This window comes from Anguilla rostrata, chromosome 7 (genome assembly GCF_018555375.3).
Source record: "Anguilla rostrata isolate EN2019 chromosome 7, ASM1855537v3, whole genome shotgun sequence".
In the NCBI taxonomy this organism is placed as follows: domain Eukaryota; kingdom Metazoa; phylum Chordata; class Actinopteri; order Anguilliformes; family Anguillidae; genus Anguilla; species Anguilla rostrata.
Genome location: NC_057939.1, coordinates 27,990,505 through 28,062,593, shown reverse-complemented (window position 1 = coordinate 28,062,593; position 72,089 = coordinate 27,990,505). Strand labels below are relative to the sequence as shown.

Below are 72,089 nucleotides of genomic sequence, written 5' to 3'. Positions count from 1 at the left end.
TCCGCCAGAGATGGTAGGCGAAGCTAACGCAACAGGCTCGCTGTTCAACTCACTTGTGAGTGTGAGCGGCGTAGGTGTCTGCTAGCGTTATGGAACCCTAAAAAGTTTTGTGTAACATGAGGTCATTATTTGTTGATGTAGATTTCGTATTACATTTGATGGCAATGTAACGTTACTAAATTACATAGCTATTTGCACAGCTAATGCTAGCTACCGGACCATGTCAAGAAAGGCAACATTATTAGATTAGACAAGGTTGTGCACAGTAGCCATCTCTCAGAGCAGGTAACGTTGCGTTAGCTAGCTAGCTAATGTAATTAACATAATCTAATGTCAGCTAACAATGAGAAAAAACGGTAGCTAACGCTACCGACCGGTACCGACCTCCCAAACGTCTCTCGAATGCAACACTTGTTGCAACATTGCAATGTGGCTAACTAAAGACCAGTTCAGATCAATGATTCGCAACGAGACTGGATGCAACTTGCAAAATTCCAAGACGTCTGATTGTAAACGTTCTAAAAACTGCACTTGGCGATTTGACAAGGTGGGTCTTTTGAGACCCCAGGCAAAGGCTTCAGACGCTCTGCAACTAACCAGTTCACACTGCTGCAATTTTCTCTGCAACATTCTAAAACCGTTTCGTCTCCTTGTGAATCATTGATCTGAACTGGCCTTAACGTTACTGTTATTTACATGGACATCAAGTTCATCAATATTATAATAATCGGAATAAAGCCGTCTTTACACAGAGCATTAACCCCGGGGTATAGGTGGAGCAGAGATGGGTCTGATTTCTGTGTTAAGATATCAAGCCGGAGAAAACTAAATAAAAAAATACGGCAGTATGGATTAGCGTTGTTATTTTATTACGCTTCCTCATTATGTTCCTTCAGCCTTGCTGCCCTTTTTTGATGATCTATTTGTTTTTTGTTTCATTCTTCTTGTTCTGGTTGCTAATTTAACACCCAGCTCAGCTTTATTCTCAAAAAGTTTAGCTAGCAGAACCAGAAACACCAGGGGTAACATTTTGCAAGGCAGTTGTTTCAAAAATATCACAATCATTCACGAGAAAGACAATGTTTATTGTGCACGAGATACATACTTGCACGAGCCACAGCGAATCCCGCGGATTCTTCTCTGCAGTGTAAAGATGTTCATACCGGGCAAAAGGTGGACAAAGAACGTCTGTGGAAATTGACTATCACTAATTCTACCCCAGGTCTGCTACAACATTTTAACCCGGCTTGGCAGTGTAAAGACAGCTTACGTTAGCCTAATGTTAGACAATGAATGAGTGTGTATATAACGTTACTTTTATAATACTATTTACTGAATTAAAAATGGTTAAGTGTTATAGTTAAGGTGGTCCAGGTGCCAACTGACTGACGTCACACACAGGTGATACTGTTTGGAAGTTGGGAAGTGAGGTACAAAAACACACCCGCAATTACCGCTTCTCGCCATTGGTACCGCCAAAGAGAACGAAACGGAAATCTTTGAGATTGCCACTTTAACTAAATAAAAGAAACATTGATTTTCAATGCAGATATTCTCAGGTCCTCACAAATTATTGCCAAACGGAAGAAAAAACTAGCACATTGCTATCGTTAGCTGATAGCATAGGATTGCATGAGCTGAAAGCTTATAAAATCGTTAAACTTTTCACAGTGTATAAAATACTCAATTACGTACACATAAACCCTTACTAACAATATTAGATTCAGTAAGAATACGCACTTTTACCAAGACAAGTTTTTCAGAACCAAAATGAAATGTTATGGAGCCAAAAACGAACATTTTCTTTAATCTAAAACAACAGCTTACCGCGGTGCAGCCATCTAGCTCATCACGGCACAAAGGAAACCCGTATTTTCTGTACTCGGTCACAAAATTACATAGAAGTACTTTTACCCTTACCAAATCGACCTCACTGGGAATTAACCTATTAAATAACATGTATATGTAGTTATATAAGTTAAGACTTCACAACCCTGTAATACAGAAGAAAGAAGGCGACAAGTGCTTCTCTTTCATGTAGCCTCGGCGTCACATGCAAATAACTAGCTTGCTAACCTGCCAATGCCGTTGACATAACATATCAGTTTGAACATTTCAGCAAGTAAAGATTTTCCTAATGCCAACATCCTTTTCAAACTACCTGAAAAACAACAACAAACCAAGTATTATAAGCATGCACTAATGATTCATAACCTAGTCTCAGCTGCACACTATTGGAACAAGCTCTGACGGTGAAGCCACACTATACGCAGCGACTGCCGTCTGTCGCCGCGCCGCGTCCCCACAATCGGCTGTTTGTGGGCGTGTCCCCTATTTTTTACAGACAGTTGTGTTCGTTAAATGTTGAACGGGTTTAATACTTTTTACAGTCTCTGGTTTAATATCGTGTTTCATATTCATTGTCCTGTCTGAATAAAAATCATTTTGCAGTAACCTAGATCTGAAAGATGTTAGTCAGCTGCCTAGCTAGGCTGTTTAATACAGGGGATTGCCGGCGGCGCGGCGGGAGCAGAGACTGTAAAAAATATGGACAAAGCTACTGTGACGTCACCCATTGACTCTCCGTGGGTCTCTAAAGCCGCGTTTCCACCAAAATTACCAAATCACCAAAAAAGGAACTACTTTACCAGGAACTAAAAGGTTCCTTCAGCCAATGGTTGTCTGCGTTTCCACCGGGGTCTAAAGTACCGCGAAGATTAGGCAAATTAGCCCACTGACGTTGTCGTCGGTCCATCTGTCATATGATTTCTTCTGTAACCCCATACTACCACCGAAGTAGCCTACATTATTTTCTAATAACCGGGACAGCCCGGAGGGGTTTATTCCACTTATATACAATGGGTTACCAACAATGACTATATATGGTTACTTTTGTATTTATTGATTTTCATATATCCTCTCAAACACATTCATTAACAGCAGAAAACATGCACACGTTGTAAACAATTTGCTGTTTTATTACTTTCTCGTCGTCAATTCCATATAGGCTAATCGCAAAATGACAAGAATAGAACGAAAACTCGGACTTGCGTGAAAATGTAAATTAGTAGTGGTACAGCCACCGTTTGCTTTCCTTCGAAGTTACTGCTAGCCGAGCAGCGAAGTGTGCCCTCCAGATGCGAACCATGCACCATAAATGAGTCCATAGTCTTCCTGGTCTTTTCGTGGAATTGAAAAATGGCAGTAAAATTGAGTAAAATTACGGCAGTCTGAAAAAGCTAAAGGGAAGATTACTAGAATTAACCTGTTATTTTACCCGGATAAAAAGTGCGGAAGGTGATTTCCAGTTTGCTTGTACTGTATCGCCAATGTTAATTATGCAGAACTACCGCATACCTCACATAACTGTATCAAACGTTTTGAGTCAATTACAACGGGCTAACAAAGAAAATCCGGAAGAAAATATTCAGCAACCGAATTAATCCGTTTGAATGTTTTGGTAGCCTACGTAATATGCTGTCCCAGCACGAATGCTTAGCATTTTATAAAACGAATACTAAAGCAAGAAAAGAACAGAAGAGCACACGTTATAATTCCAAGACGTTGACAGGCTATAACCAAAAGTAGGCTACTGCGCCGCATAACATACAAGTTTGATTTGAAGTTATTATGAAAATAAATTGGTTTGGCGCTGCATATTTTCAAACATGGCGGGTAATGGCGGAGAATAAATACAACACAAATGCTACGAGTACTCGACCAATCAGAAATGTTCAGCGCTGCAAGCTCCACCCAAAAGGTTCCTGTACTTTCGGAAAGTACTACCCCCCGAGCAGGAACGTTTTGGGGGGTAAAACAAAGCCCCCAGAACTAAATTTAGACCCTAGTTCCTGCGGTGGAAACGCACTGAGTTCCTCAAAAGGTTCCTAGTTCCGGGGTATAGTTCCTGCGGTGGAAACGCGGCTTAAAACACATTTTGAAGCTCAATGGCGGGCGCGGCCATTTTCTCGATTTGGAGCCAAAACCATAGAGTTAAGCGGTCTTGTGATTTTTAGAATTTGATTGACAGTCCGGTGCGGAAAAGCCCATCAACCTGAACAAGGCTAGTTGACTGTCTGCCGTTACGTTTTAAAATATATTATCAGATGTTTACGGAGTTTAATTTCCATCCGTGACTGTACTGTGTCATGTAATCACGTTATATGTATGACATTAAAAATACAATTAGGCTATGTTCAGTTATCTTCAATTTATGTTTCTCAGCAAAACGAATATGCTTAGCTAGCATATCAGCTTGCCAGTGAGCTAGGTAGGCTATCCGTGGTTAGCTCACGCATTAGCAATATGAACCACAGGGGAAGAACACTGACTACACTGATGGTCAATCAATCAGAGATGTGTAGGCTACTGGTGATTTGACTAGGCTAATTTACGTATAACTGTCTGGTAGATCTGCTGTTAACCGAGCAAGTTATCGTCGTAGGTTTTCGCCACAGTCAGTTAATGAGCCAGTAACTGCTACTAGCTACTCCATCGCCGTTTGTGGTGTTCACTTGCTGGGTGACGCTAGCTGACCGATCGTTCGCAAATCACTTTCTACCGAATAAAAATTAACACTGTCAGCGGTGTTTAACAAATCTACCAAGTATTTTAATAACTGATCTACAGTCGTGTAAATATGACAACGCACTTTGCACCTGTTGCATAAAGACAAAAATAATGTACATTGAATTTCTAATTAATATTATTTTCTTGCTAGCTTCTAGCTTTGTCACATTCGTGCAGCCTAGCCCAGGTAGACATTTACGTAATGTACACAACTGACAAGCCGTCAAACACGTTTGACAGATGGAATATTTTCCGGTTAGGGTTAGCTAGCTAGTCAAATGGCTTGGTAGCCGAAGTTGCGAACTGTTTTAGCATAGGCTACTGGACTACCACATATAGCAAATAAGCGTTAGCTGATTACGCTTTCTGCCAACGAATTATTTGGTTAAGTGGGCTAAAGGAAATAGTAAAAATGACTCGGCTACCGCAAAACTTCAGAGGAGGATTATTTTATGGTCGTCTAGTGCAGCTGTAAATAGCACACGCTATAATGAAGCCACTACAAAATGGGATGCCTGCATTTTCTGACTTCGCACAGGTGGACCGTGGTCGGAGCCGCAATGTCAAGGCCAAGAGACGCCACCTCCCACCCCAGTGACCACAGATTGTAGCCCTTACTGTAGCTCAGTCCTCCGCAGTAATCCGGAAGTGACGCAAGCTGTACCTCATTGGTCCAGAACAAATATTGGCACTGTGCCCAAATGACGCAATAAATCATGAAATCGACCCATGGACAGTCATAAGACGAATAAAATACACCTATTATGACTATTTGTTATTGTGAGAAAAAATTATTGACTTTGTATTTTGATCACATTTGTACCGTAGACTTACATGGAAACCGGATATGAAAACACCTATACTGGAGCCATCCGTAGTGGCGCTAGTGAGCAACCAGGAACTACAACACCAGGAAATGAGCTTCAAAAACGAAGTCTGGTTTTGGCCGCTTGGGCGGGAGCGGCGAGGCCGCAGTGGAGATGGCAAAAATTCAACTTTGACCCCCTCGCCGCGTCGCGGTAACCAATCTGATGTGATATAATGATCCGTCAAGTAAATTGTCCCAATTTTTTTCTAATTTTAGTTCCACATTCTATCGTTCCACAATGGAGGACCTAACTCGTAATTTCCACATCGGGTTTCCCGACTTAATAAAATCTCCTACAGAGACACTGATAAGAGGAAATAGCGTGGAGAAAAGTCTCTGAAATTGTCGGTGGCTCTGCAATGTAGTTATCGCCGTTAGCTACTATCACTGTCCAGTCTGAATAAAAATCATTTTTGCAGTAATCTAGCTCTGAAAATGTTAATAAGCTGCCTAGCTAGGCTAACTAATGTGTAGTAACAACAAACAATAACAAACAAAAAAAATCTTCCTAATGTATTAGTTGCTAGTTGTCCGTTTCTACCAGCCACCTAGCTATCTAATCAGATACAACTTTAAAGGAATTATCTGGCTAATTCGTCAGACAATGTTTTTGTTGTTGGTTGTAGACATTAAACAGCCTAGCTAGGCAGCTGACTAACATCTTTCAGATCTAGGTTACTGCAAAAATGATTTTTATACAGACATGACAATGAATATGAAACACGATATTAAACCCGGTCAACATTTAACGAACACAACTGTCTGTCAAATATAGGTGACACGCCCACAAACAGCCGACTGTAATGCTGTCGCCGCGCCGCGTATAGTGTGGTTTCAGCATTACTGTTTCTTTCCATCCATCCAGTGTTTTTCGCGCGATAGCTGCAGCTGCAATCTCGCGATGGTAGGGACATCCGCGTGAGACTTGGATAAACACAGTTCATTATTGTTAATTTTATGTAATTGGTTTTAGTTGGGTGAACTATTGGCTTATTTATGTTCTTTTGACTATAACATTTCAAGTGAAACATGGTAATTCACGAATTGAAGTTATTTCAACTTGATTTATTTTCTTTAAATATACAAACATCAGTTTTCATTTTTTTTGAGTGTGTGTTACTTTTAACATTCCAACTCTACCTTCCTCTTCCCTTCAGGATTCCCAGACCCCTCATGCCAGATACTCATAATTCTAAAATCAAAGCTGTAGATGACACTGGGGGGGATTACCAACCTCCTTGCACGTAGTAGAGGCATAATAACAAATGTTCATTCGCTGTTAACCACGCTCGCGGTGTGAACCCTCACGGTGTGATAGCTTTGGGCTGCGCCAACTCGGCGCCTAGATAATTGCTGCATATGCATGTAGAGCACCACCGGCAACTAGCGGGCACTGTCAGTAGTTCAAGGCCGCTCCATTCACACCAGTGAATGGAGGAAAGTCTAATTGAATAATTGACAAATACAAGTACAATATCCAACAGGTCTGAAAAACTCAAAGTGAGTGCAGGCTATTCGAATATTACAGTATCGCATTTCTGAGTTCCCTAGCCTGCACGACTTAGAAATAATTATTTTTCTCGTAACCTGAACCAAAAGTAATCCTTGTTTGGTATTGGGTATATTTTAATACTCATAACAAAGGTTGGGGTACAAAGTATATCAATCTTTCTTGCATTGCTAAATAATTATCCAACTACATCAAAATTTAATAAATATTTACCAAAGTTATTGAAACCCACCCCACAATGGGAAAGGCAGACGTGATATGAAGTTGTGCCCTCCAAACAGCCAATTACAGCTCAGACCGCTCTCTCCTGGCCAGGTTTTTAAGTCAATGACCACTGAGGTCAAGGGTGCGGATGAATAGTCAAAAAAATTACATCCTAAGTCTTTTCCTAACCACTTTTCCTTGACCTCGATGGAAAACGTCATGAGGTCAAGGAAAGATGTGGAGAGGAGGAGAATTCATAAGGACTTAGGAAAAGACAACCGGGGTGCTAAGTGAATCCGACTGCACTTACACTAGGCTACGTAATTATGCGACGGCGGATGTTATTGACGTGGGTCTGCCGTGGTGAAACTACAATGTTCCAAAGATGGACTACTAAAAGCGCATCTTAGATATTTCGCATCGTGCATTCTTACCGTGTTGTTTCATGCAGGCTATATAAACGTGGACAACCCGGTGAAAAATATAACTTCATTACCATGGTTTGAATTAAAAAAGGAAATAAAAAAGGAATATAGGCTACCAGTCACAAAAGTGAAATGAAATGGTTGTCACATTGAGAACGGTTGCTCACGCTCACCCTCCTGTCCACTCATATTTATAGACATGAATCCCAATTAGTATGATTGTATGAAAATAATTGTTATATTTATGCAAGATAGGTATAACATGTTAGGCCTACAAATCTACTACTGTACATATCATCATTCTTAAGTTTCAAACATGTTGAATTAAAAACATCATCTGGCTAAAAACGTCTCATATCCCTTTTTCTTGAAAGACAGACTTCTGTGTTATGGTTAATATGCTGATTATGATCTGATTATAAGCCTATGCATATAATAGCTTAAGAACCACCACACAACCCAGTAAACACCTTTAAATGTTGACTTAATTGTGCTTTGAAGTTGTTATGGCTGATACAGGCACTACTGCACTCAATAAATGGCCAATAACCCATCTACCCAGCTGAGTAGTATGTATCCCGGTGAACCTATCTGCAATTAGTGGCCTATAAAAGGGCAGCTGGCGAGTATCAGAACTATAGAGCAAAATGGGAGATATGGAGCTTGCTGCTGCGGTGTGGCTCACCTTACAGCGAAACCGGAGACATTCACAGGAGGAGGGTACGACTGCAGAGGCTCATGGTGTTGTGTTCACAAATTGTAAGAGGATGCTGATATGGGTTTTGAACATAGATCACAGAGCATGCCTAAATTGAACATACCATCAAAACATAACTGAAATTGTTCCTGCATATCTGATGTGTTCCTATGTACAATATAGCTGTTATGTTTTGCCTTACACAAGGATAATGCATCATTAGGTTTAAAAATGAAAACAAGACAGGAAAAAACAGCACACTAGTTATGTATTTACACTTTATTATTTTTACACTATTTTGTCTTTTACAGGAGAGGAGCAAACTATGTGCCACCCCCAACACCCATGACCCTCTTGTACAGATCTATTTAGATCTATCGAAAGACATGCGCTTTGACTACCGCCTGTCTAGGCCATCGATTGAGGCACTGATGGCCCTTCTCAGGAGGGAGAAGACCCATGGCTGGGTGCAATATATGGAGGTCCTCCTGGTGGTCTACTGGCTGGCACATGGATTGTCTTACACCGTTGTCTCCCCAGTCTTTGATGTGCCAAAGACAACCGTGTTTGCCATTGCACATCGGATGTGTGACGCAATCCTGTCTCTCCTGGACAAAGTGGTCCACTTCCCCACACTGGCACAGTGTGCTGAAGTTGGCCATGGCTTCCAACACCTTGCCAACAGCCCAGCCTTCAGCCACTGTGTGGGAGCTATTGATGGATGCCACGTCCACATCAAGGCTCCCCATGGTCCACATGCACAAGATTACCTGAACAGGAACCTCTTCCACTCTGTCCAGCTTCAGGCAATCTGTGACAGCACTGGCCAATTTCTGGACATCTGTTGGTTACCCTGGTTCAGTCCACGACACCAGGGTGCTAAGAAATAGTCCAGTGTTTGTCAGGGGCTGTTACCCACCAGCTGGTTACTTCATTCTGGGGGATGGGGGATACCCATGTCTGACTGCACCAGTCAACCTCATTCTACATTTTTGTTTGCACATTAATAAATCAAGAACTTGCCTTTTCTTTCACACGTTTGTCATATTTGTTACAGTGGATATTTCTGTAAGAGATGCAAAGACCATGGGCTGCCTAAGAAACACTAAAATCATTAGCTCTCTGTAAAACCAGTGGTAAAGAGGTTTCCAACTGGTCAAACTATTGTAAATAATCAATGAAGAGTGTCTGAATGTAAATGGAAGTATTTAGCAAATAGGACAACATGGTGGCTATGTCCTGCATTTATAGCCTACATGTGTTCCATTACTGCTAGACTCCTTTTTCATCTGTGTGGTCATTATATTTAGCTTGTATATTTCACAGGAGTAGGTTGGTCACTTTGCATTCGGGTACTTTTACCTTTACTCACCAGGTACGCCCAGGTGTTGAGAAAATTTCAATGCGCATCACAGCAAAGAACTTACATTATGTTGCCTGTACAGCAGAAATCTCATGTGTTTGAGGTAACAGTTCTGAAAAAGGGGCTCCTGACATCTATTACTATTGGCCATCTTGTAAGAGGTGAGAGGAAGGGGCTTGCGCAGTACAGTGAGTTAGGCAGTGGTGAGAACAGTGGTTGGGGACAGCTCTGACTGGTGGGCTAGGTTTTTGTTTGTGGATTGAAGCAATGTGTTGCTCAATACTATTCCATTCATTCAGCAACTGAAGAGCTTTGTATTGGACTTCTTTCAATTAACACAACAGGACTCCATCAGCCATACCTCCATGCACTCTGCTCCTGCCGAATGGCTGAAGTTAAGCAGGTGTGGGCTTGGTTAGTATTTGGATGGGAGACCACCAGGGAATACTGAGTTGCTGCTGGAAGTGGTGTTGGTGGGCCTGCAGGGGGCAATCTTCCCTCTGATCAAATAAACCCCAATGCCCCAGTGCAGTGACGGGGACGCTGTGCTGTAGGAGATGCCGTCTTTCGGATGAGACGTTAAACTGAGGTCCTGACTCACTGTGGTCATTAAAGATCCCATGACACTATTCGCAAAGAGTAGGGGGTTCCCCGGTGTCCTGGCTAAATCCCAGATCTGACTCTCACAAACTTGCCGCCAAAACCATCCCCAGATTTAAGTGGCTAAGTCAGCTTTCTGGCGCAAAATGGCTGCCGTGCACCACCCAGGTGGGTGCTACACATTGCACATTGGTGGTGGGCGAGGTGAGTTCCCCTTCACTGTAAAGCACTTTGAGCATTCGGAAAAGTGCTATATAAATGTAAGGATACATATATATATATATATATACGTTTCTTTTTTTTTTTTTAACAAGTTCAGCAAAAAGGCCAAGGAATCGTTCATTTTGGTTGTATAGAGCAGCATCCCTTGCTTTCTCCTTTTCAGCCTGCTTTTTGAGGAAGGGCAACATGCCCCCACCCCTCTTTGGCCTTTTAGTGGGTGGCTGGGAGCAGGTGGAAGGCATGGACTCCTCCGGTGGGGGGATTCTTCAACTCCTATTAACACCATGGATAACAGAATGTTACTGAAAGGACAGTTGGGGCAGAATGCACAGTGACTAATAATGGAATAGTCTAACTGTTACTAGCCATTCAACTTTGTGGCTACTCATAATTGCTTTTGCCTCAAATGTTTAAAAGTTAATCAGATGTGTAGATAATTAATTAATAGCCACATTACAGGTTGGGGTAGCCAATGTAAGCCTGTTTCAATTGTACAACATAATATCCACAAACATTAGCCCACCACAGTGCCCGGCCATATGATTTGCTTTACCTTGTATTTGGTTTTTAAGTTTTCCCACTTTTTGGAGGCCTGCATGGCAGTCACCTGCCCCTCCAGCCCCATTTCTTTCACAACCTGCCTGTAGGTCAGAATTAGCTTAATTCGCCATACCCATTTATAATAACATTTTAACCCACAAATATACTTACTCCCAGCCTGATTTGGCTGCATTTCTCTTCCCGCTGAAGAGATGATCCACTTTAACCCTTGCCGTTATTTATCTGTGACTGAAGTAAAATTAATGAATGATATTCCTAAAGGTTGGCAATACAACAACGCTCAAAATGAAGAAATAACTAATGCAAACTGATCATAGGTTACGCTACAACGTTAACTTCACTTTGATCATTTTACAACAGTAGCGTAACGTTCATAGTTCGCCTATGGGTTTAACATATTGTTGAAAGTTCAAAACATATAGGGAGCATATTAGCAAGTTATGGCATAGAAAATGCTTAATAAGCAACGGTAACTTACATGATGATCTGCATCCCTTGTTGGTCATGTTGATGGTTTGTTTTCGTGAACGGCCGAATGCTGCTGCCACAAGGAATTGTAAGATAAGATAAGATATATTTTTATTGAACACCATGGGGTAATTTGTCCTCTGCATTTGACCCATCCTACTTACTTAGGGGCAGTGGGCAGCCACAGTGCAGCGCCTGGGGACCAACTCCAGTTCTGAGGCCAGTGCCTTAGTCAAGGGCAACTGCAGGAGTGCACCTAACATGCATGTCTTTGAGTGTGGGAGGAAACCGGAGTACCCGGAGTAAACCCACACGAACACGCAAACTCCACGTAGAGAGGATCTGGTCGGACCCGGATTCGAACCTGGAACCTCCTTCTTGTGAGGCAACAGTGCTAACCACTATGCCACTGTACCGTGTGGGACAGCAGTGTCTCCTTTCCTTTTGCAAAGGATGGTCCAGTGTACCCTATGCTAAAGGAGATAAGAAGTATTGAAGCACCTTTCCTTAGCATTTAGAGAATTTGACCAGCTCTTATCTTGGCTGCCACTTAAATATTTCCGGGTCATTTCACTCAGTTAGGAGCCTTCCTAAGCAAAAAAGACTATTCGACCGCAGTCCAAGTCTCTTCTTTTTTTCCTTTTTCACATTGATTTTTAGGAAGCTACCCTAGCCTTGGTGTCCCCGCCGAATAACCCTGGGTTGCTGTACTGTTGGACTTAACAGTGTTTGCACTGCTTTGGAACCGTGTGTCTACACCTTGAAGTACTGACGGGCTCGTGTTGGGAGTCCGATGTCGCTGATCAAGATGGCCTGTCCCAAGCTGCATTTTCCAGCTTTGAACTTAGCGCATGCTGCTTCAGCTGGGTCTCGGGAATCACTTTCCCCTCCCTCTTTCTTCTCTTCCTCTCCTCTCCACACTCCGACTTGTAAGTAACACCATAATTCGAAGTTAAACCTACCATTAGCTATTTACGCGTACATCCGTACGGAGCCAGCAGTAGCAAGACAGCGGCTAGACTGTAATCCTAATTGTATGGTTAAAGAACTTTGTGTTATGAGTCGAGTGTAACTGATTGTTGTCTGTCTCATACTAATCATAGGCCACGTGTGTAGAATTGTCATAGTTCATAGTAAGCTTCTGTGTAGCAGTACCCAGCAACTTGAGATAGCGTATCACTTATGAACCATAATACTAATACTGTAATGCCTGACTCGTCGCTACATTCTACATTATATGGACGGAGTTGTATTGTGCTATACTATGCCAGTATCATATCCCATATTACAACCAAACAGCTTAATTTTCAGAATGATTTGTCATTATAGCTTATATTTTTGTATATCTCTGATTGTGTTCCTCTCTCATACTGATGGAATGATCCACCAACAAAGTCAAATAGAGACGTCTAAATTAATAAGTGCCGAGGGTCAATTCCCTCTAAATAATTTTAAGTGTTGAGGTTGATAAAGGGTGATCTCCAGTTATTCTGGGTTCAGTATTCAGAGTGCTGGGCTACTAACAGGGTAGCTGAGGGTGACCCCCTAAACAGTGATCCTTGAACACTGAACTGCAATTAAATTTGAGATAATACAATAAATTAATTTAAATTTAATAACTCAGTACTATCAACCTTATGACAAGACCCAAAAGTGGGAGGGGCAGTGGCCTGTTGTGTCTTGTCTCTCTGGTTTCTCTACAGGGTTGGTCTGCCAGTGGGACTATCTTTTGTCATTGACTACGCTTATATGCACAAATATTCCGGTTTTTGCCCTTATTCCGAAAAAGACAATATACCTACTAAGCTGTTTACACGGCTAATGAAAATGAATATTCCACTAATATTCCCGTTTACATGCAACCGTGCATACTCCGATTAACGTAATGACATACGTCCTACGACTACGCCCTATGGAGGGATTTCCCTCCTTTTCGAACTGCAGTCATGTTGCTCCCGTGGTGTACCCTCGTTGTCACCTTTCTGCAAGTTTTGCGAAACTGTGTTCTTCAAGCTATTCTTTTTACGGCTATGCACGAGAACAGACTAAAGGTCGGCATTGTGATATCTGTGCATATCCAAAAAACCTGTTGATATCCAAGTCTTTCATAATGTTTAAAAGTAGGTGTGTTTCTCCTTCCGACCAGAAATGTGGGGTTTTCTTTTGTGCATGCATGGTGCTAGTTGGTTTGTTTACAACACACAGAGCTGACCATGAACAGGCAAGAGGCCGTGTGTCGCAAACTGTGGTAAAACCCCCAATTGAGACGCATATTCCGAATGCACTGTATACATGTCCAAAGAATGCTCCTAAAACCTGAATAATAGCAGCATATCCCACTTAATCGGAAAATGCTACATTCAGAATAAGGCCTAATTCGGAATATCCAAACGGAACATGCTGTTTACATGACCCGTATCAAATTCAGAATATTGTCACATTCCGAATAATAGTGGAAATTAGTGTGCATGTAACCGTAGTCAGTGAATTGGTTAAAGGGCTGCATGTGAGGAATAAGAACAGCATTTTGTAAATGCATGTGACCAGTTCTCTAATCCCATGTGTATGCTTGAAGCTGAATTTACTTTGCATGTAAATAAATGAGCGCAATGGCTTAAAGAGTTGATCCATTTGGTCTGTTCTTTGCTGAAATCTCTACGATATCATGAGTGCCCTTCTTCCACCTGAAGAATGTATCACCTGAAAAAATGGTTTAAGCGTTTCTGTCCTGTTAGATTGATTAATGTAATGTTTTATTGTCGGGCTGCACCAATTTGGCCCTGAAATGTCTCCAACTTGTACAGAATGCAGCTGCTAGGCTTCTTACTATAACTAAGACATTTGAACATATCACTGCAGTGCTCAAAACTCTTCATTGGCTGCTTGTTAAATTTAGAATTGACTATAAGATCGTACTATTAACCTTTAATTGTTTTGCTCGAGAATATCTTTATGAGTTACTTATTCCTTACTCTTCGCCAAGATTGCCTTGTTTTCCATCCATCCATTATCTATACCCGCTTATCCTGGGCACGGTCGTAGAGGGTGCTGAAGGGCACACACACCAGTCCCCATTCACTCACACACATATTTATGGGCAATTTAGAGTTGCCAATTAGGCTACCTGCATGTCTTTCGACTATGGGAGGAAACTGGAGTACCTGGAGGAAACCCACGCGCACAAGGGGAGAACATGCAAACTCTGCACAGAAAGGCCCAAGTCGAGATTCGAACCCACAACCTTCCTGCTGTGAGGTGACAGTGCTACCCACTTTTGTCCAGATGCTGGCTATTTGCAAATTTCAAGCATGTATAAAATTATAATTGGAGGTAGAGCCTTCTCATACAGAGTTCCCTCTGTAGCCAAGTTCCTCCCATTGGACATTTTTTTCTCGCCACCGCCTGAGGGCTTTTTCCCCACTGGGGGCTTTTCTACATCATGATTTGATTCCCTGTCTGCCCAAAAATCAATCGAGGTCCACCATCTTTATGGACATTCCAATCCAATAAATGCTCCTTGGAGGAGTTAGGAGTGTGCATCCTTTGTGGAAGTCATTTTTTCAAAATGTGTGATGTATAAACAATCCATCTGTGGATCCACCTCTCCCCATCTGTCGCGTCTGTCATTGACATGCCTTCAAACTGATGCTTGACAGAGCAAGGATGATCCATTTGTGTAATACATGTTGCCTTGATTCCTCCATCCTCATATCTTTTCCTTGCATCCTTTCCTTGTATCCTCCATTGGTTAGAGCTAAGGAGCAAGAAAAGGATGAAAGGAATGAAAATAAGCTATTAGAATGAGCCCACAATCATTGAGATTGCCACATCATCCTTTGAAAAGAGAAATACAGTATACAGCCAGCAGGGGGTGCCATAACAGTGGTAGATATCCCTGCCAAATATCTACAGTAATCTGAGCTCTGTATTTGGGCCTGTTGAAATATATATATATTCCCTGAAAAAATCTTACCAAATAAGTAAGTCAATGACTGTGCTGAGAAAATTCAGAGTGCAGATGGTCAATAGGCGGAGGGTTCAGGCAGCGCTGCGTAGCTCTTCTGCACAGCAAACGTTTCCAGAAAAGAGGGAGTTTCAGTTTGAGGTTCTTTTTTCCATTCTGATGATTAAACCCTTTTCAGTCCATCTTATTCAAACAGGCTCACGTTCTATTTCATTAATGCTGAAGATCTGCACTGTAGGTGGATTTGGATTCAGAATCAGAATCAGAATCAGAATCAGAATCGAATTTATTGCCAAGTACATTTACACATACGAGGAATTTGCTTTGGTCAACACACCGAGGCAGCCATCTGCGGCGCCAACTTATTAGATGAGAAATGAGAGAACAGGAGGAAGGAGGAGGAAGAAAAACAGTCCTTTCAATGAAACGAGAGGGCACTCGTTTCATTGAAACGAAGAAAAAACCTCAGCACATAGCAACATCATAAAAACATTACAAACATTACAAACATTACAACAAAAACTCGAAGACTTGCACGTGTGGTAGGGGGTAGGGTGTCGGGGAGGGGAAGTGTCGCAGCACAGACACTGGGGGGAGCGCGCAGCCGCTCAGGCGCAGCGCATCAACCCTCAGCAGACTGCACTGTAACGGGGGAGGGAGGGGGGTGGGAGCCAAGAAGGCGTTGAGTAGGAGGTGGTGTGTGTGTTATCTTCATGTGCGTGTGTGTGTAAGTCCATGGACTTCATCTCCACCACAGTCTCAACATTGTCTCTGCCGTCTGATACTGATGACGAGGACACGGCCGTTGCCGTGGAGATGACCTCGAAGAGTCCTGATCCAGAGACAAAGTTCCATAGGAGCAGGGAGGTGGGGGTAGGGCCGAGCATCTGGCTGCATAACAATCCAGGAGAGTGGAGAGATATCAGCCTTCCAAGGCCGATGTGGGGGAGCCAATGAGGATAAGGATTGTTTTGGGTTCAGGCAGACTTCTGCATTTTTCGTCTACCTTTAGTCCTGTGGTTCTCTCAGCGTTGTTCCAATCATCCGAATTAGTGGCCCATTTCAGTGAGCCGAACCGACAACTTCTCCAAGTTGGTATCCGTCATGCGAATTTGCGATCCAATCGCATCCAGTTTGCGATTGAGCTCACAAATCGCTTGAGTCTGAGTGTTGACAGCCCTGCCCGTTCCCTCAATGGCGGGCAGCTTCCCAATTAGTGCTGCCAACGCCTTCGGCATTTTGCGATAAATCAGGATGCTGCCAGCTCCAAACAGCAGAAAGCCTGTTATCATAATTCCAATCAAGTAAACGTCTTCAACATCCTCAACGGAAAGGATCGACAGGCACACGACCATCCACTCCTTCCAGGAGTCCATCGTGTATCCGGCTGCAAACATTCCATCAGGGCAAGAGGGCTCTCCCTGACCCGTTCTTCTCGTCGAGAAAATACTATCAATTGCGTTGAGAGACCAGTTGATCAGATCCATGCTTTTAGGTTTCGGAGAGAAATGCAGAGAGAGGCTCCGGATAGTTCAGACAGACGCAGCACAAGACAAGAGAGCAGCAAGCAGGGGCAGATAAGGGCAGGGAGGGAGCAGAGGAAAAAGCGTCCGCCTTCGTTGAGAGCAGGAAGTAAGGATTGCACTGTTCACAGAAGTATTGTTCAAAAATGGGCAAAAAAATGTCCTGCTGTGATTTAAAAACAATGACAATTAGAAACAACAAGAATGGGAGATGGAATTTTTTGAGAAGTGGGCTGAATCCGAGGAGTCACATGTGCGGCAGTGCAGGGACCCCGTCTGTAGAGAGACAGGGCTCATTTCTGGTAAAGATCCTGTATTTGGAAATGAGTAATAACGCTGTACATCTCAGCACTTCTATCCTCACTTTACCACGGGGGTGTCAGGCTCATTTCCCCGTCATCAGACCATTGTTTTTCATCTGTGTGTGTTTTTTTCCAATGCTCAACTGATCCTGTTGAGAAAGAATAAAGATAATAAAAAAGTTAATCAATTAATTAATTAATGCAAACTGTGCAACACTGAAGATGCTGTTCTCTCAGGGAAAGAAGAGGTGCTTTCTGGGTCACCTGGTCTACTCCACTCCTGCTGCAGCTGGGTAGCATTTGGTGTTGGTTTTAAACAAAGAGCATTTGTGAATTTCAACAGTAGGCGCTGTATGCAATATTGTTGAGTTGGAAAAGTTAGTTGTCCTATTTATTTGTTTTTATTTACACTTTAACTACATTTCCTAGCTGTCCACATGTTTTGTCTCATGTTTCTGATTGAAATCCTGCTATCTGCAGTGAATATCTTTGTCCAAGGAGAGCTTCAACTGGAAGGGTTCCAGGCAGGAAATCTTGGTTCAGAATGTAGTAGTCTTCCCCAGTATTCAATCAATACTTGATTCAATAATTCAATCACATAGATTTTCTAACTTCAGACGTTATGTGTGCTCCTGTGCGTCTGTCTCTCTCTCTCTTGCTCTTTTTCCCCTCTTTCCAGAAACCGCTGCCGTTTGCCATTTCTGCCGCCCTTCACAAGCATCCTGCTGGTCCCTGCCTACCTTACACCAATCCAATGACAACGCCAGATTTAAATTACCCACTGGCCATCCCGTATTTGGTTGTTTCCATTTCCCTCTGCTATTCTTCCAGTTACTGTGTTTGTTGGTTGTCTGTATCATTACTTCATGTTAATCCTTGGTTGTGCACCTTAAACAGTGTATCAATTTCCCTTTGTTTTACCCTGTAGCCGTCACATTTGTCCACCACACTGAGGCATTGGGACAGGTAAGACAGAGGCCTATGTACACTTGCGTATAGGATTAAAAGATTTTACAGTATAAGCACACAAGGCTAGGACTGGTTTCCACCCTCTGTATTTATGTTTGTTTTCTAGAGTAGTTAGGTAGGCTATTGTTTTGAAAGTATCTAGGTAGGTTGTCTTCTACTTTTTGGTTGTAGCGAGCTTTGTACAGTTTTGTTACTTTATTTGGCAACATTTGGGGTCCCAATCCTTGGTTGTGTGTGTTTGTAAATATTATACACACTATTTATAGCCTGTCACTTACCTGCAGTGTTATCACTAGTTGTCAGTATTATTTAGAAAACACTTTTTTTCACTGTACTTTTATGTGAATTGTTGTTATTCTTGTCTTGCTGCTCATCGGAATTCACCATTCTTCCCCTTCCCCAGTTGTTCGCTTTTTCTATTTAATATTGCACACTCCATCTATCATACCCCTGGACAGCTGGGTCGTAACACAGGAAATAGAAATAATTAGTGAAATCAGCTGGATGAGTTCATGGGTGGAAGAAACACTTGGCAGGAATGTCACCTCTGGTTGCAGAACATTGATTCCCAGTCCACACACCTCTGAAAAAGATGGCCCAAAATCTGCATGTCTCCACCCATTGAGGAGACTCTGCCTCTAAATGCATAGCTTTGACAGTTCATGTGCCACAAATATATAGATATATACATATATGTATGTGTATATATATATATATATATTTATGTATGTGTATATAATATATATATTTATGTATGTGTATATATATATATATATATATATATATATATATATATATATATATATATATGCAGGCGAGCGACAAATTAAAAGAAAAACCTATATAAATGTGTGGAGAAACATGCAGATGCTTCCATACATGTCTTTTCCTGCATGATACAATTGAGCAATTAACATCCTATCATGCTCTGTGGCATGTATAAAAATGCCTCAGCAGGCCCATAAAATGTAATACAATATTACATTGTTATATTCCTGAGGTATAGAGATAGAAATAAAAAATGATGTTCCTGAGGTATAGAGATAAGAAATAAATTCAGGTGAACTACAGATGCCTAGGCAGTTATGCTGTGTTTTATAATCAGTAATCCCTAATGAGGACGGGAGGCTTTGTTTGCTACTTTGTTGTTTTTGAAGTTGGCAACAGGGAGCTATATGGCATGCATACTATATTAATTCAGTTCCCAATTGAAATAAATGCTGGTGAATTACCAAACTAGATAAATTGCAACTATAAACAGTAACAGCAATTCCCATGGTGTGAAGACATCTCGATGAGAGAACAGAATTCAATACAAAAGCTCCCCAACCTTGGGCATCAAGCTGCCTAACATTACTAGCTAGCTAAAAGCGAGGTTACTTACAGGTCCAACAGAAAACAGGCTAACTCCGTGTTATCTTTCATCCTCGTGGTGAACTTCAGCTGATGCCACCGAGGAAAAGCAATTCCAAGGTTGACTCTGATGACTGAACGAGGCCTTTCAGCTTGTATTTCTGCTTCACTGTGTCTAGGCTTCTTAGCATCTGCTATTTCAGCAAACTAGCAACAAACACATCCTTGGAATCTGATCCCAAACCACAGGCTCTGTAGACACACCCACCCCTCCCCACTGCGCCATGCCCAGAAATTTCCCGAACACATTTTAGAATTACAAATACAAGTAAAAGGCTAAGAACAAATTTGGCTAATGTGTTTAAAAACTGAGATGACCAGTGCATCATAGATATGGCTTAGCATAGTTTTTTTATTATATTTCCCAAAAAAAATCCTGCGTAGTCTGCCTTTAAAGACTTTGCTAGCATCGCTGCTCCACTGCATGCCATTGCTAGAAGTCAAAGAATTTCAGTGATCTCTAGCCTGCCACCAGGCCTTTCGCCGCCTTTGTGCTGCGTGGTCACCTCTCCGATCTTAGCCATGGTGGGCCCTGACAAACAATTCATTCTAGCCACTGATTCCAGCAATGTAGGCATTGGGAGGGTGCTGTCACTGCTCACAGGGGAAGAGGAAAAAGCGGTGGCATATTTCAGTTGTGTGTGTAGCTAAGAAGAGTGCAACTATTATGTCAGCAGGTGGGAGCTGTTGGCAGTGGTAGCAGCAGTGCAGCATTTCAAAGCATATCTACAGGACAGCAAGTTAAAGGTCCGCATGGACTATGCTGAACTGCAATGGCTGTTGAGGTTTAAAGAGCTGGAGGGGCAAATAGCACGGTTTATTGAGCTACTACAGTACTACCACTTTACCCTTGAGCAAAGCCTGGGTAAGTACAACAATGTTGATAGCCTGTCATACTGTCAGTAGTCAGTGCCAACAATGTGAGAGCGCGGAGCGGAAGAAGGATTGGAGAAGAGAACACTACATTGCATTACATTTATTTGGCAAATGCTTTTATTCATTACATTACATTACATTACAGGCATTTAGCAGACGCTCTTATCCAGAGCGACGTACAACAAGTGCATTGGTTCACGATGTAGAGGTGCAAAAGAAACACTAGAGTGAAGTAAGGATCGTAGTGCCAGAAGTGACCACATCGATCAGGACTCCAACCCTGTAGAGTAAGCTGTTCAGCAAACAAGAATCCTACCAAGTACAAACTAGCACTGGAATCACAAAGCAAACATACAATAAGTGCATACCGAAGGTCATTTGAACAACTACAAAACACACGTCTGATGAGGTACAATACTTATTATGTAACAGTTATTCATAGCCATGAACACATTAAGTCCAGTTCACACAATAAGCATAGGCTAGGTCAGAGAGTAATGTTAAGTCAAACTAGGAGGCATGACAACGAGCTACCACATCAAGATAACGATACAAGTGTAATATAAGTGTTGGATGGAAGTACATGTAATATGAAAGTGCTACAGGAACAAAGTGGAAGGATATAAGTGATAAGAGGGATCCTAGATTGGGAGTGCCGTACAGAGTGGTGATAGTCCAGGTATAGTCTGAAAAGATGTGTCTTCAGACCACGGCAGAAGATGGGCAATGACTGAGTGGCCCGTAGAGGAACAGGGAAGAGAACAAGAGACTTCTCTGGGGTCCGAGACCGCAGTTGAGCCTGAGCCCACCCCAAACCTGAAGCCACCCGAGAGCCTGAGACCGCCCCAGAAGGAGTAGCTGTGGAAAGCGCACTTTCACTCTGGAAGAGATACAGCCTTATCAGCTTTCTGCAGGCTCAGAGAGAGGATCCAGAAGTGAGTCTGTGCTGCAGTGGGTGCGGGAGGGGTGGAGGCCTGTTGTGTCTTGCCTGCTTGCTTTTTATACAGGGGTGAATGCGTTGGTGAGAAGTGGGACTGCCTGACACTGTACCAGGGCCTGCTGCACAGGAAGAGGTGGGACCCTAGGGCGAGCGCTGACTGGCTGCAGTTAGTGGTGCTGCAGAGCCTCCAGTCCAGAGCGATGCAGTGTGTTCATGGGGCACCTGGGTTCGATCACTTCAGGGCAAACAAGACCCTGCACAGGCTCTGCCAGCTGTTCTACTGGGCCGGTGCAGAAGAGATATGGAAAGCTCTTGCCACCGCCGTAACGCAGCGAAGAAGGAACCAGGGGACAGGGTGATGGTGCCACTCCAGCAGCCCTCTCACCCCAGTGGCAGTAGCAGCCTGCAGTTGCTGTCCCTCTGCGGCAATTCACTGTCGTCCGCGCTCCCCAACAGCAGCTGTGACCACCAGTCACTACACTCCAGCTGCAGTCCACAGTCATCGCCTCCCTGCAGTAGTCTGCAGTGATCAACGTCCCCCAGCAGCAGCTATTAGTCACAAGGAGTGGGGATGGACCAGGACTCACGGCCACGCCGTCTGGCTAGCTGAGGGACTTTTGTGAGAGTGGGGACAGCAGTAAAACGGGCCTATAATGGGACAACCCCGCCCTGGGCATGTCGAAGTGTCCTTGAGCAAGACACCTAACCCCTAACCCCTAACTGCTCTGGCGAATGAGAGGCATCAATTGTAAAGCGCTTTGGATAAAAGCGCTATATAAATGCAGTCCATTTACCATTTACCAAGCTTTTATAAGAATGGGTGGTTTATTGGCAGCTGGCTGGCTGTCTAGCTAGCCGCCGCATCCTGTGTATAGTTTGTGTGTATGTATAATACTTCCTGGTTTTATGCAGTTATTGTAGGACTGGACTGTGAGACAGCCAGTTAGACTTTAGCTGTTACATGTGTTTGGCAGATTGAAATATGGGCGACAGCCCACACTTCATCATCAGCTCTCTAGATCCTGTGCTTGTTGTAAAACACCACCTGCATCAGCTACAGTGCTCATGCAGTTGTTTTGTCCCAAATATCATTCATGGCTCAGAACAAAATTGAAATTTCCGGATCGGGACTTCCCAGTCAGGGAATTTTCAACTGGCTTACCATGCTGGCTCTGCAAGTGGAGCCTAAGTTTCGCACAAACCTTTTTTTTTTTGCACGAACATTTTGCACGATTTTTTAAATTTATTTTTGCATCTGTTTGCATTATTTGTAATGAGCCTGCAAACTATTACCTAATAGTAAATGTTTTTTTATATTCATTTTTGTTCGTTGTGTGCCTAAGAAAATTTTGTTGAGTAGGCCTACAGACTTTCGAATTTTAACAACTTCCGGTTTCTCTCATAAAAAACATTTTTGGATTAGCAATTAATAACGTTAACTCTGTAATCTGGTCACATCCTTCCCCCGTAAAATCATAATGTACTTCATAATATCATGAATAATGAATTATAGACCTACGTTTAAATGTTCACTTCAGAGGCTACTTAGTTGGGTATTTAATCTGTTTGTTAATTTAACTTTGATAAGCTTCGTCATATCTGAATGCTTTTTTTTCTTCTTCTTCTTTTGTAAATGTAGCCTTATTACTTGTTTAAGCTCAAAATGATCTGCTGTTCGGTGACTAATAATTCGTTTATTCGCCTAGGCAAGTCACGGGTCACAGAAATCCGCCTCTGACTTCTGCAATTCCTTCCTTCTCATCCTGACCTGACTATAGCTAGTGACTGCAAGTTTGCTGTTGGCAATCCAATAAGGTAACGCTGTTGGCTACAGTATTTCTCAATTATTTAAACAGAATGCTTGGATGTTGTCAAAAGTATTTGTGTGTACAAGTAAGTAAATTTTATTTTTATTTATAACAAGTGAAAATTAAAACAGTTATAACAACTGTTTTTTTTTCTCCACCAACCGATGTCTAGCTATCAGTAGTAACGTTGGAGAGTAAGGATGGCGTGTTGGTTAGCTCTTCGACGATTAGGCTACATTGATTTCCCCCCTAATTTATAAAACACACGGCGAATCTATGAAAATACTGGTTCAGATGCAAATTAGCTGTATATTGCTTCAAGTTAACTACAGACTATTTAACATAAGTGAACTAAATGGTAACGACATTGCGTTCGAGAATTAGGCTATCTGTCGACTGGGCTTGGAGGAACGTGTATCGACCACCACCTCAAACGCTTAGCTAGCCAGGTATTTATTTAATATTTATTCGAGAGGACTGAACACCATTGCCGATTAAAATGTCTTAATATTTTCAACTTGGGCGCAGTTTCGTCACTAGGAATGGTGTCACCCAGTGCGCTCGACGGGGGGACGGGGTGCTGTTGGATGCGTTCGGGGGGGGGGCATTCAGAGGAATTAGTGGCCGTTTGAGGAAAGCTCCTAAAAACGCCTTTTTTTCCTCAACGTTGCGTCATATTAGCGCAATGTGCAGTAGTAGTGAGTCTTAGCGGTAGTGATATAGTGAGTTTGTTTTTTTTCAGTAGTTTTAGGCTATATTGCATTTCACCATGTATCATCATGGTAAATTATTGTGAACTCCAGCCTGTCAGGACGTCGAGCACACAATTTTCCTAACAGGAAAAGGAACGGTGCTAGCTTTCGTGCCTGGGTGCGGTTGGGCAGGTGAAGAGAGGGCACTTCACTGCTGCATTTGTTACAAAATACTGTTTTGTTATAGCCTGATACATGATAGCATTACAATGTTGGGATGTGAACACAGCGTTAATATCGTTATTAACGCCCATAGATACATGTTCATTCTACAGTCAATATCTGTGACTAAATATTGAATAAACATACAACCTTACCAACCGTACATTACGCGTAGAGATGTCGCTTTTGAAACTGAGTGGTCATATTGGACAATCCGTTTGTGAAATATATGGGCATTTATGACGCTTGGGTGCCTTCCAAAATAGCTGTGCCTAATGCCACACATGTTGATTACGGCGTTGTCGCCCTTTTTAGTACGGTCTGGCTTGTACTAATTCATTTATTCAGTAGGTGAGAGCATAAGCTTTCTAACGATGTATAACATGTCTATTTTTGCTTTTGGAATAGCGTTTTATAGGTCAGCCTAACCAAATTTTTTCTCATCATCACATTCACTTACGCACACTCTGTGGTAGCATTAAAAGACGCTGCACCTAACGAAACGTTGTCAACCATTTTTCGTAATCTTTTGGAAAATACTATTATTATTGAGGACGTCTGGGCATAGCTAAGCCATTTGTTTGCTGATAGCCTAGCTGACATAGTTCTCTGGAGCGAAACAGAAGCGGATAGGACAGTCACTGATTTACTGTCTCTGTCTCTATCTACTGAACACAGATAAAATGTTATATTGCTATGTAAATATTACTGCTCAAAATATTTCGGTTATATACGTTATTTTGGATATTGAGTGTCTTTAAATAAGTTAGTGGTATTATATAATGTAGATATATCTATAAGCTAACGTTATTCCTTGTAACCCTGGTCTGTGCCTGTTCTCTTGGACGCCTCGCAGGCTCATAATGGTAAGGCTGTGGTCCGTCATATCCGTTTGCATAAACATTTACAACCGCTTGTATTAAAACTAGCATTGAGGTCCATTCTTCTTATTGTTCAACACGACTCTTCCGGGTTGGCGTTTTTTAGATGCCGACGTAAAATTCTCTCACAAAAAAAACGACTCCAGAAGTCACTAGTGTGTATATATAAGTATATTTTTATGAACATCTAGTTCCTACATCATTTTCCTACACATTGATTCACTGGGGTCTCCAACCTGCAATATGCTCTTTAATACCGCTAATTAAATCAACTGGCAGTACACTGCATCAGAGAAACTAGCTGTTTCAACCCGTGGCTGCCCACCCAATCAGAAGTTAGAAACGGTACTGGTATTTTCTGTGCTATTTTCCATTGGCTGTAGAAATTTTTTTTTTTTTTACATTTTTTTTCTTAACTTTTGATTGGGCAAGACGCCCGTTTGGGTGGGCTGAGCCCTCCCATGCCCATAGCTACCGCTGGCTGTGGTTCATTTACAAAACCAATAGCCAACGTTAAATATCCGGCGCATGTGTACTGTGGGTAGTTTCTCTGAAGATCCTGGCTATATATTTTTGTTACACGCACTGTCCCATACTGAGAGAACCTCTCTTTTATAAGCTTTGACTGTAGCATGAGAGTCTCTATTTGTGTTGTGTGCAGCAATCACAAACGGGCTGATCATATACTTGTGCAGCATGCGCAGGCCACATATGCCTAATTAGAATTAGTGACCTTTATAGTTCTAGAGAAAGCGATTAGCTTGTGTCTACGTATCCAATAAACCAGAATAATTCAAGACAGCTAACCAGAGGTTGTGTCTAAAAGCTTATGTTTAGCTAGCAGCATCCAAGTTAGCTAGTAGGAGAGCTACCTAACATTAGCTAGGCCAACTAACCCTGGTTTTCTGATTAGGCCAGTACAGATGTCGTCCGCACCAGACAATAATGTCCGGGCTGAGTTTAACTGACTGAAAAAATACAGTTAATTTGTATTGAATTCACGTGTCAGTTACCCTCCCGTGGTATTATTTAGCTAGCTGGCTACAACCTACCAACTGGTAATTCTGCAACAGTACAGTAATTGTGTGGGCATGCTCATTAGCATCATCAGGAGCATTTGCTAACAATTTTGACAGTTTAGGTATAAGGTAAATGTTTTATTCTTCTGCGTAGTCTGCATAGTTCCGTAATTTATTTAAATAAAAGGGTTTATTTTGTATTATGGTATTAGTGCCCCAGTACAATTAATTAACTGGGATGTTGATAGTGTTACATCCCCTGCCTCTGCGTGTCTGGGTAGCGCAGGTGAGGCTAATTGCTTGATTGCCTCCACCTGCCTGTGGCCAACATAAGCCCTGCAGTATGAGGCTCTATTGGCATGCCCCATTGTTTTGTCATCCTTGCCTGTTCCAGTCCCTTTCAAGCTCAAATTTATACAGCTGTGTCCCATCACTACTATTGGCAAGATAATTTTATACCTCAAGACTCCATAATGTAGAGATTGGGATTCATCTTTCTGTTAATATTGCTTACTTTGCCATTGATCATAGCTCTTGCTCTGTTCTGACAACCCCTATGTGACGTCACGTTCGATTTCCCCAGATTTGAGGTCGGCGTGGCCGATCAAATTACAAAAGTAAGCACAGATGTAATTCTAAGTGCCTTTTTTACATTTAACTTTAAAATCCCATTGCTACATAATTTCCCCACATATTAAATCACTGGGTAGGTCAACTTACAAGTTGCCCTTTAAATCAGTTAATAAATCTCATGCGCAGCAGTGGGAAACGGTTGAAATAACATATGCTACTATAGTAACACTACATGCTTGAAGTAAAAAAAAAACAGTTTTTATTTCTTTAAAGTTTGTTTTGGTACAGTAAGCTGTACATTGCGAGGTTTGAATCTTTGGAGCTTTTTTCACCATGTTACCATAATGGGGGGAGGATCGCTGGGCAACACTGTTGAAAAGGGAAGTCAAACTATATATATGCTACATTAAGGTTGACTACTATCTGAACATACCGAAAACCACAGAAAACTTCCATGACAAACAACCAACCTTACTGATCGGTAGCATACTGTATGTCCCAATCACATCATGAAAATCCCAACTTCATTATTCCCATCTTGAAATGATTTTTCTCATCATCATGCTATATTATTGTGGTGGGGTTATTTGGCCTGTTTTGTAATATTTTGTATTCCCCCTTGAGTTACGCCCTTGACACCATGTAACGTCATCAATGTGCATGATTTCAGTAGGGTAAATTCTATGATACATCTGAAAAGGCATCTCCCAGTCTCAAAAATTATTAGTAAATATCGAGACATTATTTCAATTTTGTTTTGAAGATGATGGGTCGAGGGGTACCATACCGTGATTCCAGGGGAGCCAGTTTCTCCGAGATCCTGAAGAAGAACGCTGCTTCCCTGCCCGGTGTGAACCTGTCCTACCTGCCCATGTCCACGGAGGACGTCAACAACAACCTGCTGCTGCATCCTGCAAACAGCAGCCCCAAACCTAAAACAGGTGTGCTCAAACTTCAAAATGCCGCAATGTAGGGTCCACAGTCCACTCACCGCATTTCCGAGGCCTAAATTGGCTGCTTATTGAAAACTCCTTGGACTCAGCTGTCCAGCCGCACTTGAGCTTGATCTCTGGTATAAAGGCTAGAATTTGAATCAAATAGTGGGTTTAGTAAAACATGACAAACCTACCAAATCTTATGATCTGTGCTGTGCTTACTTAGCATTGATAAATAATTATTTCCCCCATAAACATTAGTCAAGCAAAATTTGCATTCCACTCTGCTCTTTAGATAAACTAATGGATTGCATGGTACCCAACCCCTGATGTGCTTGAATTGCTATGAAGAGTGTAGGTACTTGCATGCTTTCCCGCACATTAATGTTTTAACCCCTTTTTTTAAACAGGTTGTAAATCTACTAAGAACATCCCATCCGAACTGATCAAAAGATATCAGCGGGGCGAGACTCACGCTGTGTCAGCCCTCTATCAGCTTTCTCAGGTACTGCAATTTCAGCTAGAGTTGAAGGAAACTGTGACCACAGGTACGTAGTATATAATTCTTTTTTAATATATTGATGTGTAGAAATTTGTTAAAATTGGCACCTTTGAGTGCGACTGGCATGTGTGCAGACGAGATGCCAGCAACAAGCGAGCGAGGGGATTGTGAAACCTGACGCCATGATATTTTGAATAAAAATTAGTTGTTAGATTTTGTATTTAACGGTTTTTACTGGTAGAGGTCATAGAATATATGTGCCTTAACGTGTGCAATGATTAAAAAATAAATCAATTATTATGTCTTTATTTACTTTAAGGGAGAAAATTGACCCCACCTATGGGCACAAGCAACCTCGAGGGGAGGTTGTTCCTTTGAACATATTCTAAGTCAAAATGTGTCTTTCACATTAGCAATTGAATTAAATCATCACCAAAAGTTAATGGACTATAAAGTTCTTAATGCTGTCATTGTTGGGGCACAACTGACCTTGGTTTCTGCTCTCAGATAGCAAATACTGTAAAAAAATAAAAAACACTAGTAAGGAATTTAGTTTTTTAAATTATAATGATTTCATCACTGTAAATGCAATAGCTCCTCCCCCACTAGACAATAGACAGCATGTTTCGGTTCCCAGCCGGGTGTGAATGTGTTGCTCTCTCCTCGGGCACGCTAAAATTCATTCATTGCAATCGTGTGATGAAGTTCATAAAAATGTAGGGTGGGAAACTCCACAGAGCTAATGCCTCCGATATATTTTCAGTTTTTCGCTGAAATTGAGATTTAAAGTGAATAAACTTAATAGACAACTACGTGACAACTGTTGAAATATAACTGATTTGTGTGCGGTCCATGTTTGTTATGACCGAAGAAATTACTTAAAAAATAAATAAATAAAAAAAATAAAACATTTTTTAAAATAAACTGCACTTAGTATTTCTTTTCACTATATTTTCCATTTGGGCTTTGTTGGATTTTGCACATTTTAGCGCTTTTCTCAGTGTGCTGGTAACATGCGTCAATATGTTTTTTCCCTTAGACTAATATTTATGCAGTGAGGTTGCTGTGGGTGCAAATTAATGCGGCAACATTGGATGGTAATAAGAACACACATTTCTAGTGTTAAATATTTGTGTCAAAATATTTAACACTTTTTTTTATTTTTAAACAAGGTTCTATTGGCTCCAAAACTTACAAGAAAGCAAATTAAATCTTAACTAAATTTCTTTGGAGATCTCCATTCACCCTGCACCATGCAGGTTCCTTTTGTTTTGCAAATGAGCAATTGAGGCATAAATCGTACTGTCTGCCATCAAAGAAGCTGATGAAGACTGTTACAGTAGGTTTCTGATATGAATCCAATTGAGCTGGTTTGGCATGCAATGAAAGAGTAGGCTATGTGAACTAAGAAGCCAAACTGTTATCGTCCATCAAGACATTCTGGACTTACAAGCTGACCACAGAGCTCTGCAACAGATAGGCTACGTTTCCCATCTGGACAAAGTGTTGCACCCAGTCATGGAATTGAAAGGTGGACCAACTAGTTTGTAGGAATGTAGGCCTTTGTAATTTCACTGGATCAAATTTAATTGGATTTCTGTCATTCTGCTGTGGAAATGCATTAACTACAGAATCTGTGGTCTTTTCTTGTTGCTGTTTTAATATAATTAAAACCCTTTTCCTCAAATATATTAGCTTGTGTGAATTTATCATCAGTTTATCCACGGTAGAACAATAGCCTACAGTTTCTGCAATGTGAATATAGTTAATTCCGTAGATAAAGTTTTATGTTCAGAGAATAAGAATATAAGAATATCCCTCCTCCCCTCCTCCTCATTCATTTGCTAAACAGCGGGCCAGAGTGAGAGAGACACGTTCGCACTTGCGTATTTCTGGCAGTGTGGAATGTGAAGAAAATGGCACAGACATCCTGTATTTATTTACTGAGTCAAAGTTAGTAAACTGTCCTAGATTTGAACTCGTTCTATAAGACTTATTCAGTCCTACATTATTGACTTTATTGCATATTATAGTAAGAAAGAAGGGAGGGAACAGGTGCCATATGCAGAATATAGTAAAGATAAATGTAATCACTGTAATACACATTACACACCCCAAGTATGCTTAGATTGTCTTCAGTTTCCCCTTATGCAGTCTGTTTCAACAGTCACAAAGTTCCTTGAAAAAGTAAATCAGAAAATCCAAAAATGCAACAACAAAAAAAGTCCCCACAAAATTATCTGCTTCAACAATGAATGAGCACCAAAAAATTCAGTCTCAACAAACTCAAAAGTACTGCTCCGTTCCTGTAACAAAACTTCAAAGAACCTTGAGTCAATTGGATCTTGAATTTTTCTTGCCAGTCCTTCTGGAATATTAAGTCCAAAGCTCAAGCTCAAAGCTTTATTTCCTTTCTAAACTAGTTATAAAACACTTCTTTTTCTAGTTTCCCCCCCTTTTTTTCTTTTAAAACAAGGTTTCTTTTACTTTTTAAAGCTATTTAACAAACAATGACTTAAATGTTATGTAGCCATTACAGGCTTTTATAACAACAAGGTAAACAAACAGCCAAATCAAGTTTCAACAAAGGCTAAATGCTTTTTAAATCCTTACTCTGTACTGCATAGTATAAACTGCATGAACTCCACCACCACTGAGGGACACTACAGTCAATTATAAACTGCTTTTATAATTGTGTATATATATATATATATATATATATTATATAATTATATATATATATATATATCTTTTTATAATTAAAAAAAAAGTTCCTCATCTTCATTATGAACTTGAAATGAACGCCTAATGAAATAAAAAACTACATAATTTAAGACTGAAATGTTTTGATGGTTTTTGCTTGTTAATGCATTTTCTTCCCTCTTTCTTGAAGCCTCACTTTACCTGTATGTTTGATTTGCATAACATTAGGTAAATTAAAGAAAAAACTGAAAATCTTCCATGGGTGTAATACATCTTCAGCTATTGTCCTTTACTCAAACTTCCCCAAGTTGTATTTTGTAAATACACATGAGCTGGGAGCAGTCTGTGATGCTGAGACACAGCATCCCTTGCTGTACTGAAAATTTGCTTGAAATACTTGTTGGGGGGGCAGGTCAGATATTTCAGATCCTCACAAGCCAGTGCTGGGTGTGTCATTATTCAAAAACCTGTATCTGTAATGTTTTAACTCTAGAAAGACTGCGTATTTGCACCAGCTGCGACCTCATTTCATAAACATTATGGAACCATATATCGCAAAACTAGTTTCTTGAAATGAAGGTAACAACTGAATCAATTTTAATGTTTGTATTTCTAAATTATAGCGGTTTTGTTATATTGGCAAAGGGAAAATATATTGAGGCATATTACAGGAATACTGAGAAAAGCACTACAAAACATGCATGACAAAACAAATTGGAACAGTATCTGAAGAAATACGAAGTGCAATATTTTTTTAATTCATTTTTTTGGTCATTCAGCACATTTCTCTCTCCCTTCTCCTGAGAGTGTGCTTTTACAAAGCCTATGCACCGTCACTCTCCTCTTATCAATTCCACAGAGAACGCGCAGCTTTGGTGGTTTGCACACAAATCAGTTATTTCATGCAGTTGTCATGTAGCTATTCTGTTCAGTTTTTGTGTGATTGTATGTGTGAAATTAGTTTTGATACCGCTTTATTGGGAAATTCATATCAAAGTACCAAGTCATTCAATTGTTGAACAACATGCTGGAGTAGACAACGACACATTCGCACCTAGGTAAAAGCACTTGTTGTTTTTGTCTGGAGGGGGTTTACTGAAGAAAATGACACAGACTGATGTGTTTCTTTACTGAGTCAAATGTCTTTTTAAGCCCAAATATTTTGGAAAGTCATGGAAGGAGGAGGATATAGCATTTGAGGCATTGGAGTAATTTTAATTTTAAAGTCCCCAAAGCCCCATAGCGTTGCTCTGGCCTATCTAGTGTTAAAGGAGTACCATGGTGGTTGAACGTGACACTTCCCAGTTGTCTTCAGGCAACAACAAAACAAATGTGCATAATTTTTAAATTCTTCAGTCATTTCAATGCACTTTAAAACGTATTTTTCTAAGCCTAAATTTCCCACGATAAAAATTCACCCGAACCGTCTGGGCGTGGTAATGAGAACTGTCCGTTAGCTATGATTGACAGACCGTGTCCCGTTTCCATAGCTACCCCCATGATATGCGCTCTCTTTGGGAGACTGAATTTTCACAAGCTAGCTAGCTTAGTAGGGCTAGTATATCAAGTATCGGTAGATAGCTAAGGTAAGGACGTTGACTTATATCCAATTATAATTTTTGATATCTAGCTAGCCAAGTTAAGATAAAAGCACAACTATAACGTGCTCATAAAAGCAAACTAGCAAGCTAACGTTATCGATAACATTGTCTTATGAAAGCAAACCTCCTAGCTAGCTAACGTTAGCTAGCTAGCTAAATGAATATAACCAGAAATAATCTAAAGGTACTCTAATTTAAGTGAACCTAACGTTAGTCAAATATTTGCATTGTCTGAACAGCAGGACGGTGTGTGCTGTCAGATTTCTTTACGGGGCGTGGAAATGGGAGTAGTTACTGTATTAGTGACGTAGCAAAATGACAACTTTCTCAACCGGTTGAAAATAGGACGATGAATTTAAAACGCATATTTCTCCAAAAATACAGAACGGGCATATTTAATACTTTGCTCATTGTGTTTCTTCAATGCCTCTTGTGCAAATAGCACATAAAACCGAGAAAGTGTGAAAATCACCATGGTACTCCTTTAAGGGAAACGCCACTAGTTGTCTCTCTGCAGGTGTGTGTGCCTAATTGAGAAACTTAGTGCTGAGTTCTGATTGAATGGCATCAAAGAGGTGCGAAGAAAAGATTTGGTATATGTAATTGGCACCATCCCTACTGGGTAGTGTATTTTTATGCTTGACTGTCTTGGTGCTTCTCTGAACCTTTGCATTTTTAAAAAGGACATCAAACTGGATTGCCATTTTTGATTGAACATTCTGCCCGCAATGTAATCAGAATGGCTATTCTACACATACACAAAACAAATTGGCACCTGAGCTCATTTTAAGTGGTCATTTAACACGGAAATAAACAAAATTAGAGTAGACAAAGCTGTTCAATTGTTTCAGAAGTGCACTGACAGTTAAACAATATAACTTTTTCACTTTTTCACAATCAGAAAATATTATGCTAATTGGACCAAGATCAGTGGGGTCATTATAAAAAATGTAATTGCATTGAAGGCATTATTACATATTTTATTGCAAGATAAACTTGCTGCAAATTGTTTTGCATGTAAATTGGTTATTTACATTTTTTTGTATATTTAAAAACCTAATAATAACAAGATTTTTACATGTCGATTTCCACCAAGATCTTGTCTACAGTATGGTGTTAAGCATTTAAATTTTGCAAGTTGGTGTTTTTTAAAATTACATTTATATTCCTCCAATAAGAGTGATTATATTGAAGTGGTTAATTTTAAAAATCGTATTAAAGCAAACAGCCATTTATTTCTGGCAAGTTAGAGATGTATGTGTTGTTATTTGACTATGTTATAACATTAATGACATTACATGTGAAAAATAAACTGTCTAACTGTCATGTTTTATGTAAAATTGCCAAAATGGATTTGACCTCCCTATTGGGGTCTTACACAGGTCTTACATTGCAGACTGTTATAATAAGCTATGACAAGCGAGTTACTGGATTCAAATAAATATTGGAATGGTGGCTACGCTGACCAATATTTTAAAGTATGTCAGCCGATTCCAGCCCAATGGAGCTTTATTTTGCTAAAATATTAATATCTCCAAATCACAAAGCTAAGCGTTTCTCTAAAGATGGTGATCACCCCAAAATGCAATGCAGTGTGATGTCAACTACAATCTCTCAATGCAGAATGATGAAAGCTGTCCTTATGAGGAAAAATTGCCCTCTGTTGCCCTCTACTGACAGAACCCCACAAGTATTTCCCTCTGGCCAGCAGAACCTTGGCCATTGAGGCAAATGCGTCAGATGAAATCATAAACCACTGTAACAGTAAAATTATTGAAATTAAAATATCTGTAATGGGTGAAAACAACTTCATGTGCACTGTATATTATGTGTGTAAAGACGGTAGTCATTCAGTTGAATGGTGTGAATGCCAACAGGGAAAAAACAGTTTTTTACATGGTGGGTCATCAGGGGTCTTTCACAATCCACTGTTTGAGAACCACTGTCTTGACTTTATATTTATAATTTCATGTTTTAGAGTCACATTCATAGTGTTCACATTCATCATAAGTGTGAATGGTCAGCTACATCTCTTCACCATTCTTTTCCCATCTTTGTCACACTCTTTGCCTGTGTTTGCCAAACGGCGGACTGTTCAGGTAACATCCAGGGGTTCTATTTCGCATTCTGCGCTGTGATCGATGGCGTGGAGTACAAGACCGGGATGGGACAGACCAAGAAGGAGGCCCGTGCCAAAGCGGCGCAGCTCGCCCTGGAGGACCTGCTACCCACCCTGGGGTCGCAGACTATGCTACCTGACGCGTCAGGTACGACCCGAGGTTACCGCAGTAGCGGGTAAGGGAGGAAGTGAGGCAGACATACAGTGCTGTGAATAACTATTTGCCCCTTTCCTGATATCCTCTAGTATTGCATATTTGACACTGAATGGTTTCAGATCTTTACACAAAAATGTAATATCAAACAAACGGAAGCTGGGTAAACACAAAACACTTCTAAAAAATTATTTAATTTATTTAATGAAATAAATTATAAAACCCCCATATCACACACATGAAAAAATAATTGCCCCCTTAGTTACTCAGCCAACCAATGAACCAGCTTTAATTGATTATTAGATTCAGCTGATTGAACACAGCCAGTCTTGATTGCAGTCAGCCATGTTGAATTTAAACCTCACTCATATTGAACCTTACTATGAGAGTGAAGTAGACACAACAAGGTGTCTACAAGCACACAATGTCAGGTCAAAGGAAATTGCTGAAGAGATGAGAAAAAGGTTAGAAAGAAATATGTCAGTCAGGAAAGGGTTACAAAGCCATTTCTAAGGCTCTGGGACTCCACTGAACCACAGTGAGAGCCATTATCTTCAAATGAAGAATACTTGGAACAGTGGTGAATCTTCCCAGGAGTGGCCAGCCTGACAGAATTTCTCCACGGGTGCAGTAACAACTCATGGATGTCACAGGAGAACATTGCAGCCCTCTCTAACCTCAGCTAAGGTCATTGTTCATGACTCAATAAGAAAGAAACTGTGCAAATGTGGGATTCATATGAGAGTAGCAGGGTAGAAACCACTTGCTGGAACTTCTTGAATGACATGGTCCCATTATGTCTGGTGTAAAGAAAATGTGATATTTCACAGTAAGAACATCACATCAACAGTCTAACATGGTGGTGGTAGTGTGATGGTGTGGGGGTGCTTAGCTGCCTCGGGACCTGGGAAACTTGCCATGATTGAAGGAACCATGAATTCTGCTCTGTCCCAGAAAATTCTTAAGGAGAATGTCTGGTCATCTGTCCGTGAGCTGGAGCGTAATTGGGTTATGCAGCAAGAAAATTATCCAAAACACAGAAGCAACCCCACATCTGAATGGCTGAAAAGAAGTAAAATCAAAGTTTTGGCGTGGCCTAGTCAAAGTCCTGACTTGAACCCAATAGAGATGCTGTGGCAGGACCTGATACAAGCAGTTAATGCTCAAAGACCTACCAATTTGTCTGAATTATAGCAGTTCTGCAAAGAGTGGGCTAAAATTCCTCCACAGTAATGTGAAAGACTGATGAAATTATAGGAAGTGTTGGGGTGCAGTTATTGCTGCTGAAGGTGGTGCAACCAGTTTAAGGGATCAATTTTTCATGTGGGTGATATGGGTGTTTTATAACTTTTTCATTAAATGAGAATGATTTAAAAGATGTGTTTTGTGTTTACTCTGGTTCTGTTTGTCTAATATTACCTTTTGTTTAAAGATCTGAAACCATTCAGTGTGACAAATATGCAATAATAGAGGAAATCAAGAATAGTTATTTTACCTCACTGCCCTGTGCATGCAGGTGATATAATTGTAATGGGTGGGTGAGTTGGAGCAATTGTGGAATGCAGTAATGGGGGGGTGAGGTTATTGGTAGGTGATTTAATTTGGGAGTTGAGGTAATGTGGGGGTGAGGATTTGATGATGAGGTTATTAGGTATTATTTTAATGGGGGATGATTAATGGGGTGTGATTTAATTGTGGATTAGGTTAATGGAGGGGGTGATATAATTGGTGAATTGAACTGTCCCCAGCTGATCTCTGGTCCCTTTTCTCTGCTTTAGAGGGTCCTCCTCCACTGCCTGCGAAAGAGAAGGAATGTGCCATGGCAGACTTCCACTCTGGGAGAGCAACCTGTGGTACTCAGCCCTCTTTCTGTTACCATAACTGGGGTTCCTGGGTGGCCCGTCCTGTTCAGGCACTGTACCAGTGTGTGGATGGGCCCTACCGTCTGCTATCTATTAAGGCACTGTACCAGTGTGTGGATGGGCCCTACCGTCTGCTATCTATTAAGGCACTGTACCAGTGTGTGGATGGACCCTACCTTCTGGTATCTATTAAGGCACTGTACCAGTGTGTGGATGGACCCTACCGTCTGGTATCTATTAAGGCACTGTACCAGTGTGTGGATGGACCCTACCGTCTGGTATCTATTAAGGCACTGTACCTTTGTGTGGGTGGACCCTACCGTCTGGTATCTATTAAGGCACTGTACCTTTGTGTGGATGGACCCTACCGTCTGGTATCTATTAAGGCACTGTACCTTTGTGGGGGTGGACCCTACCGTCTGGTATCTATTAAGGCACTGTACCGTGTGGTGGACCCTACCGTCTGGTATCTATTAAGGCACTGTACCAGTGTGTGATGGCCCTACGTCTGGTATATTGACTGTACTTTAGTGTGTACTCCCAGTCTTAATTAAGGACTGTACCAGTTGTGTGGTGGACCCTACCGTCTGGTATCTATTAAGGCACTGTACTTTATGTGTGGATGGACCCTACCGTCTGGTATCTATTAAGGCACTGTACCAGTGTGTGGATGGACCCTACCGTCTGGTATCTATTAAGGCACTGTACCTTTGTGTGGGTGGACCCTACCGTCTGGTATCTATTAAGGCACTGTACCTTTGTGTGGATGGACCCTACCGTCTGGTATCTATTAAGGCACTGTACCTTTGTGTGGGTGGACCCTACCGTCTGGTATCTATTAAGGCACTGTACCAGTGTGTGGATGGACCCTACCGTCTGGTATCTATTAAGGCACTGTACCTTTGTGTGGGTGGACCCTACCGTCTGGTATCTATTAAGGCACTGTACCAGTGTGTCGTTGGGCCCCATAGTCTGGTATAAAATTGATTAATTTAGCTGCTTTTTTACATTCCCAGACTAAAACTTAAATTGAGAGTTGAAATAAAATGAATCAAAAGTTTGTTTTGTATTGATCTTTGTTTGCATTTCCCTTTAAATGCAAGAATTTAATTTAATCTTTAAATTGACTTGAAATTAATCTAAACATTTTTCTTTGGCTCTTTGTATGTTGTTTTTTTGGCTACTTTTAAATTGGATGGAGACATATTGACCAAAGTTCTATATCACTGCAGAACGATTATTAAATTCCCTTTGCAATAACTGATTAATAATAAAATAACTGTATTATTCCCTTCCCTGTGGATGAACCAAGAGAGGAAGAGTACCTTCAACACACAGATCCCAAAGGCTGTGAAGGAAGCTTACAGCAAGCTATTGGAAGTGTGCCCCGAATTCTTCTCCAGTGGGGGTACTTTGGCGGCTTTTGTCACTCAATCACGTAAGTCCCCCCCTGCGCCAGCTAGGTGCTTGTGCTCAATATTCACAGTGGAATCGGGGAGGCCTTTCAGCACCAGCTGTGATTTTGCAGGCTTGTTTGGCTGAGATTTCATTTGCGGTTTTGGTTTTTGGTTCTGATTTCACTGCCTCATTTGGCTCTGATTTCAGTGTGTTGCTTATTGTCACTTAGTTGCCCCCATCCTGAAGTATTTTAAATATTTATTTTAAAAGGCACATTCTCAAAAAAAAATTAAAGGATTGTGAGCGCTTTGTGCATGTGTGTGTGTGCGTGCGGATGTATCCGAATCCGAATACTGTATTCAGGAAAGCACGAATAATGCGATGGAAACAGATATTTCTTCTACCCGAAGTTGCTCGTTATTATTCGGATTCGGATTCGGAAAAAAAAAAGTCAGCTCCATGTCGAGTTCTCATAGCCTCTATCTAACGTTACAGGGAGGGAGGGGGGAGGGGGGTTACGCACGGCTGCTAGCTGTATCTGGAGCTCCGGCACACACACCAACAAACTTTGAGCCCCTGCGCCACAAAACGTTTAATAAATAAGTTCTGTGCGTCAGCCATTATGTTTCTTCAAATCGATTCACATCATTGTGGATGGCCATAAGATAAAAATGCCCATTCTGTTTGCAACATAGGACTTTGATTTCACTAACTAGTCGTTTCATTTACTACACATTATTGAAAAGTGTTCGCTATATTCTGTAGTCGCCCCCAACGAGGCAGCGCACAGCAGGCAGCGGGCTGAGAGCTGACCATTGCCGGCTATCACTCGAGGAAACTCTCACATTGAGGAGGAGGAGACGTCAGGTGCTGGAGCTAGCGAGACAAAAACCTGGTGTGGCAGTTGGATTTCTTTCAAACCCCTGCAACCTATACGTCAAAATGAAGCTTAGAACCTGTAGTTTTAGCTGTATGTGTTACTTTATTCCATTTTAAAAAATCCAGTCAAAATTTTTTACAAAACGTTTTACCTTGTATTTAAGTCAGTATTCATCCGTTTAAGATGCTGTATGTATCAGCCATAGGTCTTGGCTATCAAATGAACAAGAAATCCAGTCCAGATTTTCATGGTAGACTAACAGTTGCTGCCGAGGGAAAATATGAGGACATCAGATGGTTTGCAGTCTATCCAAACTTAGTTCAGTAGGGGGAAAAAAAATAAAACAGGCAAAAAAAGTTCATGTATTACTGTTATGTAATTACTATTGTAAAGTAGTAATTCACGTTTCCCAAGTGAACTGCAGTAACGTTAATACATCAAGAAACGCGAACGCAACATCATTGGAATTTAAGAATATTCCCTTCAACTGAAGGACATTTTTCTATATATCTTTACTGTAAATAGTTTCTATTTCCAATGCAAAACAGAATCTTTCGATATATATATTTTTCAGTTTCTGATTGTTCAATGTCCCCCCAGTTAAAGGGGGGGAGAGTTCAGACAGTTCATAAAACTTAGTTTAGTTAAAAATAAAAAAATTAAAAAGGAGAGAGATGAACAGTACAGTATGAGGATGTGGAAATATATTTCATTATGTATATGCCAATATTGAATCAATGTGATGCTTTGAAGGCACAACAATTGCATTGCCAATGAATATTAGGTTAGAAAATACAACGTTTGCCCGATTTAACATGACTTCTGGTATAAACCACGCCCACTTTGTGTTTTCTATCCGAATACAGATACAGATAATTTTGTTGGTTGAACAGATACAGATACAGATAATGACGTCTCTGCACACCCCTAGTGCACATACATGTGTGTGTCTGTGTGTTTTTGTGTGTCTGCACACATGTGTGCGTGTCTGTGTGTGTGTGTACAGAATTGGATCATAGGGTCAACATACCTCCCCATGCAGTCTGGTCTCCAACCTGCGGTCAGCCTATGGCAGCTGTGCATGAAGTGTGCTCCTCCAGTACAGTGACTGCTCAGTGAAAAAAAGCAGCCATTGGCTGAGTGTGCATTTGAAAGGGTTGTTTACTTGTCTGAAATTTTCGCCTGAATCAAGGATGGGAGAAGATCACTTAGCACTGTGCTAACCAAGTACTGAAATGAGGAAACTACTGGATAGAATGCCTGTGTGGGCCCTTTGCACAAACTGCATGATACTGAGCACACTGCTGTATTGCACGATACTAAGCGTACTACATTACCATGAGATGCTGAATGCACTGCATTAGTGAGATGCTGAGAGCACTGCTTTAGAATGAGATGCTGAGAGCACTGCTTTAGAATGAGATGCTGAGAGCACTGCAGTAGTGAGATGATTAGTGCACCATTAGTGCAATACTGAGCACACTGCAATATTGCGCGATACTGAGCATAATACATTACCATGAGATGCTTAGCGCACTGCATTAGAGATACTGAACACACTGCACTAGAGTGAGATGCTTAGCGCACTGCATAAGGCTGAGATGCTGAACACACTGCATTAGAGTGAGCCACTTAGTACACTGCATTAGAGTGAGATGCTTAGCGCACTGCATTAGTGAGATGCTGAACACTCTGAATTACAGTGAGATGCTGAGCGCTCTGCATTAGAGTGGGATTAGTAAATGCATTACATTAGAGCAAGATGTTGAGTGCACTGCATTAGAGATGCTGAGCACTGAATTACAGTGAGATGCTGAGTGCTCTGCATTAGAGTGGGATTAGTAAGTGCACTTCATTAGAGCAAGATGTTGAGTGCACTGCATTAGAGATGCTGAGCGCACTGCATTAAAGTGGGATTAGTAAGTGCACTGCATTAGAGCAAGATGTTGAGTGCACTGTATTAGAGCAAGATGTTGAGTACACTGCATTAAAGTGGGATAAGTAAGTGCACTGCATTAGAGCAAGATGTTGAGTGCACTTCATTAGAGCAAGATGTTGAGTGCACTGCATTAGAGCAAGATGTTGAGTCCACTGCATTAACGTGGTATTAGTAAGTGCACTGCATTAGAGCAAGATGTTGAGTGCACTGCATTAGAAATGCTGAGCACTCTGAATTACAGTGAGATGCTGAGCGCTCTGCATTAAAGTGGGATTAGTAAATACACTGCATTGGAGCAAGATGTTGAGTGCACTGCATTAGAGATGCTGAGCACTCTGAATTACAGTGAGATGCTGAGCGCTCTGCATTAGAGTGGGATTAGTAAGTGCACTGCATTAGAGCAAGATGTTGAGTGCACTGCATTAGAGATGCTGAGCGCACTGCATTAAAGTGTGATTAGTAAGTGCACTGCATTAGAGATGCTAAGCGGACTGCATTAAAGTGGGATTAGTAAGTGCACTGCATTAGAGCAAAATATTGAGTGCACTGCAATAGAGATGCTGAGTGCACAGCATTAGAGTGAGAGATACTGAGCGCCCTGCATTAGTTGAGTTGCTGTGCTGTTTGTACAGCCCTGTATTTTTGCCCCACCAGCTGCGGGGTGCGAAGTGGTTGCCATGGGAACAGGGGATTTCAATACCAAAGAGACTGTCACATCCAACGGACGGACCCTCCATGATTCCCATGCTGTGGTGACTGCACGCCGATCCCTGATGCGGTAGGCAGAGGGTGCTCTGGGACACCTGTTTAGCAGCACTTTAAACCTGTAACATCCACACCTGTAGAGCAGAGTTTTGAACTTGTAATATTCATACCTGTGTAGCAATGCTTTTGCTAACACGCATACCCCCCAGGTACCTGTTCAGACACCTCCTGCTGTTCTTCAGTAAGAATCGCGCCCTGGTAGAGAAGTCCATTTTCCAACAGGATGAGACCACCAAACTACTGAGCCTGAAGAGTCACATTTCACTTCACCTATACCTGAACCAACTTCCTAAAGGTGCCGCCCAGATCCCCTCTCACCTGTGAGTACCCCTGCACCTGCATAAACCACAGGTCTCCTCCCTGTATACTCTCACTTAAAAATGTTTTTTTTTTATTTACCAATGTTGCGAAGACAAGCGTTCCATTTTATCTAATTTATATTGTGTTTCAAGGTTTTAATCACTGGAAAATGTGACTTAGTTCCATTTAATGGTTGAATTTACCACCAGCGATAGCAAGAAACTGTTTGCTTATGCTTTCTCTTCTTTCACACACTGTTTGACTGGTCAGTCTGTAACTTTGAGGTTTTTTGAGTTTGTGTGTGTGTGTGTGCGTGCGCATGCACGTTCGTGCATGCGTGCATGTGTAACAGGCTGGTTTGTTAAACTTCCGTTGCTGTTTCTCCCTCCCCCGCAGCCGGCTGAACCCTCTGTCCATCGCGGCCTGGGAGGTGAACAACCAGATCGGCTTGCACGTCACCATCCAGGGCAAGGTCTTCTCCGTCTTCTCCTCGACCTTTGATCAGACCGCCACCAAAGTGGTGAGCATGTCAGCCAGCGACAAGCTGACCCAGTGGCAGGTGCTGGGCTTCCAGGGAGCCCTCCTCAGCCATTTCATTGAGCCCATTTACGTCAGCACCATTCTCGTAGGTCAGTGGGACACCTTTGCCCATCCATAGGCCTTTTGGGTGCACCTGGGTTGACCTTTGAACTCTGAACTTCTGTGCCTGCGTTTGATCGCAACTTGGAACTCCTCAGCCGCTAAATTGGGCGTGTGGGAGAAATGCATGGTTGAGAAAATGTTTGGATCATTTTGCAGAGCATTTTATGGTGGTGTTCTACAGGAAACATACCCAAGATCTACAGGAAGTACCCCCCCCCCCCAGTGTGTGTTTGTGTACGCGCGCGCAAAACGCGTGCATGTGTACATGTTTTGTATGCATGCTGTGTGTATTATTACGTGTGTTTGCTTGTTGCATGTGCATGCTGTGTGTATTGTGCGTGTTTGTGTGTTTCATGTGCATGTGTTTGTTTGGCAATTGCATGTGCGTGCATTGCACGTCTGTTGGTGTGTTGCTTGTGTGTTGTGTGGATTGTGTGTGTTCTGTATGCACTGTGCATATATTTGCATGTGTGTGTTGCTTGTGTGTGTGTGTTGCATATGTGGGTATTTGCATTGCGCTGCATGTTTGTATGTCGCATCTGTACATTCTGTGTGTGTATACATGCTGTGTGTGTGCCTTGTGTGTATTGCACGTGTATGTTTAAATGCTGCAGGTGTGCTTTGTGTGCATTGCACGTGTTTGTGTGTGTTGTGTGTTTCAGGCGATGCGTCCTGTAGTGACGTGCGTGGGGTGGAGATTGCAGTAAGTCAGCGTGTGGAAGGCATCACGTCCCGCCTGCCTATTTTCTACTGCGTGTACCGGCCACTGATCAGCCTGGTGCCCGCTGTCTGCCCCGAGAGCTCCACCTCGTCCTCCACAGGTTCTGCCCACCGCGCCCTCGCCATCAACTGGTGCCAAGGAGACGTGTCCCTGGAGGCCGTGGATGGGCTGGAGGGCCGGTCCGTCGAGGAGTAAGTTCAGAGTTTTGGGGATCTGATAAGGGCTCTTTAACCGCTTAGCGCAAACCCTCTAGTGGTCGGCACGCTGACGTGCCTAGATTGTTCAACTGAGCTGACGTTCATTGCTCCTGGCAACCAAAGTATGAGTTGAAAACAGAAACGCTTTGTTTTAGTTTCGTTAGTAGACTATACACAACAACTATGCCGAATACGGAGTTTCGCAGCGCCACCATTGTCGCTCTGGTCGTTCATTTAACACGCACCCCCTCCCTGCAGTCTCATCTCCAACTACACCCCCCACCCATGATGTAATGGACAATATTGTCTATCTGGGCATTCATACAAATATTCTTTCACCACTCAAAAATCATATTCCGTCATAGCAACAAGATAAACCCAACAATAGCCCTAAGATATGCCTGTACAGCAGTGAAAACGCTGCTCACTGAATAATGAAATAAACAAGACAAAGGTTTCTAAAATTATATCATGTCATACTACAGTCTGGGACTAAATATTGAAAAAATATACAACCTTACCATACGTTTTACGCGTAGAGAAGTCCCTTTTGAGACTGAATGGTCATATATTGTCTTGGACAATCCATTTGTAAAATATACGTGCATTTGCGACGCCTGGGTACCTTCCAAAATAGCTGTGCGTAATACCACACGTGTTGTTTACGGCCTTGTTGCCATTTTTAGTACAGTCTGGCTTGATTGACAATTCATTTATTCAGTAGGTGACAGTATACCCTTTCTAACGATATAACGTGTAAGTTTACTTTTGGAACAGCGTTAAATAGCTCAGTGTAACCAAAAGTTTTCTCATCATAGCATTCACTTACGCATTCACTCTGTGGTAGCAGTAAAAGACACTGCACCCAACAAAACGTTATCAATGATTTTCATAATTTCTTTGAAAATTATTATTATTGAGGACTTCTGAGCATAGCTAAGCCATATGTTTGCTGATAGCCCTAGCTGACATCGTTTTCTGGAGTAAGACAGAAGAGGAGGGAATCACAGCATTGATTTACTGTCTCAGTCTCTATCTACTGAACACAGATAGCATTTCATCACTGCTATGTAAGTATTACTGCTCAAAATATTTCGGTTATATACATTCTTTTTGAAACTGAGTGTCTTTAAATAGGTTAGTGGTATTTTATAATGGATATTTCACACTGCAATATAAGCATTCGTTGGTAGCTTAGTAGTTTTTGTGTTGCATGCACCACTTATGATGTAAGAGTTGGAACATTGCCAAAACGTGGTGGACAGTTGAATATTGTTTTCATGTCATCCATCCCCATACAAGAAAATATATTGTAGAGTACAGAAATACATACGAGACTTCATTATATAATGTTATATAATGTGGATATTTCACACTGTAATGTAAGCGTTAGATGGCAGGTTAATAGTTTTTGTGAAGCATGCAACAGTGATGACGTGAGAGTTGGAACATTGCCAAAACGTGGTGGACGGTTGAAAATTGTTTTCATGTTGTCTCATCCCCATACAAGAAAACATACGAGAGTACAGGGTATAGAAATACACACAAGTTAATTATTACACATTTAGGTACTGTACCGCATTGTGTGACGATATTTTTGCATTATTTTTTCAATCTGATAGCAATGTTTCATCTTAAACCTTCATAAGGGGCTCATTTATATGCTTTATAATGGACAAAAAGCATTTTATTCAATTTTGGAGAGATTCTGGATATGTTTCTGCACCCCTGGATATTTTGGACCACTGTACTGATGAAAAGCTTGTAATACCCACTTGAAAATGATGCAACAGCGAGTTTCTTGAGTCAAAACAGTTGATTTGTTGTGAAATACGTGAACATGTTGTGATTTACAGCAATGCATAATTTAGACATTTTGGATAGATTTGAAGGCGCAGGGTACACTGCTTAGTTTTTGCTTCATAGATCTTTAGTAGTTTTACAAATCCACCCTCAGATTTTATGAACTTTTGATCAAGGACATGTATAGTTTAACCTGCTGTATATATGGGATCTCTCAGTATTTCATTGCATACTAAAAAAGAGCTAATTCATTTCATTCATTCATTCATTCATTGCTTTTTTGCCTGAAAATTGCATTTGTGGAACTTTATTTCTTCTTAAATTATGAATATAATACTAATATCACAATACTAGTATTGTAAATGGTACAAATGTCTTGCTTCATTTAAACCATTTTTCAAGTCTCTGTAGCTGGGTTTCATGGAGCCTAATATTCAGATTAAAATCGGTTTAAAAGCCCAAGCAGAATGAAAATGCTCCATATAAACACCTCAATCAGAATAAACAGGCCCAAACCGATTGAAATTTCAATCGGTTGCAGAGGGGTAGTTTAAACCTTTTCATAAACCGATGAAAAGAAAAATTGTACCATGTAAACGATGAAACTGATTATTTTCTGGCTGCGTTCTTCCTGCGCATGCCCACCGTCTTTACGTAAATGCGTGTTGGCGGCTTCCAAGCAGAACTTGTCAGGGTGGGTGCGGGAATGGGCCCAAACGCAGAGTAAAAAACCGAAAGTCCAAAAATGGGGAAAAACAAGACTTTAATAAATTAAAACACGGAACAAAGAGCTTCGCAGGGCGAAAATTACAAACAACAAAAACCTCAAAAATTCACAAGAAAACAAAAATGCAAAATCCAAAAACGAGGGAAAACAGGGCAAGTAGGGCACAGGCAGGCAAACAACAGGTAAACGGGAAACAGGCAGGAACAGGAACAAACAGGTCACCGAAACAAACAGGCAGGGAGGTAGCAAACCAAAGCAAGCACAGCAAAAGATTCCAGCGCCTGAGTCGGGGAGAGGGAGACTTAAATAGAAAGACACAGACGAGACACAGGAGGGCACGATGAACAATCAAGCCACAGAGAGGGAGGGGAACACGAGACAAAACACAACTAATAATTGAATAATGAGAACCAATAAAACAATTAACAGAACACAAAACCAAGGTACCGCCATCTGGCGGCCCAACAGAGAAACAACACAGGGGGAAGACACAGAAGACAACAGAACCCTGACAGTACCCCCCCCCCCCAAGGGACGGCTCCTGACGTCCCAGGAGGCCGACCCTGGGAGGGAGTGAACTGGAGGGCGGGGACAGGGAAACAGAACACAGGAAACTCGGGACAAAACTCAGGAACAGGAGACACAGGGCTGGGCAGGACCCGGGCGACAGGAGACACAGGGCTGGGCAGGACCCGGGCGACACGGGGAGACTCAGGGCTGGGCAGGACCCGGGCGACATGGGGAGACTCAGGGCTGGGCAGGACCCGGGCGACACGGGGGGAAACTCAGGGCCCGCACTTCCGGGCGACACGGGGGGAAACTCAGGGCCCGCACTCGGGCGACACGGGGGGAAACTCAGGGCCCGCACTCGGGCGACACGGGGGAAACTCAGGGCCCGCACTCGGGCGACACGGGGGAAACTCAGGGCCCGCACTCGGGCGACACGGGGAGACTCAGGGCCCGCACTCGGGCGACACGGGGGAGACTCAGGGCCCGCACTCGGGCGACACGGGGGAGACTCAGGGCCCGCACTCGGGCGACACGGGGGAGACTCAGGGCCCGCACTCGGGCGACACGGGGGAGACTCAGGACCCGCACTCGGGCGACACGGGGGAGACTCAGGGCCCGCACTCGGGCGACACGGGGGAAACTCAGGGCCCGCACATCGGGCGACTCGGGGGAAACTCAGGGCCCGCACATCGGGCGACTCGGGGGAAACTCAGGGCCCGCACATCGGGCGACTCGGGGGAAACTCAGGGCCCGCACATCGGGCGACACGGGGGAACTCAGGGCCCGCACTCGGGCGACTCGGGGGAACTCAGGGCCCGCACATCGGGCGACTCGGGGGAACTCAGGGCCCGCACATCGGGCGACTCGGGGGAACTCAGGGCCCGCACATCGGGCGACTCGGGGACTCAGAAAACCAGGGGGACTCAGGAAACCAGGGGGACTCAGGAAACCAGGGGGACTCAGGAAACCAGGGGGACTCAGGAAACCAGGGGGACTCAGACAGGGGCAAGGCAGACATACAGGACTGGACTGGGGCGAGGTAGACACAGGACTGGACTGGGGCCAGGTAGACAAAGGACAGCAACGAGACGGGGCACGACAACACTGGACTGGGTAGGGCAAGACTGAGAGGGAAACAACGGACTGACAGACACCGGCACAATAGGGAGACCTACAAAGACAGACACAGGGACAAGCAGGCGGGGAGGCACACGGCGACACCGACGGACACGCAAAGGGACAGGCAGACAGGGAAGGCGAGGGGGGAGCCCAAAAACTGACACAGGGTTTGACACAAGGGCAAACAAGACAAAAAACACGCGGAACGGCACACAGACAGACAGGCAGACAGGCGGGCAAACACGTTGGCCGATGGGCTGACGGCCTGGGGGGCAGACAAACAGGCCAACAAACTGGCTGACACACATACGGGTAGACCAACAGACAAACAGGCGGGCAGACAATTAGACAGGGGGGCCGGGGAACACACGGACACGCGGTTGGGAGGACGAACACCAAAGGGAGAATGGACACCAGGGGGAGCGACGAGACCGGGGGAGGGACGACCACTGGGGGGAGCGACGAGACCGGGGGAGGGACGACCACTGGGGGGAGCGACGAGACCGGGGGAGGGACGACCACTGGGGGGAGCGACGAGACCGGGGGAGGGACGACCACTGGGGGGAGGACGGACTCCGGGGGAGAGACGACCACTGGGGGGAGCGACGAGACCGGGGGAGGGGCGACCACTGGGGGGAGGACCGACACCAGGGGAGAGACGACCACTGGGGGGAGCGAAGACACCAGGGGAAGGACGAACACTGGAGGACGAGGGAACACTAGAGGACGAGGGAACACTGGAGCACGAGGGAACACTGGAGCACGAGGGAACATTGGAGCACGAGGGAACACTGGAGCACGAGGGCGCCGAAGCTACAGGGGGCGCCGAAGCTACAGGGGGCGCCAGAGCTACAGGGGGCGCCAGAGCACTGGGCAGGGCAGGAGCACTGGGCAGGGCAGGAGACAGGGACACAGACCCCAGCTGCAGGGAACCCGGCTGGGTCGGAGACAGGAACGTGGACCCCAGCCGTAGGGAACCCGGCTGGGCAGGAGGCCTCTCCTGGGCGGAACTCCCCCACGTAGTCCAGAAATGGGCGTGACCCCTGGCACGTATCAAATAGTTTGTCCGCCCACTGACTACTGGACAGGGGAGCCTGCCCAACGGCAGGACCAGGACCGGAAGCCTCCCCAGCCACCACCGGCTTGCTCCAGACCGGAGGCATGGCCAGCAAACAAAAACCCCGGAGGGAAAAAAAAAATGGGGGAAGAAGAAAAAAAAAACTCTGCTGGGTCCGGTACTGGCTGGAATCTTCTGTCAGGGTGGGTGCGGGAATGGGCCCAAACGCAGAGTAAAAAACGCAGAACCCTGACAGAACTGGACCACAGTGGAGAGTTTGTTTTTAATCTGAACTCTGATAGAATTGAACATTATTGGACGCCTAGACGTAGGGGTGGGCGACATGGCAAAAATATCATAGCACTTTTTTCATGCATGATCACGATTCTTTTTCATGTTGGTATTTAAGACTATTTTGCAAGTGAATGAACAGTGCAATCAAACTAATATCCCAATTTAAGAAAATATTGCCTTTCAAGGGAACAAAACTGAAAAGAAAAAGAATAACAGAGACCATTTGGGCCAAAGTACCAGATTTTAATCAAGTGCAATTCTGCAAAGTATTAACATTCAACAATGCTTTCTCTTGAGGTGATTAAAAAGGTTTGTCGTGTTTCCATCCGATGTGCGAGCATTTTCTTTGCAAATAATGGTGTTTTGCACTGTGTTGGTTTTTGAAAACCCAAACCAGTTCCATATCACAGACGTCGATTTTTTTTAGGGACTAACTCCTCTGTAGTGTCAGCCATGCCGCTATGTTGTCAAATAAACAAGCACAAAACCGTCCAGACCCACGGCGCACCTGTACTAACTACATAGCTAGCTAGAGTGAGAGCACATATTATCGACCACCCGGGGGGGGGGGGGGGGGGGACATGTATCGACCACCTTAATTAGGGGTCCAAGCAGCGAAGCTGGTGGAACCCTATTGTATCTGTTAGGATTATTCTTATTATTATTATTATTATTATTATTATTATTATTTTTCTCCGCTAAAAGTGTCTGAGGCTCAGCAACCATAAGTCCTGGAGTGACCAAATTTGACAGGTGGGTTCCTATGGGCCCCCACTACTCAGGCACTAAAAACCACGTACGTCGGCCAGATAGTGGCGCTATAACAAAGGGTTTTGCGTAAAAGGCCATAACTCCCACACCATAAGTCAGATCAACACAAAACTTCATCGACTTATGCATCTGAACGTGCTCTACAACTTTTCCATTGGCCCCACCTATGTCCGCCATATTGTTTGCCCGCCATTTAGACTTTTTAGTTGGGGCGTGGCAGTTTTCTCAGCAAAAATGTCTGAGGCTCAGCAGCCATAAGTTGTAGACCAACCAAATTTGGTAGGTGGGTTCCTATGGCCCCCCACTACTCAGGCACTAAAAATCACCTATGTCGGCCAGATGGTGGCGCTATAACAAAGGATCATACTTTAAAAGGTCATAACTCCCACATCGTAAGTGTGATCAACACAAAACTTCATCGACTGATGCATCTGAATGTGCTCTACAACTTTCCTATTGGAAGCACCTATGTCCGCCGTATGTTTTGCACATCATTTGGACTTTTTCATTAGGTGGGGTGCGGAAAAGCTGGAGCTCCAAATCTAAACGGTTACGACATCGAGTTAACTTCTTTACGGCAAGGGACAACCATGGCGACGCAAGTAATCCGACACAGTAGGGTCTAGTTTTTAGCAGTGAAAGCACGGTCTGACAGTGCCACCTAGCGTGCATGCTAGGATAGGCTACCCAAAGTTTTTCAGTAAAAGCTTTCTGAGAGGATGAATAATTACTTTTCTTTGGCATGGATCCATTTGAAGACAGTATCGGGTGAGTTCGTTAAGTCTTTAAATCTGTCATTATGGTGAGAAAAAGCTAAACCATTTTATTGGTAGTTTTTGAGTTTCTGTGCAAACACGCGAAAACACGCTGTTTTAATAAAACAATGGCGGTAATACATACATAGTCCGCTTCGTTCCGTTGCTACCATAACATAACAGACTATCTTGTGTCTACAGCTGCAGTTTCTCGCTGCAATTTCTAACATTGAATATTCACAAAAGACGCAATTTATACTGTACTCTGCCAATGTCTACATAAATAATACGCTACGGTAAAGCTTTGAGAGGATGAATCATTACTTTTCTTTGACATGGATCCATTTGAAGACAATAACAGGTGAGTTCGTTTACTCTTTAAATCCGCCATTATGCTGAAACAGCTAAACCATTTTATTTATGAGTTCTGAGTTTCTGTGCAAACGCGCGAAAACACGCTGGTATAATGAAATAATAACGGTAGCCTAATGCATATATAGTCCGCTTCGTTCCGTTGCTACCATAACATAACGACCTAGAGCTGCAGTTTCTCGCTGCAATTACTAATATTGAATATAAACAAAAGACGCAATTTATGCTGTAGTCTGCCAATGTCTAGATAAATAATACGGTCCGTTTGAAGACAATATCGGGTGAGTTCGTTTAGTCTTTAAATCCGTCATTATGCTGAGAGAAATCGTATTCTCAATTTAATCTCTAAATTGACTGTAAGCTTAGGGTTGTAACTATGTAGTTGTTTCGTAGGTGACTTAACTCGTCTTAACTATTGCTTGTATTTGTGCATGGACTGCGTTGTTGCTGTTCTTGTCTGTGTTAGTGTTAATCAGTGTAACCTACAGGGTTTAAATTGAACAATGCGGTTGTTCCCTGCACTTAGAACGGTAGGCTACTGCCCTCTAGGGTTTTCGACACACTTGTTCCTGGTTATGGTTATACATTTTGTTGTACATCGCTCTGGATAAGAGCTTCTGCCAAATGCCTGTAATGTAATGCAATATTCCGTAGCAACAAGATGAACCCGACATTAGCCCTAAAATATGCCAATACAGCAGTGAAAACGCTGCTAACTGAATGACGCAATAAGCGAGACTAACTTTTTTTTTTAAATTACCACGTCATTCTACAGTCAATATCTGGGACTACACATTGAATATATATACAATCTTACCATTTGTTTTACGCGTAGAGATGTCCCTTTTGCGAATGAGTGGCCATATATTGTCTTGGATAATCCGTTTGTGAAATGTCGGATTTTTTCAAAAATAGCTGTGCGTAATACCACACCTGTTGTGTACGGCGTTGTCGTTCTTCTTAGTCCAATTTGCCTTGATTGACAGTTCATTTATTCAGTAGGTGAGATTATAAGCTTTCTAACGATGTATAACATGTCTGATTTTTCTTTTGGAATAGCGTTTTATAGGTCAGCGTTACTAAAACTCTTCTCATCTGCCAATGTCTAAATAAATAAATTAAACGGTAGGCTTCTTTGCGAGCAGCACGCAATTGGCGAGTTGATTTTCAGTCTTTCTTCCGTTTTTTCTCAATGTAGTACTTACTTGAAATGTGTATTTATGTGTTATTCTATCTGCCTCTGAGGCGCTCTGAAATGTGCATTCTCTGCTAAACTGAGCAATGGATTGGAATATGTGTCTGGCGTAGTGTTGCACGGTTTACCAAAACTTCAGCACTTTCTCGGTACTTATAAAAAAAACATAAAAAAAAAAAAAAAAAAAACGGTTTCGTATTTGAATTTTCCAACGTTCGGTAGTTCTGCCTCAAATGTAAAAGCCAGGGAAATGTGTCTCCCGCATTACTGATTCAGAGGATGAAAAGTGTAGTTTGTCAGAATCTTTGCTAGATGGCAGTAGCAACTAAGGTTGGCAAGTGAGGTGACCTGCGCTTGTGCATTCACTTCCTGGATACAGCGCAAGCTTTGACTCAGTTCACTTCAGTAGCAATAGGTGTTCCAATTTGGAAATATTTTATTATAGATAGATGCTTTATTGTTATTAAAATATGCTGTTTTTAAATCTATTTAAAGGTGAAAGACCTGTTTTAAAGATTATTTACTTTACAACTGTTTAATTTTTTTAATATATTTAACATATTTTTCTATTGTTCAGTGTTGTAACACTATAGGCCTATGCATATTAATATGTTGAAGAGACTTCAACTTACAGGTTGTTAATGAACCAGGTTGTAAATAAACCATGAATTAGAAAATGAGGTCAACCCTTGTGGACATTATGTTTCTGATCTATTAAGGTAATTTCAGTATCGTTAGGTACCGAGTATGGAATTAGCACCGTTTAAGTTTCAAGTATCATTTCAGTATTGAGTATCGTAATACTAAACCTGGTACCAGTATCAAAGTCAAAATTTCGGTATCGTGGCAACTCTAGTGTGACACCTTTTTCAGTTGCGGCGCAGAAACACTGCAGCTGTGCATGCACACCGGACCATCTAAGTGTTATGACATGCCATATAAGTGTTACGACATAGTAAAGGCCTTGACGGGAAGCGGCCAGGACACATCCATGGCGACGTAACTAAGTCATCCGACAGCGTCTCTTAGCTCAAAATTGGCCATAAGTCATCAATATATCATACGATCATCATGATATTCAGTAGATATGTTGGGTGAAGGCGTATGATCGTGAGGACAAAGCCATTTAAAAATCGCTCCATAGGGGGCGCGATGCTGCCACTGCTTGGACCCCTTCCAACGCCGCTTGCGGCTTTAATTGGTAGTGTATTTACTTCATATTTATTAGAGAACTGGACATTGTTACCTATTAAAATGTAAGTCGTAAAAATACACATAATAAACTTTCTAAATGTAAAAAACCAACTTCATACATATACATGTAGTTATATTAATACAGTCTTATTTACAGTATCAACTTTAAGACAAACAACACACTCAGAATTATCTCATCGCGACCCATTAAAAGCAATGGCGCAAACGTTACTTAATAATTTCAAACTATTTTCCTAACGGCTATTTTGCGTCCTGCGACTTGGTGAATATGTACGGATTACTAGACGTGCTGATAGCGACGTCATATTAATCTCAAATACGGAAGATAGGACACTTTTATGTCAAGTTCCATTCATTTATATAGGGTTGTGGATACACGTCCCCTTAGCAACCAAAAGCTAGCGCTGGACCACCTCTGACTTATTTGCCGGCACAGAAGAAATTGTGAAAGTACTGAAAACATAGATTTTAGTTTTGGCTGAGAAAACAACGTTGGATGCCTTGTATGAGCGTTGTCAGTGCAACTGATAGAATGTGAAGTTTCACTGTAGCCCGATACTCCCGATCTCTCTGGAAATAATGACCTATACAAACAAGTCCATGAAAATATGAACAAAGCCGGGATAGACCGAAGCCTTGAACAAATTAAAAACCGCGGAAAACTTTGAAAACCACCTATTACAAGGCTAAATCCCACAACAACAAAAGTGGATCAGACCCACCAACTTCCCTTTTTACGATGTATTCATCACTTTTGCGCATGTCACACAGCTGTTCCGATTAAATGCGTCGGCGCATGTAAACACCAGACCGTATTAGATCACATCCCATGTAAACAGTTGACACAAAATCTTCAATCGGAATGATTTCAATCAGAATGAAAAAGTGTGCATGTAACCGCAGCTTGTAATGCTCACATCTAGAGTTATAAAGCTCTAAATAGAGTACCAACCTAAATGGGCAAGGATTGGCCAGATTTGGCATGTGTGCAAGGGGTTGTGTGCAAAGTACTCTGAAGAAAGGGTGGGCTAAACAGTTCAAAACTCTTATCAAAGCATTTGTATTCGTAGATTACATTTGTGCCCATTCAATGAGGATACATTAGAGGCTTACTATGTAGGACTTTTTACTTGAAAATGTTGTTAAATAACTAGGCTAAGACATCTATGATGCACTGACAATCTCATACTTTTGCCAAATTTGTGCAAATTTTATCTGTGTTTGTTATTCTACAATGTGTTCGGGATGTTGCGGGGCGTGGCACTCTTTTCGGTGTGGGGAGGGGTGCGCCTGGCTACAGAGCCTGTAGTTTGTGATAGTTATTTGCTGCAGTGGCAGATAAGTCTAGGTACCACAAAGCAAAAAGACAAGCCAACAGGGCTCGTTCAAAAACTAGAGTCATCCTTGGAATTGCTTGTGCTCTGTGGCGTCACTAAGGGGATGAAAAGCGACACAGAGTTGGCCTGTTTTCTGTTGGACCTGTAATTATCGTTACTTTTAGATAGTTACGTTACGCAGCTAGATACCAAGGTTGAGTAGCTTTCGTATTGAATTCTGCTCTCCCGTCAAGATGTCCTTCCCCCCATGGGAACTGCTGTTACTGTTTATAGTTACAACTAGCTCGGTAATTCACCTGCATTTATATCAATCAGGGGAACTGAATTCGATACAGCATGCATGCTATTTAACTACATATAGCCAACTTCACTAACAAAGCTAAAAAATTATTCTAATCAATGGCTTAGTAAACATTCTATTCATAAGTTGTTACTTTCATTGTGGTATTGAAAATTATGCTAAATCAATATTTGCTAAACGTTCAACGTATTATTTATAACTATACATCAGAAATTTAACAGTGTAATATGAGATTAGATTACATTTTATTTGGCAGACATTTTTATCTAAAGTGACACACAATAACCGCATACTTTTGCTGGAACAACTACAGAACACAGGTCAGATAAGGTAGCTACAATAGCGTTCCACGGCGGCAACGTCACTGGTGACATCATATTTCTACTAGCGGAACGGAAGTCAGACGTGGAAATGCGCTTTTTTGTTTAGCGCCTATTGTCATAATGGCTGTACTACCAACTTCCAACCTAAATGCTAATATAAATATAAATTAAAATGATTTTAACACCCGATGAGGTACCAGGGCCACAATGTACTGCTGAGTTTCATAGTGTTGTGCCATCCTGAAGCAACACTTTGGTGACCTGTCGTATTCTTGCATGCCTCCAGCTGACTTATATAACACTCTGCCTAAAGCCCATGAAAGTCCTGTTGATTACTGGGTGCGCCCGAATAAAGCGGCTGACATAGCGGACCAGTGCCTTCAACGTCAGGGGAGGAGAATGGAAAACCTGAACAAGGAAGTAGCGTACACCAGATGTAACCCCTCGTTCCCGACCGACGCTACTCTGGCAGAAATCACAGGCAGACAGGATGGAATGGGTTCACAGCGCGTGTTTTATTAGCACTGGCAATAAAACAGCTTAAGTAGGTTGTCAATATATACAGTACAATAATGTAGCACGTCTCCGGCTCCTGTGCATGAAAATAGAACACAGTCACTGTATTGTCTAACTTTCTTGCGACGGCCATTTCACGCCTCATTAACTGCAAGGGAGAATTCTCGTGCCATGTCTGGCTTTCTTTTTCTTGAGAAACGCTGCACCTGGAAATAAGGGAACAATCTATCAGTGATCAGATACAGGATGGCATCAGCCCCTCAGTTTTTCCTGATTATATAATATCCTCTGATTACACAAATTTCCCCTCAAAACACATCCCACTTGAAGACGGATATAAATAGGCTTGTATACAGCGGTAACAGCCAGAATCCTCAACTTCACGTCAGTTTAGATATGTTAAATATTCTCTAACACTTCCCATTGAATCTCAAAATTATATTCCCTATTTTTTATTGAAAAAAACTTTGGGCCCATTTTCATCTGTACAATGACAGTCAACACCATACAAAACAAAAAATCCATATTTTTACATAATTCGACATCATTAAAAATGTAATTTATGTAGGCTTGATATGTTGGGGAGTAAAGTAAATGTGGTTTATTAACACATTGGCATGATTGTTGGATACTGTGTACTGATAGATCTGTGGAACCAGAGGCTATTTTGTACACCTCTAGGCCCCTCTTACGCTACTCATGCATAAACTGTGCTAGCTAACAATATCATTATTTAGGCCTACTAGAAGATCTTTGTCTAATAAAACAGTAGGTGTAAGATTAACTTACCTGCTCTGAATGATATCTTGCAGGGATGGAATCAGGGTGATCATCAGTTGGTCCATTGCCTCCAACAAAATGTTTTGTGCAAATGAACATGCTTTTATTCACCTTTTCCACACTCAGTTGCACTTTTGGATGGCCACAAGCCCTAATCCAACGCTGACACTTCTCCAGTTGCATCTTGGGTTTAGGGAAGCTTATAAATCCTACACCCGCCATAAATGGTCGGTCTGTGTACCGAATGTCGCTATTGCATGTCGCATAACAGCAATGTTTAATATAAACCATGATTTCTTACAAAATTTCTTACTGAAAGTCTGTAACTTTACCGATTCTGACACCTTCTCCATAGACGTGTGTACTAATGTGACTGCTTTGTTGTCTGACTTCCGGTTATTGAGCGTCACCGGAAGTTACGCTGAAGAGCTGAAAATGAGCTCTGCCGCGGAGCGCTATTCACATAAACTACCAGTTATCCGTTGGCATGAACGTACTTATTATGGTGCATTTGAAAAAATAAAGAAGCTAATATTTGGATAGGCTACGGATAACTTCATGACAAAGTCATTCACTTTACAAGTGTATTAGCTAGCTATGATAGACCTATGGCCTGCTAATGTTACTTATTCCACGCAGGATTTCGTGTTTACATCCCAATTGTAACTAAATGTCCGGAATAGCTAAATTCCAAAGGAGGACAAACACATAATAGCTTCAACAGCACTACGGATTATCTACCTTATGATTTTCTCACACACTGATGGGTGCACTCAACACAGCCTATTTACTGTTGACCGTCTATTTAATCATTCGTGTTGCAAAAAATTCTTTAAAAATCTGACCACCTCACCTCTTTGCTTTACATTTTGCTTGTAGCGCTCAAGGGTGTGTCCTCAACGGAGGTGTGGGTGGGGTTGAGGAGACTTATTTGATGACAAACACAGTCTTGAAGGGCTGCCGAATCCTACATAGTATACCTTTAAACACATATGTGGACATACACATCAATCACTCAATAAGTCACTTAATTTTAATATGGCATAATGCCACATAGATATCCTTAAAATCATGTACAAAATTGAACTTGACAACAGGGTATACACAATATATCGCCCACCCCTAGTTATGGCAGACATTTATTTTAGCAGCTGGTTTTATGAGCTTTTTCCTGCCCTAAGGAACTGTACAAAGAACCAAATGTTAAACATTTTGAGGGGATGTAGTGGGTTTCACTTAGAGGGAATGTAGTTTGATTCACTGAGTAGATTTAGTGAGATTAACTTTGAGTGGATTTAGTGAGATTCCCTTTGAGGTGATGCAGTTTGGTTCACTCTGACAGGATGTGGTTTGGTTCACTTAGTTTTGTTATGGAGATTATGTTGCGTTTGTGTCTCCAGCTGACTTTTGCAGAGCTCTCAGTTGCATGTAAAGGCTTTGCTTGTGGCTTGCTTGCTTACTATCATGGCACAGGAAGTGAGTCTGTTTCCTGCTCTGTTCAGAAAGTACAGTCACTATATTGTTCAAAGCTAACAGCTAAGTGCAAAGTGCAACCTTATCTCACCACACATACACATAAACACGCACACATGCCACATGCATGCACGTCATAGTTTTGATGTCGTTGTTTTGATTATTGCCTTTGAGAGACGGACTATATATTTTGATCTGCCTCCTCTCTAGCCCTGTTTTCCCTTCCTCAAACATTAAAGAAACATCCTTGGGGCAATTAGAATCATGCTGAGGGTCTTGCAAATGTATACAGACCTGGGGTGTCCTGGAGTTTTTCTCTCTTTTGAAATTTTTAGTACTTTATTACTTGAGAGGGCACAAACTGTTGGGGGTCAGAGACCCAGCGTGACCACAGAATGCCAAAAGGATCATTTTCTTTTTGATTTTAAATTTGAAAGCAATCTGTAACATTTAATTGAAATCATTGTTTGAAAATTTGAATGTCTATATACATAATGGTTATTGAGGCCTGATAGATGAAATCTACATTCTCTGAAGTAGTTCCAGTATCAAGCGGAAATCAATGCATAAATGAGAAAGTCTGTCAGCAGGTCACTTTAAAATGTGAATTACCGAAATGAAAACATAGGCGAGAATGTCCTGTCGGAAGTGGCGGAAGCTGAGTAGACTCAACCAATCACAGTAAACAGAACACATGGAAAACACCACATGGGTACTGATGGCGTAGTCGTATTTTGACAGACTCCAGGGTGTTTCCTGCATTAAAATATCTTGGACGGGCCGCCTCAGAATTTTCTCAAGCCACCTAAGCCATCTGTAGGAGAAATTGCGCAAAAAACACCCATAAAACAATTAGAAATTCTCTGTGCATTTTTTGGTGCAATGAACAATACTTTTAGGTTTTGACTGCCTTTAAGTTACAGTTGAGGCCAACAGTTTACATACACCTAGGTTAAAGATATTCAAACTCACTTTTTCACAACTCTGCACATTTCATGTTACCATACCCTAATTGACTTGCCAAAAGAAATGTATCTACTTTGTTCACATCAAAAGTTTACATACACCAAGTTGACTGTCTCTTTAAACAGTCTGGAAGATTCCAGAAATTGATGTAATGACTTTTTAGAAGCTTCTGATTGGCCAATTGTCATAATTAGGAGTTAGTTGGGAGTTAATTGGCACCTGCAGCTGTATTTAAGGGCCTACCTTTAGAGCCACTGCCTTTTTGCCCTTGATACCATGGGGAAATCCAAGCGACTCAGCCAAGACCTCAGAAAGAAAATTGTGGACCTCCACAAGTCCTTAGGAGCCATTTACAAACAACAGAAGGTACCATGAGCATCTGTACAAGCAATTGTGTGTAGATATAAAAACCTTGGGACAACACATACTAGGGCTGGGCGATATATCGTAGCGATAATTATCGCATGCAATAGCGGTCATCGCCACTGTATGGTGTATCACCTTTCTTTTGTCTTCTTCTTTTTAATTATACCTGAAGCGTTACTAAACAACTAAAGAGGCTGTGTAAAATGCTTCCGGAGAAAAACGGAACCGCTGTTACCTACTGGGTGTTGACAGCCAATCAGCAGCAAGGTCGCACTGCAGCTTGGTGGGGCGCAAAACTTCCCTTTAAACTAATCATTGATCTCAACCTGTTTTCATTAATTTTCCTTTATTTTCAAGCTTGCCAACGATAGGATTAATCAAATGGCAAGTAACCTAACACACAGCGTCTTCATACCGTGATAGGGGGATTAAATCATCAATTCAATTTATCCGTTAAAAATCCATTTTAATCTCCAAATATTCTACACTTAACAAACTAGATACACCAGTCTGTTATCTACCGTGTTAGCTTTCAGAATAACCAGCAAAAACAAAACCTGCACTTCAAAATTGTTTACAATCTACGCATTGCAAATATTTGCCATGAATACGAGTGCGGAGATAGAAGTGCATGTATCCACAAATAATGTTGATTAAAAATGTGCACAATTTCGTACTGCAAATGAAAATAAATGTAGGCCATAAGTCCTAGGCTACTCGCTAAAACTGCTTATTTGGGGAGAGCTGGCTATATATGATAGTATTGAGTAGCCTATTTTGTGGATTAATTGCATTGATACTCAAGGAAAATCAGGGGAAATTTCCGTTACTGCTAATGATTAAAACTGTTTTTTTTTTTAAATCGCATGTATCATTTAATCTCCCTAACACAATGCAAAGAAGCTGTGTGTCACTTTCCAATTGATTAGTCAGATGGACTGCTTGCATGCTTGCTAATCACTGAAAATTAATTAAAGCAGTTTGAGATCATTAGTTTAATGATTAGTTTTAATGATTAGTGAGAATGATTAGTTTAAAGAAAAGTTTTGCGCCCCACCAACTTTCAGCTCACCACTTGCCACGCAATAGGTGACGTTTTTTCTCTGGAAAGCGTTTCACGCAGCCTCCAAAAGCGTGGTTGTTTGCTATCGCTTCAGGTATAATTAATATAAGAGAAAAAGACAAAAAGAAAGGTGGTATGCCACACGGTGGCAGCGACCATTATTGCATGCAATAATTACATTACATTACATTACATTCATTTGGCAGACGCTTTTATCCAAAGCGACGTACAAAAAGTGAATTTCATGGTCGTAATTATCACTGCGATATATCGTTCAACCCTAACACAGACACTGCATCGTTCAGAAATGAGGCACAAATTCACTCCCAGGGCTGAACGAACTGTGGTCCAAGAGGTTCAACTGAACCTCAAGACAACAACAAAAGAACTGGTCAAGGAGTTGGAGGCATCAGGTACCAAAGTATCTACATCGACCATTAAGAGAATCCTACATCACCATGACCTGAAAGTCCATCGCGCATGGAAGAAGCCCCTACTCCAAGACCGGGATAAAAAAAGCCAGAATGAAGTTTGCAGGTGATCACCTGGACAAAGACCTAGCCTTTTGGAGGAGTGTTCTCTGGTCTGATGAAACAAAAATCTAACTTTGGCCATAATGATCAGCTCTATATATGGTGGAAAAAGGGTGAGGCTTTTAATCCAAAGGACACCATCCCAACTGTGAAGCTTGGGGTTGGCAGCATCATGTTGTGGGGGTGTTTTGCTGGAATAGGGACTGGTGCTCTTCAGAAAATAGATGGCATCATGAGGAAAAATGATTATCTAGAAATACTGAAGCAACACCTCAAGACATCAGCTAGAAAGTTCAAACTTGGCCCAACTGACGGGATAGGGAAGTTACAAAACAGGCCAAATAACCCCCAAATTAATATAGCTTGATGATCAGAAATAATTTCATATAATAAAGATGATTTCATGATGTGATCAGGAAATAGCCAACTGGCTGGGTGTTTGTCACTCAAGTTGCAGGTACCATGGATCCCATGACATTCCTCATTTTTTCTTTTGCCATTTTCACAGTTTTTTCCGTTTTTAGTGTTTTCCATGATTTTTCTGCAGTTTTGGATGGTAACTGTCAACCTTAACATAGCCTACAGTATTTTTGTATAGGCGTACGCATTTTAACAATAGCCTATTGTCAAATGCTGGGAGATACAAAGTGCAACAATAAATACTGACTTTGGAATGTGCTGGAATCAAGGATATTGTCCTTGTCAGTTGTTGTATTCAGAGGTTTGATATGTAAATGATGCCCTTTCCACTGTTTTGTGCGGGTAAAGTGAGCCTAAGCATTTCCCCTTCTCTTGATGCAAAGAAAGCAATATTCTTTTTTCTATTACAAAAAATTAAGAAACTCACAAAAAATGGGTTTTATTTCTGGAGCCTGGAGGCGCTACAATACTGCAACAACTCTTACAGTTAGTATTTGCTGTGCCCATTTTCTCCCAGAACTTGTCGCAGAACAGGATTACTAAGTAGGCCTACCGTTAGCTATTGATCATGAAATAGCTCTCAAGCTTAGACGTGAAATCAAAGCATTTCTTTATTCGGGTGCAATACCCAGAGTTTCAGACTGCTGTAGAGTCTAATGTTAGTGTACAGTAGCGCATTGTTACAACGTTATTACACATTGAATGATCTTCAGGTTTAACTATACAATGGTAAAGCCTAGGCTATGTTGCTTTTTTTGTTTTGTTTGGTGGTGTAATGTTACGACATGGCACAATCTGTTCTAACCGCCTCTAATCTAGCAGCAAGAAATGGTTTACATATGATGTACCTTACAGATATGAATTTTAATCTGGTTGTGAGTTGTACATTTTGATAAATGTTGATCGAACAGGTTGCTCTGCCTATCAACCAATTTGGCGACTGATAGTTGATATCTTTGATAATAATTGCTGAATTAAGTCAAATATATATATATTTTATATATTGGATAAGTCAGATGTTTAAACTGTTGATGGACTTGTGTTCCGTATTCAGAGTGCCGAATGGTGAACAAGGCTGTTAAGGCCACTGGATTCAGAACATTAAGGCATTTTATTTAATCCTCACTGTCCTGACACCACAGACATGCACAGACACACGCAAACACATACACACACACACCCGCACATGCACCCACACACACACAGGAATGTACACACTCAAACACTGCAGTCATGCACACTGCCATTGTGCTGGTCCACAGAGTCATGCTGTACTTTAGGTTCACACTGGGCTGTTGTTTGAGGAAGCACGGTGGTCATGTTGGGTGGGCTACTGGGGTAGGGGTTGCTGTCGGGGTGGGGAAGGTTTGGACCCTCGCTCTGTGGTGTTTCCTAATGGAGCGTTTGGTATTTTCCAGCTCTCCGTTTAAGAGTGGCCCCGCCTTGGCCAGCCGTCTGTGCAAAGCCGCTATGCTGAGCCGCTTCAACCTGGTAGCACAAGAAGCTCAGAGGCCCGACCTGCTGGCTGCTGTGTCTTACAGAGAGGCTAAGGTACCTGTGCACTGTAACTGTGTCTTTCAGAGAGGCTAAGGTACCGGTGCTTTGTAACTGTGTCTTACAGAGAGGCTAAGGTACCGGTGCATTGTAACTGTGTCTTACAGAGAGGCTAAGGTACCGGTGCACTGTAACTGTCTTACAGAGAGGCTAAGGTACCGGTGCATTGTAACTGTCTTACAGAGAGGCTAAGGTGCCTGTGCACTGTTAGTGTGTCTTACAGAGAGGCTAAGGTACCGGTGCACTGTAACTGTCTTACAGAGAGGTTATGGTACTGGTGTACTGTAACTGTGTGTTATAGAAGGTCTAAAATACCTGTGTGGCTTAACTTTGTCATACAGGATGACTAAGGTACCTATGCACTTTAACTTTTTCTTACTGAGAGGCTAAGGTACCTGTAAACTGCTATTGTGTCTTAGAGGCAGGCTAAGGTCCCTGTGCACTGAAACTGTGCCTTACAGTGAGGCTGAAGTCCCTGTGCACTGTAACTGTGTCTTAGAAGGAGGCTAAGGTCCCTGTGCGCTGTAACTGGGTCTTACAGTGAGACTAAGGTCCCTGTGCACTGTAACTGTGTCTTAGAGGGAGCCTAAGGTCCCTGTGCACTGTAACTGTGTCTTAAGCCGCGTTTCCACCAGAGACTGTAAAAAATATGGACAAAGCTACTGTGACGTCACCCATTGACTCTCCGTGGGTCTCTAAAACACGTTTTGAAGCTCAATGGCGGGCGCGGCCATGTTGTCGATTTGGAGCCAAAACCATAGAGTTAAGCGGTTCTGTGATTTTTACAATGTGATTGACAGTCCGGTGCGGAAAAACCCATCAACCTGAACGAACGATTGCAGAACGAACTTGAGGCTAGCTGACTGTCTGCCGTTATGTTTTAAAATATATTATCAAATGTTTACGGAGTTTAATTTCCATCTGTGACTGTACTGTGTCATGTAATCACGTTATATGTATGACATTAATAATACAATTATGTTCAGTTATCTTCAATTCATGTTTCTCAGCAAAACGAATATGCTTAGCTAGCATATCAGCTTGCCAGTGAGCTAGGTAGGCTATCTGTGGTTAGCTCACGCATTAGCAATATGAACCACAGGGGAAGAACATCAACTACACTGATGGTCAATCAATCAGAGATGTGTAGGCTACTGGTGATTTGACTATGCTAATTTTCGTAACTGTCTGGTAGACCTGCTGTTAACCAAGGAAGTTATCATCGTAGGTTTTCGCCACAGTCAGTTAATGAGCCAGTAACTGCTACTAGCTACTCCATCGCCGTTTGTGGTGTTCACTTGCTGGGTGACGCTAGCTGACCAATCGTTTGCAAGTCACTTTCTACCAAATAAAAATTAACACTATCAGCGGTGATTAACATCTACCAAGTATTTTAATAACTGATCTGCAGGCGGGTAAATATGACAACGTACTTTGTACAGCAAGTTTTCCACCTGGAGCATGAAGACAAAAATAATGTACATTGAATTTCTAATTATTATTAGGCTATTATATTTTTTTTCTTGTAAATCATCAAAACCAATGGAGGAAAGCCAATATACGCAAGGAGCCCCCAGGACCGATTCTGAGAACCACTGTCTTAAATGCTCTTGTCGGTCTCTTAAATGCTAAAAACATGTTCCTTTCTAAATGCCAGTCTTACAAAAATGGTTAATTTCGTTAAATTCTGTGTGTGTGATTTCATCGTGTGTTGTATGTTATTCAGCAAATAAACCTTAAGACTCTTAATTCGCTTTGTGAAACTGAAAATTTTGCAGTGTTTATCCCAAAATCGGGATTATAGGAGCTTTGTCACATGCGTGAAGCATGGCCCAGGTAGACATTTACGGAATGTACACGACTGACAAGCCGTCAAACACATTTGACAGATTGAATATTTGCCGGTTAGGGTTAGCTAGCTAGTCAAATGGCTTGGTAGCCAAAGTTGCGAACTGTTTTAGCATAGGCTACTGGACTACCAAATATAGCAAGCTGATTACGCTTTCTGCCAACTAATTATTTGGTTAAGTAGGCTAAAGGAAATAGTAAATGACTCGGCTACTGAAAAACTTCAGAGGAGGATTATTTTATGGTCGTCTAGTGCAGCTGTAAATAGCAGACGCCATAATGAAATCACTACGAAATGGGATGCCTGCATTTTCTGACTTCGCACAGGTGGACCGTAGTCGGAGCCGCAATGTCAAGGCCAAGAGGCGCCACCTCCCACCCAGTGACCATAGCCTGTAGCCCCTACTGTAGCTTAGTCCTCCGCAGTAATCAGGAAGTGACGCAAACTGTACCTCATTGGTCCACAACAAATATTATAACAGTGCCCAAATGACACAATAAATCATGAAATCGACCCATGGACAGTCATAAGACGAATAAAATACACATATTGTGACTATTTGTTCTCATGAGAAAAAATTATTGACTTTGTATTTTGACCGCATTTGTACCGTAGACTTACATGGAAACCGGATATGAAAACACCTATACTGGAGCCAACCGTAGTGGCGCTAGTGAGCAACCAGGAACAACAAGACCAGGAAATGAGCTTCAAAAACGAAGTCTGGTTTTGGCCGCTTGGTTTCCACCACTAAAAATACTTTTAGTCCCAGGAACTAACTACTTTTCAAGGAACTAAAAGGTTCCTTTAGCCCACTGTGTTTCCACCGCGGTCTAAAGTCCCGCAAAGATTAGGCAAATTAGCCCACTGACATATGAAAAAGCGACATTGTCATCGGTCCATCTGTCCTATGATTTCTTCTGTAACCCCATACTACCACCGAAGTAGCCTACATTATTTTCTAATAACCGGGGCAGCCCGGAGGGGTTTATTCCACTTATATACAACGGGTTACCAACAATGACTATATATGGTTACTTTTGTATTTATTGATTTTTTTAATCGATTTAATCACCTGAAATTGAAATATTCTTCCGCGGCCGTTAGGGCATATTTTACCGTTGTCAAGCAAAATTGTCGTTGGTAGTTGGACTTGGACCGTTGTTATGCAACAAATAGGATATAACAGGCCAACAGATTGTAACTGTTTTATATATCCTCTCAGACGCATTCATTATGTTTTTATGCGAACATTCACTTTCATGTCTTGACATCTTAGGTGACAGAATGCATTCACATTCCACAAATAACTGGCAACAACAGCAGAAAACATGCACACGTCGTAAACAATTTGCTGTTGAATTGATTACTTTTTCATTGTCAATTCCATATAGGCTAATCGCAAAATGACGAATAGAACGTAAACTCGGACTTGCGTGAAAATTTAAATTAGCAGTCGTACAGCCACCGTTTGCTTTCCTTCAAAGTTACTGCTAGCCGAGCAGCGAAGTGTGCCCTCCAGATGCGAACCATGCACCATAAATTAGTCCATAGTCTTCCTGGTATTTTTGTGGAATTGAAGAATGGCAGAGTAAAATTATGTCAGTCTGAAAAAGCAAAAGGGACGATTACTAGAATTAACCTGTTATTTTACCCTGACAAAAAGTGCGGAAGGTGATTTCCAGTTCGCTGTTACTGTATCACCAGTGTAAATTACGCAGAACTACCGCATACCTCACATAACTGTATCAAACGTTTTGAGTCAATTACAACGGGCTAACAAAGAAAATCCGGAAGAAAATATTCAGCAACCAAATTAAACCGTTTTGGTACGTGCTGTCCCAGCACGAATGCTTAACATTTCATAAAACGAATACTAAAGCAAGAAAAGAACAAAAGAGCATACACGTTATAATTCCAAGACGTTGGCAGGCTATAACCAAAAGTAGGCTACTGCGCCGCATAACATACAAGTTTGATTTCAAGTTATTATGAAAATAAATCGGTTTGCGGCGGCATATTTTTAAAAATGGCGGTTGAAATAAAACACTGCGAGTAGCCTAGTCGACCAATCAGAAATTTTCAGCGCTTGCGCCCCACCCCAAAAGTTCAGGTACTTTTGGAAAGTACTACCCCCCGAGCAGGGACATCATAATAAAGTCCCCGGTACTTAATTTAGACCCTAGTTCCTGCGGTCGAAACGCACTGAGTTCCTCAAAAGGTTCCTAGTTCCGGGGTAAAGTTCCTGCGGTGGAAACGCGGTTTTAGAGGGAGGCTAAGGTCCCAGTGCACTGTAACTGGGTCTTACAGTGAGGCTAAGGTCTCTGTGCACTGTAACTGTGTCTTAGAGGGAGGCTAAGGTCTCTGTGCACTGTAAATGTGTCTTACAGAGAAGCTAGGTTTCCTGTGCACTGTACCTGTTTATTATAACAAGGCTAAGGTACCTGTACCCTCTTACAGAGTGGCTAACATAGTTGTGAACTGTAGCTGTATAGTACTAATAATAAAACTAAAAAAAAAAATAATAATTATATACTTTAAAAAAGTACTTTTTATTTGTATCGTGAATTGCCTACCAATCGTTATCATTCACCTAAGAAATGTGTACCTTTTCCAAGCACAAAATTTGTAACATGCTACAAAGTGTGTGTGCATCAGAATCAGAATCAGAATCAGGTTTTATTGCCAAGTAGATTTACACATACAAGGAATTTGTTTTGGTCTGGTGATGCATAACAGTGAACATAAAATAAATAAAATGAAATAAAATAAAATAAAACATGCAATAACATAAATATAACATAAACACAGTGCAAACGGTAAACAGTAAACAATAAACAATAGTGCAAGGGGACAAAGTGTTAGAATAAGTACAGGTGCTTTCTGTTTGGTGTCCGTGGGGGTCAGGATAACAGACAGTGTCAGTGGGGGTCCCGGGCCTTGTTGATGAGGCCAGCTGCAGTCGGGAAAAAACTGTTCTTGTGTCGTGAGGTTTTGGTCCTGATGGACCGCAGCCTCCTGCCGGAGGGGAGTGTTTGAAAGAGTTTGTGTCCAGGGTGGGAGGGGTTGGCCACAATCTTTTCTGCCCGCCTCAGGGCCCTGGAGGTGTGCAGGTCCTGGAGGGATGGCAGGTTGCAGCCAATCACCCTCTCAGCAGCGCGAATGATACGCTGCAGTCTGCCCTTGTCCTTGGCAGTGGCAGCAGCGTACCAGATGGTGATGGAGGAGGTGAGGATGGACTCAATGATGGCAGTGTAGAAGTGCACCATCATTGGCATTGGCAGGTTGAACTTCTTCAGCTGCCGCAGGAAGTACATCCTCTGCTGAGCCTTCTTGGTGAGGGAGCTGATGTTCAGCTCCCACTTGAGGTCCTGGGTGATGATGGTGCCCAGGAAGCGGAAGGACTCCACAGTGTCGACTGGAGAGTCACACAGGGTGATGGGGGAGGGTGGGGCTGGGTTCCTTCTGAAGTCCACAACCATCTCCACTGTCTTTAGGGCGTTGAGCTCCAGGTTGTTATGGCTGCACCAGGACACCAGATGTTCAATCTCTCTCCTGTAGGCGGACTCATCTCCACCAGAGATGAGTCCAATGAGAGTGGAGTCGTCTGCAAACTTCAGGAGCTTGACTGACTGATGACTGGAGGTGCAGCTGTTTGTATACAGGGAGAAGAGTAGAGGGGAAAGGACGCAGCCTTGAGGGGAGCCGGTGCTGATGGTCCGGGAGTCGGGAGACGTGTTTCCCCAGCTTCACGTGCTGCTTCCTGTCAGACAGGAAGTCGGTGATCCACCTGCAGGTGCAGTCAGGCACGTGCAGCTGGGAGAGCTTGTCCTGTAGTAGAGCCGGGATGATGGTATTGAAGGTGGAGCTGAAGTCCACAAACAGGATCCTGGCGTAGGTTCCTGCAGTGTCCAGGTGCTGGAGGATGAAGTGGAGGGCCATGTTTATGGCATCGTCCACAGACCTGTTGGCTCTGTATGCGAACTGCAGGGGGTCCAAGAGTGAGTCCATAATGGTATTAAGGTGGGACAGTACAAGGCGCTCAAAAGACTTCATTACCACAGAGGTCAGGGCGACGGGTCTGTAGTCATTGAGTCCTGTGGTCCTTGTTTTTTTAGGGACGGGGATAATGGTGGAGGTCTTGAAGCAGCCTGGTACGTGGCATGTCTCCAGTGAGGTGTTAAAAATGTCTGTGAACACCAGAGACAGCTGATCGGCACAGTGCTTCAGGGTGGAGGGAGAGACAGAGTCTGGTCCAGCTGAGTTGTTTTCTGAGAACTGCTGTTGAAGTTTCTCAGAGTACAGTCGTTTAGCATCTCTCACTGCCTTGCTAAACCTGTATTTAGACTCTTTAAACCGGTCCTTGTCCCCACTCCTAAATGCTTCCTCCTTTGCCAGCCTTAGCTGTCTGTCATTGTTGTAACTAACCCTGGTGCGTGATGGTACACAGCTGTCCTCACAGAAGCTGATGAATGTACACAGCCTCTGTGTACTCATCCAGACTGTTGGTAGCAGTCCTGAAAACATCTCAGTCAGTACAGTCCAAGCACGTGCGAAGATCCTCTATAGCTTCACTGGTCCACTTCTTAGATGTCCTCACAACAGTTTTGCAGAGTTTTAATTTCTGCCTGTATGCAGGAATCAGGTGGACTATGACGTGGTCAGAGTGTCCCAGTGCAGCGCGGGGGACGGCGTGATAGACACGGTTGATTGTAGTGTAACAGTGATCTAAAGTGTTCTCCTCTCTGGTCGGGCATTTAATCAGCTGGCGGTATTTAGGCAGTTCGTGGCTGAGATTCCCTTTGTTAAAGTTGCCGAGGACAATAACGAAAGAGTCTGGGTTTGTCCGCTCCACACACAGTATCTGGTCGGCGAGCATACGCTGTGCCTCCTACGCGAGGGCTTGCGGTGGAATGTAAACACCGACCGGAATGAATGAAGCGAACTCGCGGGGGGAGTAGAAGGGTTTACAGTTAATGAAAAAAGTTTCCAGAACAGGAGAACAGTGCTGCATAATCACTGTAACATCTTTACACCAGCCACTGTTAGTATAAAAACAAATACCTCCACCTTTCATTTTGCCGGAGCGCTCTGTGTTGCGATCCGCTATGAATAGCTGAAAGCCTGCTAGCTGCAGCGCAGAGTCCGGTATCGATCCACACAGCCAAGTTTCCGTGAAGCACAAAACGGAAGATGAAGAAAAGTCTCTGTTCTTCTCCACCAGTAGCTGAAGTTCGTCCAGTTTATTGCACAGTGATCGCACGTTAGAGAGAAATATTCCCGGTAACGGAGTGCGTAGACCGCGTCTGCGGAGACGCACGAGCGCACCGGCATGTTTCCCTCTCCTCCGGCGTTTCACTGCGTGAACAAGGGTGTGACCAAAATGACCAGTAATTCCGCAGTTGGGATGAGAAACTTGGGAAATAAATCCACAGGAGTTGTTTCCCTGATATTCATGAGCTCTTCTCTGGTGAAAGAGTTCTGGATGCTATCGCAAAACACTGAATTTATAAACAAAACAAGGCAAAACAATGCTCACCAACACACCGAGGCAGCCATCCGCGGCGCCATCTGGACCCTGTAGAATCTATGTATCCCTGACTGCTGTGCTGAAATAAATCCCTCAATGTTCTGCCTTCATTGTTAAATCACCACTGGAAAAAGGCTTCAAAGCATGAAACTTACACAAGTGAAACCCTGTGTTTTCTTTTTCAGATGATGGCAAAGCCATACCAGGAGGCCAAGAACGTGCTCAAGTCCTACCTCTCACAGAAGGGCTATGGCTCTTGGCCAGTCAAATCCCCAGTCAGTGACCACTTCTGCATGTGAGGGGATCGCAACTACAGAGTGCCTGCTGTCTTGTTAGACTGGTCAGATCAGCAGAAACGTTAAACCTGCAGACGCTGCAGCCCCATCTGGGCTGGAGTTGGATAAACGCAATTTGTAACAGTCCTGTCATTTAACAAAAATTTGTGACTCTGGCATGTGACCAGCTTATGTATTGCATGTGAACTGAATAGCTATTGGAATCACACTTGGATCAAGTATTTGTTTGAAATAATTTAACTCTGGTTTAAAAACACCATTGAATGATAACGAGTTTTGGTGTGATTATTGGGGAAAATAGATGTTTTCTTTTAAAATGGTCAGTAATCCTCTGAAATTGTTTCCATTGGTTAAAGTATTTCAGATATGCATTTGATCCAGGTGTGGTTTTGATAGACTCGAGATTCTTCTGTTCTGTTCGGTCCGTGTCAGTCCCCGACAGAGACCGCTGTGAGAGAAGCCAAAAATCAAGGTTATGAAACTGTGTTCTGAGTTCATGCTGTTATTTTTATAAAACGCTTATGTCAAAATTTCCTGGCTTGTAAGCAATTGACTCTGTCATGATTAGTAATTACCACACAAGTTGCTTCTGCTCAGTTTGTTAGTGTGAAAAGATAAGTTTAGTTATTTAGAAAAATTTTGTTATTTGCAGTTCTTTGTGGTCTCCCTCAGTCTTTGAATTAGCACTTCAATATAAACGTACAATAAATCATATATTATAATTAAAATAAAATTTAGAAAAGCATTGTTTTCCTGTAAAGTTTGCCTTCTTGAAGCATTAAATGAAAAATATTGTGAAACACACTGCAGAATGATTGTCTTGTTTCAGTTATTCTGGTTTAAGAAAGAACTGTTTGTTTTGTATTATTTAACTGCAGTTGAGGCCAAAGGTTTACATACACCTAGTCTATTCAAACTCAGTTTTTCACAACTCTGCATATTTCATGTTACCATACATTTCTTTTGGCAAGTCAATTAAGGAATCTACTTTGCTCACATCAGAAGTAATTTTTAAACAATCGATTAGAGACAGATTTATTTCAGCTTTAATTCACTATATCAGAATTCCAGTAGGTCAAAAGTTTACATACACCAAGTTGACTGTCTCTGTAAACAGTCTGGAAGATTCAAGAAATTGATGTAATGACCTTTTAGGAGCTTCTGATTGGCCAATTGTCATAATTAGGAGTTAATTGGGAGTTAATAGGCAACTATGGCTGTATTTAAGGGCCTACCTTTAGAACCACTGCCTTTTTGCCCTTGCTACCACAGGAAAATCCAAGCAACTCAGCCAAGACCTCAGAAAAACAAATTGTGGACCTCCACAAGTCCGGTTCCTCATTAGGAGCAATTTCCAAAAAACTTAAGGTACCACGAGCATCTGTACAAACAATTGTATGCAAATATAAAAATCTTGGGACCACGCAGACACTGCATCATTCAGGAAGGAGACACAAATGAACTCCCAGGGCTGAACGAACTTTTGGTCTGAAAGGTTCAACTGAACCCCAAGGCAACAGCAAAGGAACTGGTCATGGAGTTAGAGGCACCAGGTACAGTGCCGACTGTGGCGTCCA

The 72,089-nt window shown here is 42.2% G+C and overlaps 1 protein-coding gene and 1 long non-coding RNA gene across 4 annotated transcripts; one reads left to right on the top strand and one right to left on the bottom strand.

Annotated features, from left to right (window-relative positions):
- Positions 1-15,719: 15,719 nt before the first annotated feature.
- On the bottom strand, positions 15,720-19,772 carry LOC135259516 (uncharacterized). The gene is made up of 2 exons (XR_010331293.1): positions 19,630-19,772; positions 15,720-17,425 (listed from the first exon to the last, which is right to left on the bottom strand). It is a non-coding gene; the product is annotated as an uncharacterized LOC135259516 (long non-coding RNA).
- A 3,375-nt stretch (positions 19,773-23,147) lies between these two features.
- Positions 23,148-71,316, top strand: adad1 (adenosine deaminase domain containing 1 (testis-specific)). 3 transcript variants are annotated; one of them, XM_064344011.1, is made up of 12 exons: positions 23,148-23,289; positions 27,433-27,610; positions 28,015-28,152; positions 34,510-34,677; positions 36,462-36,536; positions 37,858-37,983; positions 41,417-41,540; positions 41,677-41,847; positions 42,224-42,456; positions 43,132-43,381; positions 62,702-62,834; positions 70,402-71,316. In XM_064344011.1, the coding sequence occupies exons 2-12, from the start codon at positions 27,433-27,435 to the stop codon at positions 70,513-70,515; spliced, it is 1,710 nt and encodes a 569-aa protein (XP_064200081.1). In that variant the 5' UTR covers positions 23,148-23,289; the 3' UTR covers positions 70,516-71,316. The 3 variants fall into 3 exon arrangements, with proteins under 3 accessions (XP_064200081.1, XP_064200080.1, XP_064200082.1); XM_064344010.1 differs by having other exon boundaries at positions 23,171-23,367; XM_064344012.1 differs by lacking the exon at positions 62,702-62,834 and having other exon boundaries at positions 23,171-23,367.
- Positions 71,317-72,089: the final 773 nt, after the last annotated feature.

Excerpts from the sequence above, each read along its gene's own strand:
- adad1 (XM_064344010.1), top strand. The coding sequence starts at position 23,332 with ATGCTTGGATGTTGTCAAAAGTATTTGTGTGTACAA. Across the intron at positions 27,611-28,014 it reads CAGCCCCAAACCTAAAACAG|GTTGTAAATCTACTAAGAAC; the intron begins GTGTGCTCAAAC and ends TTTTTTAAACAG. Across the intron at positions 41,541-41,676 it reads GCACGCCGATCCCTGATGCG|GTACCTGTTCAGACACCTCC; the intron begins GTAGGCAGAGGG and ends CATACCCCCCAG.